General features: G+C 45.5%; 2 protein-coding genes across 2 annotated transcripts; both read left to right on the plus strand.

The window, feature by feature from the left end:
• The first annotated feature begins 13,057 nt into the window (after positions 1-13,057).
• Positions 13,058-23,051, plus strand: LOC142814334 (uncharacterized). Its single transcript, XM_075893017.1, has 4 exons — positions 13,058-13,192; positions 16,698-16,773; positions 20,714-20,806; positions 21,719-23,051. Exons 1-4 carry the CDS (start codon positions 13,058-13,060, stop codon positions 22,063-22,065), a joined length of 651 nt encoding a protein of 216 aa, XP_075749132.1. The 3' UTR covers positions 22,066-23,051.
• Positions 23,052-45,634: 22,583 nt separating this feature from the next.
• LOC142813880 (uncharacterized) lies at positions 45,635-54,571 on the plus strand. Its single transcript, XM_075891839.1, has 4 exons — positions 45,635-45,894; positions 49,385-49,477; positions 50,428-51,765; positions 53,135-54,571. Exons 3-4 carry the CDS (start codon positions 50,634-50,636, stop codon positions 53,710-53,712), a joined length of 1,710 nt encoding a protein of 569 aa, XP_075747954.1. The 5' UTR covers positions 45,635-45,894; positions 49,385-49,477; positions 50,428-50,633; the 3' UTR covers positions 53,713-54,571.
• Positions 54,572-72,089: the final 17,518 nt, after the last annotated feature.

Raw genomic sequence — 72,089 nt, forward strand, 5'->3', positions numbered from 1 at the left:
TCTGTGATATCATCTTTGTTGAGAAAGAGAGAGGAAGAGAGAGAAAGAAGCAGCGCTGCATGTGTGTGCTTCTTTGCTGTCCAAGTTGTATTTCGAGCTGCAAAAGATTATTCAAGTTGAATGAAAACCTACTATCCCGACTCTCAGATAAACCTCCATAGTGCTAAAAACCATAGTCTTTCAGCTTCTCCTCGAGTCCACTGCTTTATTCGTCACCACTTTGCAAGCTGTCACCATCGCTCCAAGGTACCATAAGCAAGGCTGATCAGGTTTATCGGAGGCTAAAGCGGAAACCCTTTCTTGGCGCTTCCTGATAACACTATAACATAAAAGAATATTCATAACGTTCATCAGCTCACAGCAGCTTCAACAAAGTAGCGGTAATGACATTCATTTTCGATCAATGAAAGAAAACTAATCTTCCTGAAGCAGCAGATGATTTGACTTGTCCATAAAAAGTTTGCTCGTTTGCATCCGTAACTGCATCGGCCAGTCACAGAAGAAGGAAAGCGTGTAGAAGTTATGCAGTGTTATTGGACCCCTGTTCAACGCTGGCCGGCTCTGAAATGCTATAGCAAAAGGCGCGAAAGCACGGCATAATCAGCCCCCACCGCTAGATCCTACAAGAAAAACCGTCACAACAAAAATGTTGCAGAAATTTCACTACTTTATAATATTCCCTAGTAACAGCATAATTAAGTGATTACTGTGGTGAAGGAAAACTTTGCCTTAATTATTGCTTTTCCCAGTGTCGAAAGTGCTGCTATCCCCAATGTCGAAAGTGGGGGGCTCAGCCCCCCTAACTTTTCTCAGTGGGGGGCTCAGGCCCCTCCTTGCCTCCTCGGCTGGTATGCCTATGGGCGAGGCGTGGCTACATGAAACATTTATGTTCAGGGATGCACGGAACAGGGATGCACCATCATCATTTCCAACAGTAACAAGAAGTGTGAAGGGCAAATAACATGGGAGGTAGAAAGGCTGCAGTCGACGATGGATTATGCACTGATGTCACATAGAATGTATGATAGGCTCAGGGCACATAGATGAATGATAGGCACATAGATGAATGTGGCTCCAGAAGTCTGGGTAGTGATCACAAACGTATCAAGCTAAGTTTAGGAAGAGCAATGAAAGTGGGAAAGTGACAAGATGAGCAACTACAGGGGAATTTTCATTCAGAAAGGCAAATAGATATAGCTACTAAACAAATCGAGAAAGTAATTGCCGAGGATAATAAAACAGTGTGGACGTACATCTAATTTATTTAGACTGTGTGAGCTAGAGCTTGCTAAGGCACGTGACAAGTCACCCCGGAAAAAAAAAGGAGACAAAAACCCAGAAGTTGGTGGGATGAGGAAGTTAAGAGGGCCATAGCAACACGTCAGGAAGCCTCTTGGGAACACAGACATGCTAAGCAGCAAGGTGAACCAACAGATGATGTTGAAAAAAAAAATGCTACATCTTTATAGGCTGTAGAAGGAAAGCATCCATTCTGATCAATGAAAAAATTACAAGAAAGAGGGCTCATTGGCAGGTAGAAGTACATAAAAAGGATAGTAAGGCAGCTGCAAATATTTGGAATCATCTAAACTCCCTAAGAAATGAGACAAGCCTAAAGCAGAGGTTTATAATTACAGCTCAAGGTGCTAAGCTAGAAGGCGATGAAGCTATTGAATATATAAGAATAAGGGTGACAGAAAAAATTCGACAAAGAAGTGCCTTATGCACCTTATAGACAAGGATGGATCAAGTGAGGCAGTGGCTTCACTTTCACGAGAGTGGGAAAGGGCTGAGAAGAGGGTTCCTAGTAATACATCAAAAGGCTTAGATGGCATTCCAATTATGCTGATAAAGGCACTGTTACCCAAGTCTAAGCGTACTTTATGAGAGGCAGGGAGCAAAACAATAATCGATGGTGAAGTCCCCGATGGATGGAAAATCAGCAGGATGAGCATGATCTATAAAGAAAAGGGAGACAAAGCTGTCATAAATAACTACAGTCCTATAACAGTGACATCAGTGGTCTACAGGCTGGTGATGGAGATTATAAAGGAAAGACTGCAGGAATAGATAGAGGACGAGGGGGTGCTGGGAGAACTCCAGAATGGGTTTCGGAAACACAGGAGTTTGGAAGACAATCTGTTCTCACTGACGCAGTGCATCCAAATAGCAGAAGAGGAACACGGGCTCCTGTGGCTAGCATTTTTAAATATCAAGGCAGCGTACGATAGTGTGGTTCAAAAGGACTTGTATGGAATGCTGGACACACTAGGTGTAGAAGATGGAGTCACTAATCTTTCAAAGGATATCTATGAAAGTAACAAGGTAGTTATAAAATGGCAGAAACAGGTATCCAAGCCCACAGAGATAAAATGGGGGCTAAGGCAGGGGTGTCCTCTGCCACTTTTGTTATTCATGATGTACCTACCAGAATGAGAGGCCCAACTAGAGGGGAGTGGACTTGGTTTCAACCTGTCTTTCATCAAACAAGGAAAACTCATTGAACAGGCACTACCAGCATTGATGTACGCAGATGATATAGTGCTAATGGCCGACAACAAGGAAGATTTGCGAAGAATTATGGACATCTGCGGTAATGAGGGAGATAGGTTAGATTTGAGGTTCAGTAAGAAAAAAATCAGCAGTCATGATTTTTAATGATAACAAAGGTAGTGATCTTAGGATACAGGAGGTCACGCCAGAGATAACCGATAAATACAAATATCTGGATGTATGGATAAGCAATAGGAAAGAGTGCCTAAGGGAACATGAAATATACGTAACGACTAAAGGTAACAGGAATGCAGCCATGATCAAAAATAGGGCCCTGTGGAATTACAATAGGTATGATGTTGTGAGAGGAATATGGAAAGGGGTCATGGTTCCTGGTCTGACGTTCGGCAATGCGGTCTTGTGCATGAGATCAGAAGTTCAAGCAAGATTAGAAATTAAGCAACGTGGAATAGGTAGGCTTGCTTTAGGAGCTCACGGGAATACACCAAATCAGGGAGTACAAGGTGATATGGGATGGACATCATTTGAGGGCAGGGAAGCTAGCAGCAAGATAAAATTTGAGAAGCGATTGAGAGAAATGGGGGACGAGCGTTGGGCTAGGAAGGTATTCAGCTAATTGTACATGAAGAATGTCGATACAAAATGGAGGAAGCGAACCATAAAATTGATCGGTAAATACTTGTGAAAAGAGCAGGGGGCTAAACCGAAAATAACTATCGATTAAGAAAAAGATGAAGGAAACGGAGACCGATATGCGTAGAATTGGCATAATTAAAAAGTCCACACTTGTGATCTATCGAACTTTTAAGCAGAAAATTGTCAAGGAAAGGATCTATGATAATACTTGGGGTAGTTGTCTACTGTTGAGGCCAGGACGGGAGTATTGTGAACCAAGACTTATCGGGCCAAATACGAAGGAGTAGACACACAGTGCGTGTGGAGAGGAGGAGGGAACTGCCGTACACCTGATAATGTTCTGTAAAGGGCTTCACCCCATAGTTCAGGATGATAGCGCAGAGTTTTTCAAAGCACTGGGGTTTAGGGACAGCGAGGGCAAAATAGACTTTAAGTGGGTAAAATTAACTGGAAATAACTAGTTATCTGATTGGTGGCTAAAAGCAAGACACGAGTGAAAATAAATCTTTCATTGGAAAATACCAGTCCTAAACTTCACTATTTAAAGGAAAAAAAAAAGAGATAAACCTATTGTTGGTCCACTAAGTATTAGGCTAAATGGTACAGCCATATCAATCCATCCATCCATTCCATCTCATTCTCTCCACTGGGAGATGGCGCGGTGCTGAGTCAAAATAAATTTTACGTGCTGCAACGGGTGCGTATGGTGAGGCCTTGAGAGTGGAGCCACGTGGATTGACCAGCAGAAGCAGGATGTGCTGCGCTACTTTGTTTGCGAGACACCTGGGAAAATGCAGCGATAGGTGCCATTAAAGTTGCTGTATACGCTACCTTCATGTGAGCTCAACTGCTAAAACCATCTGGCGTGGCAATGGAATTCCGCTCCATGTGCAGCGTGGCCATTAGTATTCCCAGAACCTCTTTACATGGCGCGGAAATAGTCGGGTCTCCAAGGAGGCACACGTGGTCACCGCATGGGCGAGAACACCCAATATGCACTTTTAGGGCGGCCGGCACCGCCCCCGTGTCAACGTTGGACTCTCGATTGTTGGATGCCGATGACGGTGTCGGCCGAATACTTGTGGACGCTTGTATTCACGAGCTGCCTTTACGCTGTGTACTCCCCACCGCGCTGCATTGGTCGCGTCACACTGGAATGCTATTTGTACAATATGGCTAGCGGGGCTGAGGTTTCCATCCAACGCATAAACTGCATTTTTGTTCAGTTTGTTGAACCTCGCAGGAAATAGTAAAGCGGCGAAAATCCACTTTCACCACACCTTCAATCGAAGATGGTACAGCGAACACAAATGACTGCGTGTTGCAAGAAGTGGTGCAAAGATGAATACATAAGTGGATTGATGGCGTTAAAAAGCTCGTTTCACCGAAATTCCGGCGTCGCGGAAATTCCGGGTGCAAAGCCAGCCCCATATATATTGATATGATGGGGGGGGGGGGGGGGCTGCGAGGAGCCTTTTCCTACCCTGACATGGAACTCTGCACACGTTTACGGCTGGGCGGCTATTCTCACATCCTTGTTAACATATTCAAGTGACAACATATTACAGAGCTGCTGTTGCTCATAATACATCACCAAGTTGCTGTTCCCACATGGCCGGACTTAGTGATGCACTGTAAAGGCACCCCTTAACATCAATACAAAAATCATTTTTGAAAGTAGCGGCAATAAATATATATTTTATGCATTTTGGAACTACATGACACTTTTTTTCTTGCCTTCAGTGTTTACGATTCACATCTGTACTCCGTTAAAGAACGAACCTGACATCCAGTCATCAACAGTTGACAGCAAACATTTATTTCAGCTTCCTTGCAGAGCTTCAGGGCCTTTGCATGCAGCAGTATGGCCAGCCACTATGCATTTCCTCAAATAGAATGAGCGCTATGGAGATGGTTTCAAAAGTTCTCGGAGCCTACAAAAGAAGTGCTAAGGAGCCGTGCCTGTTTGAATAGCGACATAGTCTGTGGCCAAATTTGGCTGGTTGTATAACACGTCTCACCAATCTTTGAGCGTCGATTAGAAGACATGGAAAGCCGAGGAAAGTCTCGGGAACGTCAATCCTCCACGGTGGGTAGGAGCCACAAGAGAAGGTGAACTTTTAGAAACATTTTGTAGTAATAAAAGTAAGGTGGATAATAAGACAACTAGCCAATGACTGGGATCAAACCTGCAGCCTTCGAACAACTCGTCCGACTGAGCTACACTAGTGGTCATCCCTGTCCACTTTATTGGGTATAGATGGACATTTATTTATTTATTTATTTATTTATTTATTTATTTATTTATTAGAATACCCTCAGGGCCCGTAGGGCATTACGGAGGGGGTGGGTACAACATATATAACACACAAGAAGAAAAAGAAAAAAAGACAAAATAAAGAAACAAGTGTCAGATGCGCAAATCAGAAAGGCAACATAAGTCAACTAAAAATGTATAAGAATTCAAACTCATACAAGACAAAGATAGATAATGGAAACTGCGTATAGTTACAAGCATTGCTAAGAAATTGCAGTCTTGAATAACAAAGGGTCTGTTATTGTTACAACGGAAGAGGGAAGGTGGTTCCAATCGGCGGCTGTTTTCGGTAAGAAGGCTGCTGAAAAGAATTTGGTGCGGCAAAACGGAATGGCAACCTTATGCTGATGATCAATGCGCGATGAGTGGTATGACGGTTGTGAAATGAGGTCTCGCTTCATTGATGGATTGTGAAAAAACATCTTATGAAAAAAATGCAGTCGCGCCAGTTTCCTCCGGGCAGTTAAGTTGGGTAGGTCAAGGTTAGATTTCATTTCTGATATGCTAGCAGTACGGGAATAATTAGAACAAATGAACCGAACTGAGCGGTTCTGAGCAGATTCTAACGCGTTAATTAAATTTTGCTGCCCGGGATATCATATAGCGGACGCGTACTCAAGCTTTGGGCGAATGAGTGATCGGTATAATAGAATTTTGAGGGACAGCGGAGTGCGAGAAAAGTTGCGGCGTAAGTATCCTAGCGTTCGGTTAGCGTTATTACAGATGTAGTAACATGCGTGTGCCAAGATAGATTGTTGGTAATGTAAACGCCGAGGTACTTATATGAAGAGACATGCTGGAGGGGAACGGCGTTAATTCTGTAGGTACAGGGGGGAGAAATAGATCGCCGGGTTATTGACATGCATTTAGATTTGTTAGAGTTGAGAGATTTATACCTAGAAGTGTTTGTCAGCGCTGCTAACAACCATGACTGCAAGTGTGGAATATTCTTTTGCCTGCTGGCGAAATTCAACGAGTCATTTGAAGGTCACAGAATCAGTGCCTGCCACTGGAAAGTCATCTTTTCATTCACTTTGCTTTATTGACATTAACATCATATTTACTCTAAAATGAAGTCTCCTATACTTATTTTGGTTTCTAGTTTCTTAATTTTAATTGACAATAGATCTAACGAAAAAAACAAGCCCTTATAGCCACCATTCCTTCGTTTATCTTTGAGCCTGTTGCTTACAAGGAATCCAATTGGCCACGCATGCTGAATGGTGCCAAATCCAAGTACTGCATTCATGGCCTTCCTTGCAGGCAGAAGTTTGAAAGATTGAAGCAGGAAAAGTGCCCAACATTTATGAGCCTAAATGAGGCTCAAATTTGTGAGAAACCTACTTAAAGAAAAGTAGAGAACACTTTCTCTACCTTTTTGAGAAAACCCCTTGTTATACATCACTTCAAAAATGAAGGCACTAAGCATATTTTAATTTGAATATGGCACTTTCGGAGAGATCGCATACCTGAAATATAAATCAACAGACACTGCACTTTGTCTGACCCAGCAAAAATGCCCCTCATAAAATTATCTTTGCATATATCCACTGCCTAGCATCTCAATCATATCTAGTCTTAATTAGGAGGAAACAAAGCTTGTACCATGAAGAAATGGCACTTGTAAAACTGGCCTACTGATGAACGTTTCCTTGCAGCAAGACAAGTGATGATCACCTACAAGTCTTTGAGAAAATGAAGCTCCATTGCTTTCTTTCGGGCATAAGCAACAAAAAGTAAGCTTTAAATTTTTCATGAAGCTCCAGCGATTGCAGCCACAAACAAATCAACTGCTAAATCAGTGTAAAGCAAAACTATCGTTAGTCAATCTGACTGCCTAAAGGTGACCTTTGCCCCTAATATGCCTAATGAAAACCAATAACCTCTTTTCACAGAACTGCATGGATTGGTACATAAGCACCAACTTAAACTTTTTGTTTGCCGTGCCTGCTTTAGTAAGTGACCAAGAATTCATAAAATGAATTATGTTTTCTTATATGCTGTACCTACCACCAAGCTTAAAGCAAGACGATATCGCGAATCTAATTATGCAAAATGAAGCAGTTCAGTCTTGGCAACAGATACACCACTTTTGGTGTGGCAAGTGTTACCTTGAAAAGGCCATTGTACAACGTGCCCCTGTGCTGCATGTGGAGTGCCACGAAGATTGCTGTAGATCAGTGACACAAATAAGCCGAGAAATACCTGCTTGATGCCTTCGTAATGTTTTGCATAGCTCAAGTATGATCAGTTCGTAGAAGTCCATTTTCTCATGCGGAATTCACATTGAAATTTGTGCACCATGTGACAGCACCTCAAAAACAAAAGGTACTCAAGAGCCTTGGTTAATAATAGAAACGCTGCTGCTTAAGACTTTTTTCAAACTCTACACCGTATTTACCCAACCCCAATGTGCACCTGACTTGAGTGACCCAAAAACAAAAATACAGCTAAATCTGTACTCGAATCTAATGCACATGCGGTTTTAAGGTCTATTTTCCCTCCAAAATGGGCACATTGCAATTGGGTAAATTCACTATTGATCTTGCTGATTTTAACTATATTTGTCTACAGATGTGTAGATTATATCGCTTAGTACTAGACATACAGTTTTTAGGATATCAAATATTTCAACTGCCTCTCTGAGAGCCAGATTTTTTTCTAAACTGAAGGAGTTATAAAGTAAACCAACGTGTCAAAATAATTTAGAATTGAAACTTCATGCAGTAAAATAAGAACACATGTTGTTTAAACCAACTCAACCAAAGTTGTATACTGAACATTCACGAGAGAAATGCAAGCTTGACATCGAGTCGGCTCTCGTGCATGTTCTTGTTCAGATTGATTTAGAACATCTGGACTCATTTCCGTTGGACTCATTTCCTGTTTTAGTGTTAAGCTTCCTCTCTTTAGCAAACTGGAAGCGTGAGCATGACTCACACTGTCACGGCGCATTATGGTAAGACGGATGAGTGAGAGATAAATGTTGTAGTGGCATGGACCTGGTCGAGGTAGATTTGGGATATGCCCTGAATCGGCGTTAATCGACCCTCCTAATTACGATACGAATTAAAAGAATTGGAATGGGCAAAGGGACAAACAAACGAGGCCGAACAAGCAACCTTCTGGAATGTCAGCGCCTACCAATCAAGCTATAACTACAGCGGCGGTCGGCCTCTACACAAAACGAAGGCAAACGGGTGATTGTACAGCGTCAATAACAATACCCCCTCCGAGGCTTCCACGGCGTTTAAATAGGCATCTTGCACACCCCACGGAAGTCTTTTCTTCACATCCCTTTTGTATATCCCCACAGCCGTCCCTCGACACCGTAGATTATGCCGGGGGCTGCTGAAATGCAGGGGGCATAGCTGAAAATGAGGTGCTGGTGCGCAAGTTTAGTCGGTGTCGCTGCGTGTGCCTCCAGTGTGACAACGATCGACTGCAAGCACGACAAGGCACGGAGTTCTAGAAACGTTGGCACGGACGGAGTCTTTAAGAGACCGTTGGTGGACTGTGTGTCATTGTAGTGTAAATACGACAAGACAAAACAAAAAAACACTTCCAAAGACAGTCGGCAGACCAAATTCGGTGTCGTGTCTAGTGTAAACGTGCCTTAAGAAAACACGACCACTCCAAGTACACTTTTGGAGCCGTTTTCGTGTTCAGAACGCAGCCCGTAGAAGCTCCCGCCTGCTGTGGGGGCACAAGGCGCGCGCTGATCATTGCCGCAATTCATAAGCGCACCCGACCGCCTGTTCACTCACGAGATAAGCGCGCGCGCAGACGACGCCGGCCGGAAAAGGCGATGTCTCGCTCCGCAGAAAGAGGCTAGCGCAGCTTTCCCCGTATACATATATACACATACACATACGTCAATGACGGTGGCAGTGACGGTAAAAAACCTGGCGAAGCTGTCCATATTGCTATCGCAATAAAACTTACTCTGTAAAGAAAAATAGTGAAGACAGAATACAACAGGTAATGCTATGGTGCCGAGGCTTCCTACCACAGACTAAGCAGCAGCGGCGAATATCTGTAGACGAGGCTGAACGATAAACCTGCTCAGCCCTTTTTATTGCGAGGGCGCGTGTCCGACGTAATACCGTCTGGTCTTCGCCGCCGTCGTAAATCGCGATACTCTTAAGAAAGCAAGGATAGAGTCATAGTTCTTTTGTTATCGCGCCTGGTGCTTTTTGTTGCCACCCGAGTCACCGTGAGGGTTCGTCGAGGAGGCCTGCGTGATCGTCGTTGTCCGTCACTTGGCGTCGCACCGGCTTTCGTGTTTATTTTCGTCTCCGCTTCGTCAGTCAGCGTCGTGACGGGAGGACGCCGACGACCGACACTGGCCAGTTTTCCAGCGGTTGCACCCGTCTCGACCACCTCGCGGTACTGGACCGTCGTTCCGACAATTGCCTCCGTCGCGGATACGTCCTGCCTGGCGGTCAGGGCACCGTGTCCCGCGTACTCGAGTGTGTCCGTGGCCCATAGTGCGAAGGCGACTGCCAGCAGCGAAAGCAGCGCGAGCGCCACCACCAGGCTCGTGGCGCTTGCGGCGGGACGCCACGCTGGAGCTGCGACTCGCTGGTCGTCTTCGGCGGCGCCTCCTTCGTCGTCGTCGTCGTCGTCCGGCGGGCCCCACGAGATGTGGCGTTCTCGCCGCTCTTCGCGCCTACGATTGACGGAAAAGGCAGTTGACAGTTTTTGAGACTCGCGAATTGTCGTAGGCGTTTACTTTGGGCTGTAGCAAAACTACATAACCGCGACCATCGCATAAATGCGTGTTTCTGTGTCTAAGAATGCGGCAGCGGAGCTTCCGCTATCTGGCACGCGTGCTGAAGAGTCGCATGGTTTGAGAAGAAATGTCGCATGTGACGTCAAACCACCACCAAAATTTGAATGAAAGATTCTGGCTCGCGTTTCAAAGGTATTCGCTAGTGTAGGTGCATGTTTTGCCCGTGTCTCCGTGGGGCTACGGAAACACACTCCGTGCCACCTCGCGGTTGTCACTTGATCTGCCAGTATCACAAAAAGCAGCGTGTAGGGCGACGTACCGCGCTATACCAGTGACATCACAGCAGACGTTGCTGCTCAAATCACGTCTCCCCGCACCTGTGACGGTGATCGGTATATAAAGTAGCAATGCTTCACTCTCCATGCTACGAAAACGTACCACGCTAGCCAGGTAGAAAAGTAAACTTAGCTAGATGCCCAGACAAAGAACGTTCATTTACATGTTCCCAGAAATTACGCATGCTGTGCCCAGCCGCGATTGTAAGCGCCTGACTAACGCGTAACGCAAAAATAATTTAATCAGCAATACTTGTAGGACCACTTCCCATCCGTGTCTATGGAGGCGAAAATGCCGTAGGTCCGTGTGCTCAGATTTGGGTGCACGTCAAAAACTCCAGGTGGTCAAAATTTCTGGAGCCCTCTACTACGGCGTCTCTCATGATCACATGGTGGTTTTGGGACGTTAAACCACACATACCAATCAACAACGTATAATATGCTCGTAGAATGACATTTTAAATGAGTAGAATCATCACTATAAACTAGCAAGAGGACTGCCGTTTGCCATCAACCGACTAAAGAAAATACTAAATTACCGCTATCCGGAAGTGATGCCCGACTAAGAACGCCCGTTACTACTCGGCATGCCTTTCTAAAGTCAGTGACAGTGGTTGGTCATGGCGTCATGAGAATCGTGGAAAGGGCGTGCCTATATACGCCGCAATGGCAGCCAGCCGGCGCACTCATCGTATGTTTGAAGGCTGCAACTATACACCAGCGTGCCTTTGCCCAGATTGTTTAAATGGTGCATATATGCTCACTCATGCCAAATCTCATCCACGCCAAGTCTTGTTGATGTTGGCCTTCAATAAGCGAGACTTAATTACTTGTCATGTAAAAGCAAGGCCAGTGCGGTCAAGCATGGTTACATGGTTGCTCGGAGCAAGTAAATTTCGTTTTCTTGACTAAACCAGCCTACGAGGGCGTATACCAGAGCTGAACGTGTCTACACACTTTTCTTAACACGTGTGTCACGTACTGCTCTTAACAACAAACCGAACCACTGACTCGGACGCCTGGTTGGTGACGAGGATCGAGGGTCGGCGCGTGGGCTTGATCGGTTCGAGCTCCACTCGCGGGAACACCGCTGCATCCAGAGGGGGCAGCACGCCCGCGTAGAAGTAGCGTTTGTACCGGGGGTCCCAGTACACGGGCTGCGGCGACAGGTCGTCCCGCTTCCTCCTCCGGCGGCCCATGGCTTCTTCTTTGTCATCTCGAGGCACTTATCGAGTGCGTGCACACGTGAATTCCCGGTGATGATTTTCTCGACCACACGGGCAATTACTGAAAACAACCTCCGGAAGGTCCCACCCGCTGCTGGAATTGGCATCTTGAAGGCGAGGAACATCGAGATGACGCAAGATGATGATGATGATGATGAACAAAGTTGAAGGTTCATCATCATCATCATCATAATCTTGCGTCGTCTCGATGTTCCTCGCCTTAAAGCCGAGGGTTTGGAAAGGCTTCCTGGGGGAAGCGAGTAGTTGTACTTGGTCTTACCAGCATAGGTGGACGCGAGGTTTTCTATCAAGGGAGGGAGGGAGAGGTTCGTCGTAGAGCACTCCTCCTTATAAGTCCATTGATTTACTGTGGCGGCGTTTGTCGCCGCAGCGCTGCGTCGGCCAAAAAAGCCAAATGCTAGACAAGTGACATTTGTTACAATGTTATAATAGCGGAGAGCGTACAATGTGCAATCGCAGCCGACGATGGAACGCGCGTAGGAGGATCAACGGTGTTTCCCAAGTGCATCGGCAATATCTCTCGTGATATCCCGGCGACCTCCATTAAATTTTCGTGCATACATTTGTCGGGTCTGGTGTCATCTACTATGCGCCATACCTCTTTCTTTCAGATGATTCACGGAGTGAATGTGATTATAACACGGAGCAGGTGATAGCACCACGGCGTAGATGTGACTCCGTTCTTGTTTTTCCTCTGTTAATCTATGAATAACCTCAAAACAATGAGTACTGTTTAATAACCTAGCAAATAATATTTTGACATTTTGTTCCGAAAATTAAGTTCTTGCAGCAATTAGTAGCATAAACGTGTGCACGACGATTTACGGATGTTAATGATGATGGGGCCCGGGAGAATGGCCAAATCCATTACGGGGGATCCGCCACAAAACGTACGGCGATATAATTTGTGAACAAATTATAATAAATAAGTAAATATAGGATAGAGAAGTAATTCTTGCGCTACCCAAGGAGGTCAGTTTAATTCCTTTTTAGTTAAACATTTTGGTACATCCCAACAACGCATCCAAAATCACCTAATTGCTGCCAAATTTTATCTGCACAGCGCTGTCATTTAAAAACATTCATTTTTTTGTGAGGTCAATCGAAATTGCGTCCTCAATCTTGCTAACCTTTCTTTTTCTTTCTTTCCTTTTTTTTTGTTGCAATGGCGTAGATTATGAGGTACAGTGTGGCCAATCCTCCATGTGGGTATGAGCCAAGATCTCCTAGGAGACAAGACAAGACAAGACAAGCAAACAAGCAGGCACTGAGAATGCCCGTCGAAAGCAAGCCAACCTCGCCGTCGGCGACCAAGCGCCGCCGCAAGCGCGGCACAGTGCACGGTTCGAGTCAAGCTTCTAAGAAAACTGCCGTATTGCTCAAGGATCAGGAGGACCTCGCCTTGAAGGCACGTACGCAATGTTCTTAACCCTCACTTGCCGTTGTCAGATAGGAAGGAGACGCGGCGCCGAAGACGCTTTGTCTCAGAGCCACACATGTCTCATCAACCCATCATCATCCATACGACTGTCCCGGCATGTCTTCCCACCTCCGCCAAGGTTCATGTTAGGGGGAATTTTTTGTTTCGGGTAGACGGCCATACCAAGGGGGCCGCCGATTGGCGCTAGGCGCCAAACAGACGCGGCCTGCCTCCCGGCGTACAAGCTTGGGAGACTCACTTACCCACATGCACCCGTTGCAGCGCGTCAACGCGGGACACTCTAGCACGGATCTTTCTGACGCGGCGTCGTGAAGAGATTGGGCACGTAGATATACGCGAAGCTGTGCACCCACTCTCTCCTTAGGGAGGGGCACTGTCGACGCCTCGTCAGAGCGTGGCTTTTTGACGCGCTGCAACGGCTGCTTGCGGTCAGGCTTAAAGGCCAACTCCGGCGATTTTTCGAGGTCAGTGGATCTCAATGAAACTTCTTGGGTATGTTCTTTTGCACATTTCCGTCATTCATGCCAAATTACAGGATTGAGAGATGCGCTGATTGTTTGATAATGAATTTTTAAAATCGCCTCGAAAAGCTCGCGTCGATTGTCACAATTATTGGCAACACTATCTGTGTGACGTCATGTTTGGCATGTCAACGGAAGTGACGCAGCCGAGGGCATCGCTACTTTGGCCGCTACAGCGTTTATTGTGCTGGCGACAAGGCGACGGCAGCGGTGTTTGGCACGGGTAAAGCACAGGAAAGCCTCCTTCCTTCCTCTGTGGTGTTTGGCCGGTGCTTCGCTGGTCTGGCCTTCACAAGTTTCGTACTACGCGCCGGCGGGGCCAGTATATGACCTTCGGTTCTTACCAAATAGTAAGTCATACGCAGACAGGGCGCCCGGTCGGCTTTCGGTTTCGGGTTCGCATCTTTTTGCTTTATAAAAATTATTTTCGAATTTCCTGAGCATTTCAGCTATTGGGCTCGTGACACGAGTGTCTCAGGAATGTAGAAACACCATTAACTTGCCACTGTAGAAAAATCGCCGAAGTTGGCCTTTAAGCGTGACAATGGCGACGAAGTGGCGTTCACTGAGGGTCCAGATTTACCAATCAGCACGGCCAATCAGTTACCCTGGCCTTATAAGTGGACACCTTAAATAGGGGCTAATGAACAAGGCAAATAAACCATACAGAACCTTCTGTGACGCCAAAAAGTGAATGAAATGGGTGGATGCAAAAGAACCAATTAAGAGGCCTAAGAGGCTTCGCTCGCTTGGCTTATAGGCTGTGGCTGCACCGAAACTTTGCATCCTATTCATAATTATCCACTTGAGCCTATAGGCAGGCTTCATATGTTACTGATTTTGCGCGCTCTACGGATGGTGCAATGTTTTGAGCCGCTGTGCGCTCCACCTAGCTCTCAGGTCGTTCAAGGGTCGCAGAAAAACTTAAGTTTGTTGAAAGACATGTGAACATCTCTGACATTTTGTGCCCATGCAGGGGGTTTAAAGCAACAAGCGGAGCACACGATTAAGTTCTTTCTAAATACCCCGCCTAAGTACAAGACTCTCCTTGTGATTCCCTGTAAATATCGGGCAGACTCGCATAGGAAGTTTCTAATGACAGATTGTAAACAGGCGCAAAACAGTTTGATTTTATAAGTGCGTTGCTTATTCCTGCGCTGCAGGGAACTGCTTAAGTTAGAGCAAACGAAAGTCTGCGTCCTGCATTTTCATAAGAATTGCGAAAGTCAGACGGGAACGGTCTGTCCTTTGCTCAAGCTCGGCCACTGTCACTCAACATATTCATATTAGCCCACAGGGCCTGTATTATCCCGCAATTGGGGGTCGAGGTGGTTGTGGTGTAAAGTGAAATCGTAACAATTAGCCCATATAAGTGAACTACATAACAGGCGAATTGTGTACATACGAAGAAAAAAAACACTATGCCATCCCATCAATAACTTGATAAAAAGGAGGGGGAGCAGACAAGCCTCGTCCAAGGTCAGTGGAACCGGAGAATTTGCGATTGCTCGTGAAATTGAGCCGAATTTCCCATCCAAGTACTATCAAAATCGATGAAAGGAAGCATGCACCGGGAAATGGAAGAACATTGTTAGTTTAGGAACATCAATGAAAGAACGACGATTGCGTGTGAACAAAAGTCTCTAGATTTTTCTCTTTAGGGAACAATCGAGGAACTTTAGTCTGAACCATTCCGTTCTTACTGTATATCAACTCGTATACTATGGATGTTATCTTCAGAAAGCCCACAAGAAAGGGCGAGGAGTCACTGTGTGTCTTGTTCATGAATCGCGCCCAATCGCGCTCGCGTTTTCCACGTGAGAAGCTTTAATCTTGCGTGGGCGTCCCGCTTGAAAAAAAGACGCCATGGCGAAATGATTTGAGAATTTATGCAGCTGTGGGAATGTCGCACACTTGAGGTGTGTACCCGAGAGACAAAATAGCAAGTGCGCTTTCGGGCATAATTGACAGGAGTATTTTCTCTTGAGGAGGGGGGGGGGGCGAACCTGTGTTGCATCATGGCGCGGTGAAAGGGGAGAGCACTGGTGCAACTTGCGTGCGGGCAAGTGCCGGTGTTGCTTGATGGAAGGAAGCAAACGACAGGAGGGGAAGAAAAATCTAGAATGTTAGCCAGTCTAGAAGGACCGGTTATGCTATCCTAAATCGGGGGAAGGGATGGCGAGGTATAAAGACGAGAAAAAAGAAAGAAGAGACAGCTAGCACACACAACGTCACACTTTACAGTCATCATAAGTCTATAACCACCTGTGCAAGTCTGTTGCCTTGAAGATATTGAGCACTGCCTTCGCCGCCTTCACCCGCGATGACATCTCAGCACGACATTCCAGAATGGTTTCTGCCGTCACCGATCTACGATCTACGCGAGTGTTGCTAGGTGGGAAGCGCAAAATGGTAGGGAAATGCCCTGTCGTTTTGCAGGTGGGCAAATGGATAGTTACAAGAGATGGGGGCAAAAGGGCAGATGAGTTCAAAAGACTCCCCTTCGCAATTCATTCCCGTCACCCCTGCCTTCAGCAGAGCTTCCGTCTGCACAACTCAGACAATTTTGTCTAACTTATTTCACCCCCAATAGAAGCAGGCAATGCAAATAGAACGGAGCTGCTTTCTCGTGCAGCCATCCACTGTGGTGCAAAACCCGCGCCAAACTGGCCTACTTCGTGTTCTACACGAAGTAGGCCGCACGAAGTAGGCTACACAAAGTGGAGCTTCTGCACGAGTACAGAAGCTCCACCCCCGTGGTTATCCCTTCATTGCCAAGACAAATTGTGCAATGCTCGTGTTCCGCGTTGCGGCAACTGAGGCCAGTACTTTTCGTAAGGTCTTAAATAACTTCATTTAAATTTGGCCTTTTTTACGAGCTTTGGAACAAGAACAACGTGGCGAGCTATTTATGATACGCGCCCGAGTTACGTTTCTTCCCGCATTGACAGATTGGCAGCAACGAAAGGAACGCAAAAGAGGCGCCGAGATCATGCAGGGAACAACCGGCGGGAAGCAAACCCCCAGGTATGTCACCCTGAAGCCGAGGCTTTCTTATGTTGGGGAATATCATTTCGCTATACGTGAACAACGCATCGCTGCACTGGTTCGGTAATGTAATGTTCCACATTCGCATTTTCGCGGATCGGAAGCACACTCAAAAGAGAATAAGAGAATGCTCACACAAAGACGTTAAGCCCCGCCGTGGTGGTATAGTGGCTAAGGTACTCGTCTGCTGACCCGCAGGTCGCGGGTTCGAATCCCGGCTGCGGCGGCTGCATTTCCAATGGAGGCGGAAATGTTCTTGGCCCGTGTGCTCAGATTTCGGTGCACGTTAAAGAACCCCAGGAGGTCAAAAGTTCCGGAGTCCTCCACTACGGCGTCTCTCATAATCATATGGTGGTTTTGGGACGTTAAACCCCACATATCAAGTAATTAATCAATCAATCAATCAACAAAGACGTTAAAGTGCCCACAGGATAATAATAATAATAATAATAATAATAATAATAATAATAATAATAATAATAATTGATGAGTAATGCCCCAGAACCACGATAAGATTGTGAGAGACACCATGCAGGAGGTATTATTAATAATGATAACATTAATAATAATAATGGATGCTTAATGCCCCAAAACCACTATAAGATTATGAGAGACGCCGTAGTGGAGGTTTCCAGAAAGTCCAAACATCTGGTGTTCGCACTCTATAGGATTTCTCCTTCATTGAAATTCGACCATCGCGGCTATGATAGATCGAACCCACGAAGTTCGCGTTACCAGTCCAGTGCCGTAACCGCTTCACCACCACGGCGGACACAGCGCACACAGGCGGGGACAAAGGAAGGCGACGCAGCGCTGACGTGCCTGTCCCCGTCTCGGTGTCTGTAACGTTAAGATGTATTACACCCAAGCCATCCTATTGAGTTTCCAACACCGGTCCGCCTCGGTGATGCGTGGTTACGTTGCTCGGCTACTGACCGAAAGGTTGTGGGTTCGATTCCCGTTGCGACGGTCGCATTTCAATGGAGGCGAAATGCTAGAGGTTGGTGTACTGTACATATACCATGTTGATGCATTGTAAAGAGAGATGGTCCAAATTTTCGGAGCCCTCCACTTCGGCGTCGTGGTTTTGGGAAGTAAGACCCCTATTAATATTATTACTACAATTGTTGTAGAGCTTTCAACAGCTCTACATAATTTTCCCAATAGCCTCCTTCAATAACATTAAGAGACACATTTCGCGAAGCCAATCAAATAATGTAAGATGGCGCCGGCTCTGTATACGTAGTACGTTGTGTACATTTTCATGTGCGGCCGAAATTCCACTGGTTTACGCGGAGTGCATAGGTAAACTTTTTTATCATCATTCATAAAGGATCACTGTATGATTGTTTCTATTGGCAGCATGTTTACATCGGCTGCAGTGTTTCGTATGCAAGTAACATTCATATACACCTGAAGTGGGCTATTGCGGAAGCGCTTTCTGGTTTAGAAATTCATCCCGACTCAAAGAACCGCGGCTCAAGCCACGAGTTTCCTTATGCCTTGAAAGTCACGAGAGAATGCGTGTTGCTCACTCTTAGAAACAAAGATCGACATATTCACTAACTAAATACTGACCGTTTACTTTTTACAAGAAACGCTATGGCGTTTTGGTAAGCAAAGCTGTAGTAAAGAGTAGAGAAAGGAGTGTATACAGACACAAGAACTCATAGTCAAGGCCACTACGCACAATGCACGGTGCATTGTGTGCTCGGATGAACCAGTGTGCTTTCGCTGTTACACCTTCCAGTGTGCGCGACTGATGCTGGTGCTTTTAAGCGACCCGTCACTAAGCCTGCATTCGATATAAGCTTCATGCAGTTCATACAGTCAGAAAGTAACAAGACATGAAATGCTGCCGGACACCATGCACGTTCACGCTCTACCACTCTTCGACCATTTCAGACAAATCACTGAACTGTGAGAGTTTTTCATTGAGGATACTGTTCCTTTGTTTTTGAAAGTAAAAACATCAAAAGCACGAATGTTCCACTTCAACGCGGAACAACCATAAACATGAGCAAGCTCCATCATCACAAAAATACAGCAAACGAAAAACATCATGCGTTTTAGTAAGCAAAGCTAGTAAAATGCAGGCTCGGTGAACTCACTACCTGATTAGTAAGTGAACCGTCCTCACTGGAATGGTTGTATAGCCCGTTGCTGAATAGTTAGTAAGTGCAGTAGGACTTATTAACCGTAACAACTTTGGTCAACTACCATTAGCCAAATAGAGGTGTACGCGAATATTGTTCGTATGTGCGTGTGGATTGGCGTATCAGGTTTATCGTTTGTATATTTCAAAGTTTTATATAAAAAAGTTTTCAAAGTTTGTATATTTCAAAGTTTTATATAAGATGAAATAAACAACGAAGCGGCATCTTTCTCACACACTAATTAATGACCGCTAATTAATTCAATTACCTTAGTAAGTAAGTACACAATACAACGACATACATAGGAGCTTAAACGTACCACAAACCAGAACACACATTCGAAGGCACGCGCGAAATGTCAAGACTTCTACGTACTCAGTATCTACTGTAACAGTAGCTTGAAGGCTATTTGTGCACCTACTTAAGAATGCGCATCGTGAACTGGTTGGAAACCACAGAATTTACAGCAATAATCGACGTTTTTTTTATATATACGCAACATTTTGTACCATTCTGAATATGTTTCTGCCATTACATAGCACGAAACTGTTATATAGTTCAGCATTACGGCAAAATATAAGGCACCAGGCAATATTCATGGCTCAGTAATTACCTAGCTAAAAACGCCAAGAAAGCTTCCCAGACTTGAAACGGCAAAATTTACAAGAACATTTTTGAACATATGTTAACACAGCGCATGCCTCCGCGGACACAAGAGAAGGGACAAACCCCAGCGCTCCCTTCTTCTCTTGAGTCCGCGTATTCGTACGCGGACTCAAGAGAAGAAGGGAGCACATTTTACTAGCTTTGCTTACTAAAACGCATGATGTTTTTCGTTTGCTGTGTTAAAATACGCTAAAATACTGTCACCAACTGGCCCAGCTTTCAGTCGTCCTACAAAACTTACTATCTTTACTAGCTGCTGGCTAGTAAGTACATGTGTTCACTATTTGCAAACAATATTGCACACACGGTTAAAGCGAAATGGCCGTACTGCAAGGAATAAATAAATAAATTAAATAAATAAATTATTAAATAAAAGTGTTACAAAAGAGACACGACATCTATGACACGACCATGAGGGCAGTACTAAAGGCAGTAACTGGGGCATATAGTACCCCGTTGACACGTTTACTACCGTCCAACGTTACCACCTGTAAAGTCATAGTAAATTTTGTTCTCATATTTAGCATGCAGGGGTTAGTAAAGGTGATCACTACTTGCGTGTGTGACCACTTAATAAACGTCACTAACCCTATCGACTGCGGTGCGTTATGCTATAATTGTGAGTCTTATGCAAAATACTGCCAGAACATTAAGCTGATGGTCAGTTAACCTGTACAATGTGAGCAACCAAAGTAAAGCTTTCTGTCATGTGCACGCACGCATGCATGCCTTTGGTTACTGTTAGCATCGCGTAGAAGCCTTGGGAATCTGGGCAAGTATGTATGCGTATCTGAGGTTGTCACTGTGGTGTGTATTTACGAGGATAATCATATAAAAAGACAATACTATACAGTCTCAGTTCTTTATTTGAGGCTGTCAGAGAAGTGAATAATTCTCTGTAACTGATTCTTTGCGGGCAGTAACTGCAAGTAGCGCGTCATTTACTAGTACTAACAGTTGTAGCAGTAGAATTATCAATATACTTTATTAGTAATAGATTCGGTTACTACACAGTAGACAATGATGTGACAACCGTTTACTACCTTAAAATTCGTAGCACTGCTTTTTTTTAATTGTGAAGGGCTAACTTTGTGCAGTCGAAGAGCGCAACCAAGCCGGAAGGCTGATCACTACAGCACCACCCGTTGGCCAAACGGAAGACCCCTACTGCAAGGAGCTCAGCAAAAGTGGTGAGGCCATCAACCAGAAGCTTAGAAGGTGTCCCATTCATAATACACAAAAGTGCGGCAACCGATCACCTTCGCGAACTAAGCAAATAGTTCCGTGCATGCGCAGGGCAATTTTCTACAGAACCGGGCTCACCGGCCGTCCGGTTCATGGCGCCAGTCTCTAAGCGTGGCCATTGGTGCAGGCTTCCGTGCACCTGCCTTTAAGGAGGAAATGCCACAAAGTTCTGATTTATAGCACCCAACTATCAGACGTGACAGTTTATCTTTAAGCCTATATAGTCGTACATAGAAAATCACAAATATTTTCTGCGTGCCTTTTGTCCCATATACAAGCAGGTCCTTTCATGAGACAAAAAAGGACATGTGGAAAATGTGTGAAACCTCGTGGGAAAACTGTATAATTAATATTGCCCTTGACCTATTCTATGCACGCCTGTTTCTGACGTGAAATACATGTTGCGAATAGGGGACAAAAGAAAGACACTCAGCTGTTTTTCTTTCCACTTTTCACATGTTGCTCGGGCCAGAATATATATATATATACACTAACATTTTCTGCACGATTTCTGTAACTTTCCACGTTTACCATTGTCCGCCCGCGAACAGCGGCGTCGCCAAAGGGCAGGCGAATAACTGCCCCACACTTCCTACAGCTCTTACAAGTGAAACTGCACGCATTTTTTTCTTGATGCCGCCGACAACCGTCAATTTCAAGCTTTCGCCGCTATAAGGTGAGAGTAACGCGAAAGCCGTTTTCACTTCGACGCTTGGCGAGCTATGGTAGTCAGTATTAGGTGGCACCGCATAGCTTCGATGGTAATCGTAATAACGTTCACAGTCAGGGTTCCCGCCAGAATCGTTCATCGATATGCTTTCAGAGATGTGTTCAAGTGAGCGCAATCACTTTTGCAGACCCGTTGGTTCTTCTGCCAGAGTGTCCGTTGAGTCCAGAGGACAGCCCGCACGCTTCACCAGCCAGTGAACGAGGACGTACGCTGAGATATACCTCGGTGGTCAGCGCCGTGATCTGCAGCACCGTTGTCTTTATCATCGCATCCTTCATAGTCGCCACGTTCATAGCCGCAAGGAAGGTCATACGATCTTACAGCGCTCTGACGATGAGGCTGCAGCTCGTCCACGATCTGGCAAACATCTGCGAGTCTCACGGATGCCGACAAGCGTTGTGGCTTTTGAACGCATCGTGTGATACGTCTGTGGACATCTGCTCAGACTTCTACGGTTTCGTGTGCGGCCTCTAGGATGCCAAAACACCGGTTGGTCTTAAGATGTCCTATGTCAAGGCGCTTCGTTTCAACTACAGCTCCATGGTGTATGAAGCCCTCGCCCGCACACTATTTTCACCGCAGGCTAAAGGCATCGACGCTTACAACATGGCATAGGCCTACAGCTCCTGTGTCGGCTTCTGGGCCAACTCGTCAACAAACCTAGAAAATATGCTCAAGGCGGCCAGTGTAAATCCTCGAGCTTTCATCAATGTTAAAAACATTTCACAGCTCTTTCAACTAATGATCCAAACCAACGTTGAGACCAGGCTGACCTCAGTCGTGAAGGTTGTCTACGCCATGACACACGCTACTGTAGGCGTCCTGACAGGAACCTCGATGCACTCGGCATCTTTCATACCAGAAATTGAAGAAGCCTTGCTCGAGCAACTAGCCTCGTCATTAGGGGACACGGGTGTCTTCAAGATAATCGGTATTATGAAAACGCTGGACAAACTCATCATGAACATCACAGATACCCATTTAGAAGACACCGCACTCCATGAAGCCTTGACGACCAGAGCAGATCTTCCAGCGCATGGCATTTATTGGGGGGACGTCTTGATGAAATACGCTCCACCAGCTGGATTCAAGCGCCTTCCACGTACTAACAGTGAAGGCGCCATTCGCGACATATTCCAGATACTGGCTTCAGCACCGTTACACGCCGCCAAGATGTACTTGTTGATTGTTCCTTTCGCAAGATACGTCAGCTTCGAGCTCAGGGCAGCATCTCGACGAAGCTTCCTGCCAGATTCAATGATGGCCCGCTTATGCATTCGCTACCTTTACGCTATGTTTGGACCTAGGGCACACGCTACCCTAATGCAAGTCATGGGCACTAACAAGGCTGCAAGTAGCTACATGTGGAACAATATAAGACAGCAATCCCAAGCTCTGCGCTACGTTGGCACTGGCTTCAAGCTAAGCAGAGACGCCCTGCTGAACGCAACGCTCAAGTCTCACAGTGAGTATGACGATACTAGTATTCTCTACGTGCAAAAAAATTGTAAACTGCGTGGTAACGACAAACAGCTTTCGTTCAGTCGGCTCGCATGACCGGAAAACAATCATATATGGCACCTCGCGTAGCGTAGCAACTAGACCAGCTATATACAGCGCGTGCAACACATTAACTCGACTGGTGCACTCTATCTTCATCTTCTTCATCATAGAATTGACAATAAAGACAGATTGACTTGGCGACGTACATCCCAGAAATGAAAATAGGTATTGTACACTTTTGTACGTATCACCTAGTATTTTAGTGGATAATAATAACCGTGGCCAGCACACCTATTGAAGTTGACACGATGAGTGTGCAATGTAAGCCATGCATTGAGAAACTCTATGATGTACGCCCTTCCTCAATGCCTGTTCCTCCTCAAAACAAAATAGGCGCACTAGAAATACAATTACCTAAACAGCATTGGAGAAATAATCATGGTAATAAGGAGCATGGTAATTGATACATTCTAATTACGAAAAACTGATTAGGGTCTTTCAAATTGAAGTCACGCTAATAGTTTATCAGCCACGAGCTCCGCTGTTAGTCCGGCCTTGCAAGCCGCCCACATTCCGACAGACTTACTTTCGAAAAAAAAAATACACGACACTCTGGGCGGGTTTTCGCCATCGCTCTCACCAATTCGTTAACACACATACGTACGCATCTGTATGCATAATCAAATAAGAAAGTTTCATAGCCAGAGCTACATTGGTCGCACCGCTCGCCGCATCGTGCAGCTGGCGTAACTTCAGAGGAGGAGTCGGTGAAACCGCGTTGCAACCGCAGTTCCAGTTGACCAGCGTTGCGTATGTGCTTGCATGTGTGCATCATTTCACCGGTCATCATGCTTTTGTTCACTGTCGTTTTGGCCACCGCCAGATCATCAAAACTGTTCCAAGCAGATTATGCGGTCTGTCGTGAGCAGTACAGTTTTCACATAGGATACGAAACTTCGTCATACTTGAAATTGGGAGTTCCGCGTGACCTAGTGCGGATTAAAAAGACGTAACAGTTTCTGGTGCAGAGGATAGATCTGTTTGACTGTTACTTATTTGCCTTAACATTTAATGACACTGTGAACACACAAAACTTCAAGCAACTTGCTCTTCAGTTTCCTTCTCTTGTTCAAACTATAGCGCTTATAATTTTTTTTCAATAAATCTGAAGTTCTTCATGCTAGAGTTCGAAAAAAAAACATATTTAAGTCTCGTTAAAACAGCATTTATACAGCTTTGTACATGCGGGAGAAATGCCACCACAGTGAAACAGCCGATGCTTTACATCATCAATGATGCGAACTACGTAGCGATAACAACGTCTCCAATCTTCACTTGCAGGGGACGACGTGGAGCCGGATGGGGGCCTGCTGCAAGTGTCGTACAGCAGTGACTTTATGGCCAACTTGATAATACTGGTTAGACACACGGGGAAGCAAGCGGAGCTCCGCCCCTATATGCTGCCCACCGAGAACGAAGCTGAAGTGGCAACGGAACTTCTTGTACCGGATTTCTACTACAACGACTCCACAGAAGCCAGCATCAACTACGGCACTCTCGGCGGCCACATGGCCCGGATGCTATTTGACGCCGCATTTCCCGAAAGGCATTCCCCAAAGTACGTCGACTGCCTGGACGAGTTCACAGTGCGCAACGCCATACCGTTTGACAAGACGGACTGGCAGCGATACGTCAACATGCAATGGTCCATGAATGCATCCTTCGAGTCGTTACAGAGAGAAAGGGAAACCGCTCGGTCTCCCTTACTGCACCAACGACTCTTCTTTTTGCGATACGCCATGTCTATCTGTGGCGAAGATACGTCAGCGGTGAAAAGCCTCCAGTATGCCGCCCGCACTTCCCTTAGCTTCGCGACAGCTTTCAACTGCTACAGACCACCCAAGAACCCGTGCACCTAACTACATTCATTTTGAACAATACAACCTTTCTTCGCAATTACGGGACATCCGACATGTTAGGTGTGCTAACACTGCATGTTTTCCGCCAGCTCTACATTATAAGCTTACAAATGTTATCACGACAGCCCTCGGGTACATTAAAATATAGTAAGGTCGTTTACTTTCATTACGCCCGAAGTATATATAATTGCCTATACTTCACCCATTTCTGCGCGACATTATGTATACGTATTCCAAGGACTTGACAAGTAAATAGGCATAGACTGGCTAGCGGATTTTTGTGCCCTACCATTTGCGCATGGCTCTCCAGCAGTGATGGCAGCATATTACAAAAACTGACTGGAAACCTAAAACGAGAACGACTGATTGATATGTGGCGCTTAATGTTCCATAACCACCATATGATTATGAGAGACGCAGTAGCGGAGGGCTCCGGAAATTTCGACCACATGGGGTTTTTTTTAACGTGCACCTAAATCTGAGCACACTGGCGTACAACATTTCCGCCTTCATCGGAAATGCGGTCACCGCAGCCGGGACTCGATCCCGCGACCTGTGGGTCAGCAGCAAGGTAGCTTAGCCACTAGACCACTACGGCGGGGCTAAATAAGAACGTAGTAAAGTTGTGGGGAGGCTCACATTCCTTGATAAGTTGTTTTCACCGCATAGCGTACCTTACCGCGAGAAGCGACCACGAATCGCCCCCACCATCTCCTTCCGATTCTCCCGAACGCGCCTCCGTTCACTGGACGCGTGACCAGCGAATAACGCGAGCTCAGCGCCCCCATGACTAAAGGCCTGACCACACGCACCAGTTCTGGCGCGGCGAGGCCAGGGGCGTACCAACTTTTTTGCAAGTGAAGAGCAAACAGAACTCGCTCGTCAGCTGGAATATATATATATATATATATATATATATATATATATATATATATATATATATATATATATATATATATATATATATATATATATATATATATATATATATATATATATATATATATATATATATATATATATATATATATATATATATATATATATATAGTGGGAGTAATAATTCAATGGGCCAGTTAGTCTTTGTGAAGGTATGGGATATGGCACAACGGGAAACGGGAGCGCTGTCAACAAGGATATATTTATTTCCCAACAGTTTGAACAAGGGAGGACCCCTCCCGAAATAAATATATTTATCCTTGTTGACAACGCTCCCGTTGTGCCATATATATATATATATATATATATATATATATATATATATATATATATATAGAGAGAGAGAGAGAGAGAGAGAGAGAGAGAGCAAAACAATAATCGATGGTGAAGTCCCCGATGGATGTAAAATTAGCAGGATGAGCATGATCTATAAAGGAAAGGGGGACAAAGCTGTCATAAATAACTACCGTTCTATAACAGTGACATCAGTGGTCTACAGGCTGGTGATGGAGATTATAAAGGAAAGACTGCAGCAATAGATAGAGGACGAGGGGTGCTGGGAGAACTCCAGAATGGGTTTCGGAAACGCAGGAGTTTGGAAGACAATCTGTTCTCACTGACGCAGTGCATCCAAATAGCAGAAGAGGAACACTGGCCCCTGTGGCTAGCATTTTTGAATATCAAGGGAGCGTACGATTGTGTGGTTCAAAAAAACTTGTAGGGAATGCTGGACACACTAGGTGTAGAAGATGGAGTCACTAATCTTTCAAAGGATATCTATGAAAGTAACAAGGTAGTTATAAAATGGCAGAAACAGGTATCCAAGCCCACAGGGATAAAATGGGGGCTTAGGCAGGGGTGCCCTCTGCCACTTTTGTTATTGATGATGTACCTACCACAATTAGAGGCCCAACTAGAGGGGAGTGGACTTGGTTTTAACCTGTCTTTCATCAAACAAGAAAAACTCATTGAACAGGCACTACCAGCATTGATGTACGCAGATGATATAGTGCTAATGGCCGACAACAAGGAAGATTTGCGGAGAATGATGGACATCTGCGGTAATGAGGGAGATAGGTTAGATTTGAGATTCAGTATGAAAAAAATCAGCAGTCACGATTTTTAATGATAACAAAGGTAGTGATCTGAGGATACAGGAGCTCATGCTAGAGGTAACAAATACAAATATCTGGATGTATGGATAAGCAATAGGAAAGAGGGCCTAAGGGAACATGAAATATACGTAACGACTAAAGGTAACAGGAATGCAGCCATGATGAAAAATAGGGCACTGTGGAATTACAATAGGTATGATGGTGAGAGAAATACGAAAGGGTTCATGGTTCCTGGTCTGTTGTTCGGCAATGTGGTCTTGTGCATGAGATCAGAAGTTCAAGCAAGATTAGAAATTAAGCAACGTGGAATAGGTAGGCTTGCCTTAGGAGCTCACGGGAATACACCAAATCAGGGAGTACAAGGTGATATGGGATGGACATCATTTGAGGGCAGGGAAGCTAGCAGCAAGATAAAATTTGAGAAGCGATTGAGAGAAATTGGGGAGGAGCGTTGGGCTAGGAAGGTATTCAGCTACTTGTACATGAAGAATGTCGATACAAAATGGAGGAAGCGAACCAGAAAATTGACGGGTAAATACTTGGAAAACAGAAGGGGGCCAAACCAAAAAGAATTATCGGTTAAGAAGAAGGTGAAGGAAACGGAGACCGACATGTGTAGAATTGGCATGATTAAAAAGTCCACACTAGTGATTTATCAAACTTTTAAGCAGGAAATTGCAAAGGAAAGGATCTATGATAATACTCGGGGTAGTTGTCTACTGTTGAGGCCAGGACGGGAGTATTGTGCACCAAGACTTATCGGGCCAAATACGAAGGAGTAGACACGCAGTGCGTGTGGAGAGGAGGAGGGAACTGCTGAACACCGGATAATGTTCTGTAATGGGCTTCACCCTATAGTTCAGGATGATGGCGCAGAATTTTTCGAAGCACTGGTGTTTAGGGACAGCGAGGGCAAACTAGACTTTAAGCGGGTAAAAATAACTGGAAATAACTAGTTATCTGATTGGTGGCTAAAAGCAAGACAAGAGTGAAAAATAAATCTTTAATTGGAAAGTACCAGTCCTAAACTTCACTATTTAAAGGGAAAAAAAGAGAAACCTATCGTTGGTCCACTAAGTATTATGGCTAAATGGTACAGCCATATCAATCCATCCATCCATTCCATTTCATTCTCTCCATTGGGAGATGGCGCGGTGCTGAGTCAAAATAAATTTTACGTGCTGCAACGGGTGCGTATGGTGAGGCCTTGAGAGTGGAGCCACGTGAATTGACCAGCGGGAGCAGGATGTGCTGAACTACTTTGTTTGCGAGACGCCTGGGAAGATGCAGCGATAGGTGCCATTGGAGTTGCTGTATATGCTACCTTTATGTGAGGTAAACTGCTAAAACCATCTGGCGTGGCAATGGGATTCCGCTCCATGTGCAGCGTGGCCATTAGTACTCCCAGAACCTCTTTACATGGCGCGGAAATAGTCGGGTCTCCAAGGAGGCACACGTGGTCACCGCATGGGCGAGAACACCCAATATGCACTTTTAGGGTTGCCGGCACCGCCACAAGGTGTCAACGTCGGACTCTCGATTGCTGGATGCCGATGACGGTGTCGGCCGAATACCCGTGGACCGGCTTGTATTCACAAGCTGCCTTTACGCTGTGTACTCCCCACCGCACTGCATTGGTCGCGTCACACTGGAATGACATTTGTAATATATACTTGGCGGGGCTGATGTTTCCATCCAACGCATAAACTGCATTTTTGTTCGGTTTGTTCAACCTCACAGGAAATAGTAAAGCGGCTAAAATTCACTTTCACCACGCTTTCAATCCGAAGATGGTACAGCGAACACAAATGACTGCGTGTTGCAAGAAGTGGTGCAAAGCTGAATACATAAGAGGATCGATGGCGTTAAAGAGCTCGTTTCACCAAAATTCCGGCGTCGCGGAAATTACGGGTGCAAAGCCAGTCCCACATATATTGATATGATGGGGGGAGGGGGGGGGGGGCTGCGAGGAGCCTTTCCCTACCCTGACAGGGAACTCTGCACACGCTTATGGCTGGGCGACTATTCTCACATCCTTGTTAACATATGCAAATTACAACATTTTACAGAGCTGCTGTTGCTCATAATAAATCACCAAGTTGCTGTTCCCACATGGCCGGACTTAGTGATGCACTGTAAAGGCACCCCTTATATCAATACCAAAAGCATTTTTGAAAGTAGCGGCACTAAAGATAGATTTTATGCATTTTGGAACTACATGACACTTTTTTTTTCTTGCCTTCAGTGTTTACGATTCACATCTGTACTCCATTAAAGAACGAACCTGACATCCAGGCATCAACAGTTGACAGCAAATATTTATTTCAGCTTCCTTGCAGAGCTTCAGGACCTTTGCATGCAGCAGTATGGCCAGCCACTATGCATTTCCTCAAAGAAAATGAGCGCTATGGAGATGGTTTCAAAAGTTCCCGGAGCATACAAAAGAAGTGCTAAGGAGCCGTGCCTGTTTCAATAGCGACACAATCTGTGGCCAAATTTGGCTGGTTGTATAACACGTCTCACCATCTTTGAGTGTCGATTAGAAGAGATGGAAAGCCGAGGAAAGTCTCGGGAACGTCAATCCTCCACGGTGGGTAGGAGCCACAAGAGAAGGTGAACAAAAACATCTTGTAGTAATAAAAGTAAGGTGGATAATAAGATTACTAGCCAATGACTGCGACCAAACCTGCAGCCTTCGAACAACTCGTCCGACTGAGCTACACTAGCGGTCATCCCTGTCCACTTTATTGGGTATCGATGGCCATTTATACCGAGAAGTGTTTGTCAGCGCTGCTAACAACCATGACTGCAAGTGTGGAATATTCTTTTGCCTGCTTGCGAAATTCTACGAGTCATTTGAAGGTCACAGAATCAGTGCCTGCCACTGGAAAGTCATCTTTTCACCCACTTTGCTTTATTGACATTAACATCATATTTACTCTAAAATGACATCCCCTATACCTACCTTGGCTTTCTAGTTTGTTAATATTAATTGACGATAGATCTAACAAAAAAAAACAAGCCCTTATAGTCACCATTTTTTCGTTTATCTTTGAGCCTGTTGCTTTCAAGGAATCAAATTGGCCACGCATGCTGAATGGTGCCAAAGCCAAGTACTGCATTCATGGCCTTCCTTGCAGGCAGAAGTTTGAAAGATCGAAGCAGGAAAAGTGCCCAACATTTATGAGCATAAATGAGACTCAAATTTGTGAGAAAACTACTTAAAGAAAAGTAGAGAACACTTTCTCTACCTCTTTGAGAAAACTTCTTGTTATACATAACTTCAAAAATATAGGCAATAAGCATACTTTAATTTGAATATGGCACTTTCGGAGAGATCGCATACCCGAAATATAAATCAACAGGCACTGCACTTTGTCTGACCCAGCAAAAATGCCCCTCATAAAACTATCTTTGCATCTATCCACTGCCTAGCACTTCAATCATATCCAGTCTTAATTAGGAGGAAACAAAGCTTGTACCGTGAAGAAATGGCACTTGTAAAACTGGCCAACTGATGAACGTTCCCTTGCAGCAAGACAAGTGATGATAACTACAAGTCTTTGAAAAAATGAAGCTCCATTGCTTCCTTTCGGGCATAAGCAACAAAAAGTAAGCTTTAAATTTTTCATGAAGCTCCAGCGATTGCAGCCACAAACAAGTCAACTGCTAAATCAGTGTAAAGCAAAACTATCGTTAGTTAATCTGACTGCCTAAAGGTGACCTTTGCCCCTAATATGCCTAATGAAAACCAATAACCTCTTTTCACAGAACTGCATGGCTTGGTACAAAAGCACCAACTTAAACTTTTTGTTTGCCGTGCCTGCTTTAGTAAGTGACCAAGAATTCATAAAATGAATTATGTTTTCTTATATGCTGTGCCTACCACCAAGCTTAAAGCAAGACGATATCGCGAATCTAAATATGCAAAATGAAGCAGTTCAGTCTTGGCAACAGATACACTACTTTTGGTGTGGCAAGTGTTACCTTGAAAAGGCCATCGTACAACGTGCCCCTGTGCTGCATGTGGAGTGCCATGAAGATTGCTGTAGATCAGTGACACAAATAAGCCGAGAAATACCTGCTTGATGCCTTCGTAATGTTTTGCATAGCTCAAGTTTGATCAGTTCGTAGAAGTCTATTTTCTCATGCGTAATTCAATTGAAATTTGTGCACAATGTGACAGCACCTCAAAAACAAAAGGTACTCAAGAGCCTTGGTTATTAATAGAAACGCTGCTCCTTAACAACTTTTTCAAACTCTACACCGTATTTACCCAACTCCAATGTGCACCTGACTTGAGTGACCCAAAAACAAAAATACAGATAAATTTGTACTCGAATCTAATGCACATGCGGTTTTAAGGTCTATTTTCCCTCCGAAATGGGCACATTGCAATTGGGTAAATTCACTATTGATCTTGCTGATTTTAACTATATTTGTGTACAGATGTGTAGATTATATCTTTTAGTACTAGACATACAGTTTTTAGGATATCAAATATTTCAACTGCCTCTCTGAGAGCCAGATTTTTTTCTAAACTGAAGGAGTTATAAAGTACCCCAACGTGTCAAAATAATTTGGAATTGGAACTTCATGCAGTAAAATAAGATCACATGTTGTTTAAACCAATTCAACGAAACTTGTATTCTGAACATTCACGAGAAAAATGCAAGCTTGACATCGAATCGGCTCTCGTGCATGTTCTTGTTCAGATTGATTTAGAACATCTGGACTCATTTCCGTTGGACTCATTTCCTGTTGTAGTGTTAAGCTTCCTCTCATTTGCAAACTTGAAGCGTGAGCATGACTCACACTGTCACGGTGCATTATGGTAAGACGGATGAGTGAGAGATAAATGTTGTAGTGGCATGGACCTGGTCGAGGTAGATTTGGGATATGCCCTGAATCGGCGTTAATCAACCCTCCCAAGTTCACATGCGCACAAATAAATTCCCGATGAAATGTACTGGAGGAACGACTGCCTGTATAGTGCAATAGGCCGTGTTATTCTTAGGTTGGACGTTCGCTTCTGACGGCGGCAAGTTGCCTCCTCGAACACTATTTTTTTAGGATTTAGATCATAACTATTGCAGTATAGATAAGAGGCCACAAACGTCCCCTATACTTTCCCTGGCTTGCCATGTCTTCTGTTTTTTTGCGGGGATGAGGCCTTGAAACGCCGTTCGACGTGTTGTCCCAACTCGCGCCAGACTTCATGCCTTCAGGTAGATGTATGCGATGGTTTATTGGTCAGCTGCCAGCTCGTAAAAAAAAAAAAACATCACGCTCTGCGTTACGCCTTCTTGCAAAGTAGAGAGTTCCACACCCACTGCCGCTGGCTAACACACCCATGTTTAAGCAAAAGGGAAATTTAATAGATTTTTTTCTTTTTTTCTTGTTAGACACACCCTAATGAAAAATAAAAGCCAGTGAAGCAAAAGAAAGAGTATAGGAAACATTGTATTATAGTATCTTAAATGTACTGCAACAATAATTACGATACGAATTCAAAGAAATAAAATGGGCAAAGGGACAAACAAACGAGGCCGAACAAACCTTCTGGAATGTCAGCGCCTACCAGACAAGCTCTAACTACAGCGGTGGTCGGCCTCTACACAAAACGAAGGCAAACGGGTGATTGTACAGTGTCGATAACAATACCCCCTCCGAGGCTTCCACGGCGTTTTAATAGGCATCGTGCACACCCCACGGGAAGTCTTTTCTTCACTTCCTTTTTGTATATCCCCACAGTTGTCCCTCGACACCGTGGATTATGCCGGGGGCTGCTGAAATGCAGGGGGCATAGCTGAAAATGAGGTGCAGGTGCGCAAGTTTAGTCGGTGTCGCTGCGTGTGCCTCCAGTGTGACAACGATCGACTGTGAGCACGACAAGGCACGGAGTTCTAGAAACGTTGGCACGGACGGAGTCCTTAAGAGACCGTCGGTGGACTGTGTGTCGTTGTAGTGTAAATGCGACAAAACAAAACAAAAAAACACTTCCAAAGACAGTTGGCAGACCGAATTCGGTGTCGTGTCTAGTGTAAATGTGCCTTAAGAGAACACGAATACTCCAAGTACACTTTTGGAGCAGTTTTTGTTTTTTCATGTTCAGAGAGCAGCCCGTAGAAGCTACCGCATGCTGTGGGGGCACAAGACGCACGCTGATCGTTGCCGCAATTTATAAGCGCACCCGACCCCCTGTTCACTCACGAGATAAGCACGCGCGCAGACGACGCCAGCCGGAAAAGGCGGTGTTTCGCTCCGCAGAGAGAGGCTAGCGCAGCTTTCCCCCGCATACATATATACACATACACATACGTGAATGACGGCGGTAGTGACGGTAAAAAACCATCCGAGGCTGTCCATATTGCTATCGCAATAAAACTTACTCCGTAAAGAAAAACAGTGAAGACAGAATACGACAGGTAATGCTATGGTGCCGAGGCTTCCTACAAGACTAAGCAGCAGCGGCGAATATCTGTAGACGAGGCTGAACCACAAACCTGCTCAGCCCTTTTTATTGCGAGGGCGCGTGTCCGACGTAATACCGTCTGGTCTTCGCCACCGTCGTAAACCGCGATACTCTGTAGAAAGCAAGGATAGAGGCATAGTTATTTTGTCATCGCGCCTGGTGCTTTTTGTTGCCACCCGAGTCACCGTGAGGGTTCGTCGACGAGGCTTGCGCGATCGTCGTTGTCCGTCACTTGGCGTAGCACCGGCTTTCGTGTTTATTTTCGTCTCCGCTTCGTCGGTCAGCGTCGTGACGGGAGGACGCCGACGACCGACACTGGCCAGTTTTCCAGCGGTTGCACCCGTCTCGAACACCTCGCGGTATTGAACCGTCGTTCCAACTGTTGCCTCCGTCGCGGATACGTCCTGCCTGGCGGTCAGGGCACCGTGTCCCGCGTACTCGAGTGTGTCCGTGGCCCATAGTGCGAAAGTGACTGCCAGCAGCGAAAGCAGCGCGAGCGCCACCACCAGGCTCGTGGCGCTTGCGGCGGGACGCCACGCTGGAGCTGCGACTCGCTGGTCGTCTTCGGCGGCGCCTCCTTCGTCGTCGTCGTCGTCGTCCGGCGGGCCCCACGAGATGTGGCGTTCTCGCCGCTCTTCGCGCCTACGATTGACGGAAAAGGCAGTCGACAGTTTTGAGACTCGCGAATCGTCGTAGGCTTTTACTTTGGGCTGTAGAAAAACTACATAACCGACCATCGCATAAATGCGTGTTTCTGTGTGTAAGGAAGCGGCAGCAGAGCTTCCGCTATCTGGCACGTGTGCTGAAGAGTCACATGGTTTGAGAAGAAATGTCGCATGTGACGTCAAACCACCACCGAAATTTGAACGAAAGATTCTGGCTCGCGTTTCAAAGGTATTCGCTAGTGTAAGTGTAGGTGCATGTTTTGCCCGTGTCACCGTGGGGCTACAGAAACACACGCCGTGCCACCTCGCGGTTGTCACTTGTTCTGCCAACATCACAAAAAGCAGAGTGTATACAGCGACGTACCGCGCTATACCAGTGACATCACAGCAGACGCTGCTGCTCAAATCACGTCTCCCTCTCACATGTGACGGTGATCGGTACATATAGTAGCAATGCTTCGCTCTTTATGCTACGAAAGCGTACCGCGCTAGCCAGGTAGGAAAGTGAACTTGGCTAGATGCCCAGACTAAGAACGTTCATTTACATGTTCCCAGAAATTACGCATGCTGTGCCCAGCCGCGATTGTAAGCGTCTGACTAACGCGTAACGCAAAAATAATTTAACCAGCAATACTACTAGGACCACTAGAAGCCAAAGCTTCAAGCTTTGGCTTCTTGTCCGGGTCGGCCAAAGCTTTGAAAGCTTTGGCCGACCCGGTGGTACAGTGGCTACGATTCTCAGATACTGACCTGAAAGTCGCGGGTTCGATTTCGCCCTGGGCGATCGTATTCTCGATGCAGGCGAAAGTCTTATATATACCAGTGGACTTAAATCTGGAAGCACGCCAAAGAACCTAAGTTGTCGAAACTTTCAGTATCCTGAACTATATACAGTGGGCCTCATAATCATATCGTGGTTTTAGGGCGTAAAATCCAAGTAATTATTATTAATTTTGTCTGCAATGACACATAAATACGATGCGACTGGACTGGCACAGCCGCAGCACGCGGGTCACGATTTTCTCTACCGCGACTTCACTAATGTACTCACATGATATGTGTCAAGAGTGAACGTATGTAACGTGTGAGAGTATGTAAAGAGTGAGAGTATGTAACGGGACTCATTGCTCTTGGAATATTCAGGCTTCACATGAGTGAAGCCTGAATATTCCAAGAGCAATGAGTCCCGTTACATACACTTCAATAAAGGTCAACTGCGACGCAACCACGCAAGGAACTTACGTGAGGACAATATATAACAATCCCGGCTGCGGCACCTGCATATTCTATGGAAATGAAAATGCCGTAGGCCCGTGTGCTCAGATTTGGGCACACGTTAAAGAACCCCAGGTTGTCGAAATTTACGTAGCCCTCCACTACGGCGTCTCTCATAATCACATAGTGGTTTTGGGACGTTAAACAACACATATATACCAATCAATAACGTATAATATGTTCATAGTATGACATTTTAAATATAAGAATCATCACGATAAACTAGCAAAAGAACTGCCGTTTGCGATCAACCGACTAAATAAAATACTACATTTACCGCTATCCGGAAGTGATGCCCAAGAACGCCCGTGGATATTCGGCATGCTTTTCTCAAGTAGTCAGCGCCAGCGGCTGGCGTCGTGAGAATCTTGGAAACGGCGTGCATACGCCGCAATGGCAGCCAGCAGGCACACTCGTCCTATATGTTTGAAGGCTGCAACTATACACCAGCGCGCCTTTGCCCAGATTGTTTATATGGTACATATATGCTCAGTCATGTCAAATTTCATCCATGCCAAATCTTGATGTTAAGCGAGAATTACTGGTCGTGCAAAAGCAAGGCCAGTGCGGTCAAGCATGGTTACATGGTTGTTCGGAGCAAGTATATTTCGTTTCCTTGACTAAACCAGCCTATACGAGGGCGGATACCAGAGCTGCACGTGTGTCGACACACTTTTCTTAACACGTGTGTCGTGTACTGCGTTTAACAACAAACCGAACCACTGACTCGGACGCCTGGTTGGTGACGAGTGTTCTGCTTTATGCGCTCAGCAAAGACACAACCACACGAGACGCTAGCTAGCAAGGGACTGTTTATTGATGGCCGCCGCGCCGCGCGCGCGCCCTCTCTCAAGGTGGCCAGGTGAGGTGGGATCATCCCGATTTATTAAGCGGTGGCCCGCCTGGTACATCCTCCTTTTTCTTTAGGTGATGTAGTCGGCAAAGCGCGTCGGTGCTCTACGTGGCCTAGTTGATCTTCTGAGACTCGAGTCGGCTGCTTCTTGTGCCTGGCAAGTGACCTTATGCTGGGACGGGACCACGTCGGGGTCCCTTGATGGTTGACTTGCAATGGGTGGTGCACGTGCAGCTGACTGGTTCAGTAGAGCATCCGATGCAGGCGCCTGTTGTGACGGATGTCGTTCCTTTCGTGATGCGGATGCTGTTGTCAAATCGGGCGCTGTATCTGATGTTGAATGTTGTCTATGCTGTATAGGCGACGGGATTATCGGTGCGACATCCTTGTCATCCAGTGGGTCTAAGTGTTCGGGCGTCCTTTTTAGATGCTGACGATTCCTTCGATAACGCCGGCCTTCATCTGTACAGACTATGTAAGATCTAGGGCCAGCAAGTTTCTCTACTCGGGCTTTCGGAAACCACCCCTTGTCGTTTCTTATTCTGACGACGTCCCCTTCGGAGAGAGGTGTGAGAGGTATGCCTTTGCCGTGATCCTGTGGATGTTTCCGCACTGACGATGTCGAAGCCGATGAGAAGTCTGGAAGTCGTCCCCGAAGCATCCGTCCCATAAGGAGCTGACTTGGTGTGCGTCCGTCTATCAGGGGCGAGATTCGATAATTGAGCAGTGCAACCCAGAACTCCTCGCCAGCGTACTCACTTTTCTTCAAGAGGCGCTTTACGACCTGTACCCCTTTCTCAGCTAGACCATTGGCCCTGGGGAAGTGTGGACTGGATATGGTATGAGTAAAATCGTATTTTACTGCAAACTGTCTAAACTCTCGCGATGTGAACTGTGGTCCTCCATCGGTACAGACTTCAATGGGTATACCGTGGCGAGCAAACATGGTCCCTAGTGTGTCCACTACGACCTGACTTGTTGACTGAGGCAACTGTTCCACTTCTGGGTAGTTGGAGTAGGCACAGTACGCAACCAGGTAACGCTTGCCCCCATGGTCAAATAGGTCGACACCAATTCGCTGCCACGGCCGCGTTGGGATTTCCCTCGATAACAGTGGCTCTGAAGGTTGCCGGTAGGCAAAGTGCTGACATGTGGCACACTTGCTAATGAGTGACTTGATGTCAGCATTCATCCCAGGCCAGTACATCAGAAGGCGTGCTCTGGCTTTGCACTTGCTCATTCCCAAATGGCCTTCATGAAGACGTTGCAGCATGGATCGCCTCAGACTCTTTGGGATTACCACCCTGCTGCCCCGCAAAAGCACTCCATCAACATATGACAGTTCTGACAAACATGGAGCTAGTTCGCCTGAGACTGGTCGTCCTTCCTGGAGTGCCTCCACCACTTGCTTGAGGTATGGGTCCGCCAGGATTGCAGAGGTCAGTTCAGTCTTCGTGTTCTCACTTACGATGCTGGCTAGCACGCGAGTCGCATGGATGCATACGTCTTGTTCGCTTTCTCCGTCACTCGGTTGGGTTCCTGGAATTCGGGACAGTGTGTCCGCCACTAGCAGATGCTTCCCAGGAACATATTGCAATTTGATATCAAAAGGCATTAGCCTCAAGAAATAGCGCTGCAATCGTGGCGGCATTTCACTCAGGTTCTTTTGTGAAATAGCAAGCAAAGGTCGGTGGTCTGTTTCGACTGTCACTGATAACCCCAGTACGAACTCCCGGAAACGCTCACAAGCAAACGTCACGGCCAGCGCTTCCTTTTCAATTTGGGCATATTTTGTTTCAGCCTTTGAGAGCACCCTTGAAGCATAACCCACTGGGCGCCAATCTTGGTCATGGAGTTGAAGAAGAGCAGCACCTACTGCAAAGCTTGATGCATCAGCTGAGAGTTTCGTTTGCTTCAATGGGTCAAAAACTGCGATCACTGGAGCCGATGTCAAAGCCTTAATAAGATCTTTCCATTCTTTGTCATGGTGAACTTCCCATATGAATTCAACATCATTCTTTATCAATGACCTAAGGGCGTCAGTTCTTTTTGAGAGATTAGGTATGAATTTGCCAAAGTAATTCATAATACCTAAAAACCTTTGAACTTCCTGTTTACTCGACGGCTTTTGCATGTTGGCAACGCATTCAATGAGACTAGCATCGGGTTTTATTCCTTCTTTGCTGATACAATCTCCCAGGAATTTAACTTCGGCCTTCGCGAACAGACACTTTTCTTTGTTCAGTGTCAGGCCAGCCTTTCTCGCTGCCATCAGTGCTGCACGCAGGCGTTGATCATGCTGCTCTTTTGATGCACCCCAAATTAAAATATCATCGACATATACGCGTGTGCCCGGCAGGTTTTCAAACACTTCCGTCATTGCCTTCTGAAATACTTCGGGGGCGGACGCGATACCAAATGGCAGGCGCAAAAATCGGTATCTTCCGAACGGCGTGCTAAAGGTGCAGATCTTTGAAGTGTCTTCGTCTAAGGGGATCTGGTGAAACCCGCTATTGGCATCAAGCTTGGTGAACATCACCGCTCCTGCCAGCTCTGCTTCTATTTCTTCACGTGAGGGTAGCTGATAATGCTCGCGTTTAAGGCTTCGATTAATGTACCGCGGGTCTAGGCATATTCGCATGCGGCCATTCTTCTTCATAATAAGAACAAGTGGACTCACCCAGTCTGACGGCTCTTCCATTTTGCATATGATGCCCTGCGAGACCATCCGGGCCAACTCCTGCTTAAGTGGCGCTCGCAGTGCGTGTGGCACTTTCCTCGGCGGCATGATCGTGGGGCGCGCATCATCCTTCATTGCCAGCGAATATGGTCTACGGATGCAGCCCAGACCGTGGAATAACTCCGGGAACTCGGTGACCCAGTCGGTGCTAACGTCACTTCTTGAAGATACATCGTGAACGCGGGAAATCAGCCCGAAACGTTCTGCTGCATTCAATCCGAGTAGGACTTGCTTGCCTCTCTTGACCACAAAAAAACTGATATTCTCTTGCTGCTCTCCTAGACGTAGTGGCAGACTGATAACGCCCAAATGATGTATTTTGCTTCCTTCGTAGTTAGTAAGTACTGTGGTCGATGGCCGCACCATGGTCGGCAAACGCATCCTGCGAAAGTACGAGTACGGCAATATGTTCGCTTGCGCTCCTGTATCCACTTTCAGTTCTGTCGGGTGCCCGGCAAGGTCCCCTGCCACCGTCCAATCCTGATTTTTGGACACGTTTCTGATTTGTACCGTGAGAACTTGAATGTCTTCATCGGTAGCGTCCGAGGACTCCTCCAGTGCATCTTCTGTTGCAGCGACGCCTAACTCATGAACGCCGCGTCTACTCCTGCAGCAAGCTGCAAAATGGTTTCTTTTGTTGCACAGCGTGCACGTTTTTCCAAACGCTGGGCAGCGTCTTGGTCCGTGAATCTTGCCACAGTAGCCACAGCGTCGACGTTGTCCGCTCGTACGAGACTGTCCGGCAGCGTTTGCAATTTTTTCGACTCTCTGCACTTTCGCTTCGCTTTCAAGAGCCCGGTTCTGCGTTGCTGCCAGTTCCGCGGCTTTGCAGATTTCTACAGCTGATTCTAGGGTTAAGTCCTTCTCCTGAAGCAGGCGTGCACGTAGCTTCTTGTCGACGATACCGCACACTATCTGGTCCCTCACCATCGAGTCCCTAAGTTCGCCAAAATTACAAGTCTGTGCTTTCAACTGAATGTCGCGCAAAAACTGTTCGAAAGGTTCACCATCCTGTTGTTGCCGACTGCGCAGAACGTACCTCTCGAATGTCTCGTTGCACCGAGGCGTGCAGTAGTCTTCGAAGGCTTTGACGATCGAGTCATAGTCCTCTCGTTGTTCTGCTGATAGAGGTAGGGTGTTAAACACTTCAATTGCCTCTGGGCCCGCGACGTGTAGAAAGATGGCAGCCTTCTGTGCTGGCGTCCGTTTCTTGTTGGTCTCAGTAGCTTTGAAGTAGAGTTCGATTCGTTGGCGGAACTTTTTCCAGTTGTCGGCCGGAGTATTTGTCAGTACAAGTGGCTCGGGTGGTGGTAGGCAGTCAATCTTCAGCGCAGGGTTCGACTGTTACACTTCTGACACCATGTTCTGCTTTATGCGCTCAGCAAAGACACAACCACACGAGACGCTAGCTAGCAAGGGACTGTTTATTGATGGCCGCCGCGCCGCGCGCGCGCCCTCTCTCAAGGTGGCCAGGTGAGGTGGGATCATCCCGATTTATTAAGCGGTGGCCCGCCTGGTACAACGAGGATCGAGGGTCGGCGCGTGGGCTTGATCGGTTCGAGCTCCACTCGCGGGAACACCGCTGCATCCAGAGGGGGCAGCACGCCCGCGTAGAAGTAGCGTTTGTACCGGGGGTCCCAGTACACGGGCTGCGGCGACAGGTCGTCCCGCTTCCTCCTCCGGCGGCCCATGGCTTCTTCTTTGTCATCTCGAGGCACGTATCGAGTGCGTGCCCACGTGAATTCCCGATGATGATTTTCTCGACTGCATGGGCTATTACTGAAAACAACCTCCGGAAGGTCCCAGGCGCACTGCGGGAATTGACATCTTGCGTCATCTCGATGTTCCTCGCCTTCAAGCCGAGGGTTTGGATAGGCTTCCATTGGGAAGCGAGTAGCTGTACTTGGTCTTACCAGCAATGGTGGGCGCGAGGTTTTCTCTCAGAGAGAGAGAGAGAGAGAGAGAGAGAGAGAGAGAGAGAAAGAGATTGACTTTATTTCGTATCCTGAGGAGGTTGAGAAAGGGCCATTCCGACCCTTAATTCAACCTGGAGGCCCCGCCCAGGATGGCGCTGGCAGGCGAAGGCTTGTAGCGATGTCCCGGGCCCTCTGGACCGCCTGTAGTTGCAGCTTGTATTGATTGCTCTTGAGGGCTTCCTGCCAAGCCTCTTGAGGTTTTCTCTCAAGGGAGGGAGGGAGAGGTTCGTCGTAGAGCCCTCCTCCTTATATGTCCATTGACTTACTGTAGCGGCGTTCGTCGCCGCACCGCCGCGTCGGCCAAAAAAGCCAAATGCTAGACAAGTGACATTTGTTACAATGTTTTAATAGCGGAGAGCGTACAATGTGCAATCGCAGCCGACAATGGAACGCGCGTATAGGACGATCAACGGTGTTTCAGAAGTAAATCGGAAATATCTCTCGTGATATCCCGGCGACCTCCATTAAATTTTCGTGCATACATTTGTCGGGTCCGGTGTCATCTACTATGCGTCATACCTCTTTCTTACAGATGCTTCAGGAGTGAATGTGATTATAACACGGAGCAGGTGATATGCGCCACGGCGTGGATGCGACTCCGTTCTTGTTTTTCCTCTGTCAATCTATGAATAACCTCAAAACAATGACTACTGTTTAATAACCTAACAAATATTATTTTGAGATTTTGTTCCGAAAATTGAGTTCTTGCAGCAATCAGTAGCATAAACGTGTGCACGACGATTCACAATGTTAATGATGATGGTTCCCGGAGGAATGGCCCAACCCATTACGGGGGATCAGCCACAAAACGTACGGCGATAGAATTTGTGAATAAAATATAATAAATAAGTAAATATAAGATAGAGAAAGAATTCTTGCGCTACCCAAGGAGGTCAGTTTAGTTCCTTTTTTGTTAAACATTTTGGTACATCCCCACGATGCATCCAAAATCACTTTATTGCGGCCAAATTTTATCTGCACAGCGCTGTCATTTAAAAACATTCAATTTTTTGCGAGGTCGATCGAAATTGCATCGTAAATCTTGCTAACCTTTCTTTTTCTTTCTCTCCTTTCCTTTTTTTTGTTGCAGTGTGGTAGAAACAAGCAAACAAGCAGGCACTGAGAATGCCCGTCGAAAGCAAGCCAACCTCGCCGTCGGCGACCAAGCGCCGCAGCAAGCACGACACAGTGCACGGTTCGAGTCAAGCTTCAAAGAAAACTGGCGTATTGCTCAAGGATCAGGAGGACCCCGCCTTGAAGGCACGTACGCCATGTTCTTAACCCTCTCTTGCCATTGTCAAATAGGAAGGAAACGCGGCGCCGAAGGCGCTTTGTCTCAGAGTAACACATATATCATCGACCCATCATCATCCATACGACTGTCCCGGCATGTCTTCACCCCTCCCCCAAGGTTCGCGTTAGGGGGAAGTTTTTGTTTCGGGTAGAAGACCATACCATGACAAGGGGGCCGCCGATCGGCGCTAGGCGCCAAACAGACGCGGCCTGCCTCCCGGCGTACAAGCTTGGGAGACTCACTTACCCACATGCACCCGTTGCAGCGCGTCAACGCGGGACACTCTAGCACGGATCTTTCTGACGCGGCGTCGTGAAGAGATTGGGCACGTAGATATACGCGAAGCTGTGCGCCCACTCTCTCCTTAGGGAGGGGCACGACGCTGCGTCAGAGCGTGGCTTTTTGACGCGCTGCAACGGCTGCTTGCGGTCAGGCCTTAAAGGCCAACTCCGGCGATTTTTCGAGGTCAGTGGATCTCAATGAAACTTCTTGGGTATGTTCTTTTGCACATTTCCGTCATTCATGCCAAATTACAGGATTGAGAGATGCGCTGATTGTTTGATAATGAATTTTTTAAAATGGCCCCGAAAAGCTCTCGTCGATTGTCAGAATCATTGGCAACACTGTCTGTGTGACGTCATGTTTGGCATGTCAACGAAAGTGACGCAGCCGAGGGCATCGCTACTTTGGCCGCTGCAGCGTTTATTGTGCTGGCCACAAGGCGACGGCAGCGTTGTTTGGCACGGGTATAGCACAGGAAAGCTTCCTTCCTTCCTCTGCGTTGTTTGGACGGTCTTCGCTGGTCTGGCCTTCACAAGTTTTATACTACGCGCCGGCGGGACCAGTATATGACCTCCGGTACTTACCAAATAGTACGTAATACGCAGACAGGGCGCCCGGTCGGCTTTCGGTTTCGGGTTCACATCTTTTTTGCTTTATAAAAATTATTTTCGAATTTCCTGAGCATTTCAGCTATTGGGCTCGTGACAAGAGTGTCTCAGGAACATAGAAACACCATTAACCTGCCACTGTAGAAAAATCGCCGGAGTTGGCCTTCAAGCGTGACAGTGGTGACGAAGTGGCGTTTACTGAGGGACCAGATTTACCAATCAGCACGGCCGATCAGTTACCCTGGCCTTATAAGTGGACACCTTAAATAGGGGCAAATGAACAAGGCAAATAAACCATACAGAACCTTCTGTAACGCCAAAAAGTGAATAAAATGGGTGGACGCAAAAGAACCAATTAAGAGGACTAAGAGGCTTCGCTCGCTTGGCTTATAGGCTGTGGCTGCACCGAAACTTTGCATCCTTTTCATAATTATCCACTTGAGCCTATAGGTAGGCTTCACATGTTACTGATTTTGCGTGCTCTACAGATGGTGCAATGTTTTGAGCCGCGTTGCGCTCCACCTAGCTCTCAGGTCGTTCAAGGGTCGCCGAAAAACTTAGTTTGTTGAGAGACATGTGAACATCTCTGACATTTTGTGCCCATGCATGGGGTTTAAGGCAACAAGCGGAGCACACGATTAAGTTCTTTCTAAATACCCCGTCTTAGAACAAGACTCTCGTTGTGATTCCCTGTAAATATCGGGCAGATTCGCATAGGAAGTTTCTAATGACAGATTGTAAACAGGCGCAAAACAGATTGATTTTATGAGCGCGTTGCTTATTCCTGCGCTGCAGGGAACTGCTCAAGTCAGAGCAAACGAAAGTCTGCGTCCTGAATTTTCATAAGAATTGCGCAAGTCAGACGGGAACGGTCTGTCCTTTGCTCAAGCTCGGCCACTGTCACTCAACATATTCATATTAGCCCACAGGGCCTGTATTATCCCGCAATAGGGGGCCGAGATGGTTGTGGTGTAAGGTGAAATCATAACAATTAGCCCATATAAGTGAACTACATAACAGGTGAATTGTGTACATAGGAAGAAAAAAAAACACTGTATGCCATCCCATCAATAACATGATAAAAAGGAGGGGGAGGAGACAAGTCTCGTCCTAGGTCAGTGGAACCTGTGATTTTGCGATTGCTCGTGAAATTGAGCCGAATTTCCCATCCAAGTACTATCAAAATCGATGAAAGGAAGCATGCACCGGGAAATGGAAGAACATTGTTAGTTTAGGAACATCAATGAAAGAACGTCGATTGCGTGTGAACTAAAGTCTCTAGATTTTTCTCTTTATGGAACAATCGAGGAACTTTAGTCTGAACCATTCCGTTCTTACTGTATATCAACTCGTATACTATGGATGTTATCTGCAGAAAGCCCACAAGAAAGGGCAAGGAGTCACTGTGTGTCTTGTTCATGAATCGCGCCCAATCGCGCTCGCGTTTTCCACGTGAGAAGCTTTAATCTTGCGTGGGCGTCCCGCTTGAAAAAAAGACGCCATGGCGAAATGATTTGAGAATTTATGCAGCTGTGGGAATGTCGCACACTTGAGGTGTGTACCCGAGAGACAAAATAGCAAGTGCGCTTTCGGGCATAATTGACAGGAGTATTTTCTCTTGAGGAGGGGGGGGGGGCGAACCTGTGTTGCATCATGGCGCGGTGAAAGGGGAGAGCACTGGTGCAACTTGCGTGCGGGCAAGTGCCGGTGTTGCTTGATGGAAGGAAGCAAACGACAAGAGGTGAAGAAAAAGCTAGAATGTTAGCCAGTCTAGAAGGACCGGTTATGCTATCCTAAATCGGGGGAAGGGATGGCGAGTTATAAAGACGAGAAAAAAGAAAGAAGAGACAGCACGCAGACAGAACGTCACACTTTACAGTCATCATAAGTCCATAACCACCTGTGCAAGTCTGTTGCCTTGATGATATTGAGCACTGCCTTCGCCTCCTTCACCCGCGATGACATCTCAGCACGACATTCCAAAATGGTTCCTGCCGTCACCGGTCTACGATCTACGCGAGTGTTGTTAGGTGGGAAGCACAAAAGGGTAGGGAAATGCCCTGACGTTTTGCAGGTGGGCAAAATGATAGTTACAAGAGATGGGGGCAAAAGGGCAGAGGAGTTCAAAAGACTCCCCTTCGCAATTCCTTCCCGTCACCCCTGCCTTCAGCAGAGCTTCCGTCTGCACAACTCGGACAATTTTGTCTAACTTATTTCACCCGCAAATACAAGCAGGCAATGCAAATAGTACGGAGCGGTTTTCTCGTGCAGCCATTCACTGGGGTGCGAAACTCGCGCCAAACTGGCCTACTTCGTGTAGAACACGAAGTAGGCCGCACGAAGTAGGCTACACAAAGTGGAGCTTTTGCACGTGTACAGACCACTCCCGTCGGTATCCCTTCACTGCCAAGACAAATTGTGCAATGCTCGTGTTCCGCGTTGCAGCAGCTGAGGCCAGTACTTTTCGTAAGGTGTTAATTAACTTCGTTTAAATTTGGTCTTTTTCACAAGCTTTGGAACAAGAACAACGTGGCGAGCTATTTGTGATACGCGCCCGAGTTACGTTTCTTCCCGCATTGACAGATTGGCAGCAACGAAAGGATCGCAAAAGAGGCGCCGAGACCATGCAGGGAAAAACCGGCGGGAAGCGAACTTCCAGGTATGTCACCCTCAAGCCGAGGCTTTATTATGTTGGGGAATATCATTTCGCTATACGTGAACAACGCATCGGTAATGTAATGTTCCACATTCGCATTTTCGCGGATCGGAAGCACAACCAAAAGAGATGCTCACACAGACACGTTAATGTGCCCACAGGATAATAATAATAATAATAATAATAATAATAATAATAATAATAATAATAATAATAATAATAATAATAATAATAATAATAATAATAATAATAATAATAATAATAATAATAATAATAATAATGGATGCTTAATTTCCAAAACCACAATAAGATTATGAGAGACGCCGTAGTGGAGGGTTCCAGAAAGTCCAACCATCTGGTGTTCGCACTCTATAGGATTTCTCCTCCATCGAAATTCGACCATCACGCCTGGGATAGATCAAACCCACGAAGTTAGCGTTACCAGTCCAGTGCCGTAACCGCTTCACCACCACGGCGGACACAGCGCACACAGGCGGGGACAAAGGAAGGCGACGCAGCGCTGACGTGTCTGTCCCCGTCTCGGTGTCTGTAACGTTAAGATGTATTACACCCAAGCCATCCTATTGAGTTTCCAACACCGGTCCGCCTCGGTGAAGCGTGGTTACGTTGCTCGGCTGCTGACCGAAAGGTTGTGGGTTCGATTCCCGCTGCGACGGTCGCATTTCAATGGAGGCGAAATGCTAGAGGTTGGTGTACTGTACATATACCATGTTGATGCATTGTAAAGAGAGATGGTCCAAATTTTCGGAGCCCTCCACTTCGGCGTCGTGGTTTTGGGAAGTAAGACCCCTATTAATATTATTACTACAATTGTTGTAGAGCTTTCAACAGCTCTACATAATTTTCCCAATAGCCTCCTTCAATAACATTAAGAGACACATTTCGCGAAGCCAATCAAATAATGTAAGATGGCGCCGGCTCTGTATACGTAGTACGTTGTGTACATTTTCATGTGCGGCCGAAATTCCACTGGTTTACGCGGAGTGCATAGGTAAACTTTTTTATCATCATTCATAAAGGATCACTGTATGATTGTTTCTATTGGCAGCATGTTTACATCGGCTGCAGTGTTTCGTATGCAAGTAACATTCATATACACCTGAAGTGGGCTATTGCGGAAGCGCTTTCTGGTTTAGAAATTCATCCCGACTCAAAGAACCGCGGCTCAAGCCACGAGTTTCCTTATGCCTTGAAAGTCACGAGAGGATGCGTGTTTCCCACTCTTAGAAACAAAGGCCGACATATTCACTAACTAAATACTGACAGTTTACTTTTTACAAGAAACACTATGGCGTTTTGGTAAGCAAAGCTATAGTAAAGAGTAGAGAAAGGAGTGTATACAGACACAAGAGCTCATAGTCAAGGCCACTACGCACAATGCACGATGCATTGTGTGCTCCGATGAACCAGTGTGCTTTCGCTGTTACACCTGCCAGTGTGCGCCACTGATGCTGGCGCTTTTAAGCGACACGTCACTAAGCCTGCATTCGATATAAGCTTCATGCAGTTCATACAGTCAGAAAGTAACAAGACATGAAATGCTGCCGGACATTATGCACGTTCACGCTCTACCACTCTTCGACCATTTCAGACAAATGTGAGAGTTTTTCATTGAGGATACTGTTCCTTTGTTTTTGAAAGTGAAAACATCAAACAAGCACGAATGTTCCACTTCAACGCGGAACAGCCACAAACATGAGCAAGCTCCATCATCACAAAAATACAGCAAACGAAAAACATCATGCGTTTTAGTAAGCAAAGCTAGTAAAATGCAGGCTTGGTGAACTCACTACCTGATTAGTAAGTGAACCGTACTCACTGGAATGGTTGTATAGCACGTTGCTGAATAGTTAGTAAGTGCAGTAGGACTTATTAACCGTAACAACTCTGGTGAACTACCATTAGCCAAATAAAGGTGTACGCGAATTTTGTTCGTATGTGCGTGTGGATTGCCGTATCAGGTTTATTGTTTGTATATTTCAAAGTCACATATAAGATGAAATAAGCAACAAAGCAGCGTCTTTCTTACACACTAATTATTAACCACTAATTAATTCATGTAATTACCATAGTAAGTACACATCGCAACGACATCCATAGGAGCTTGAACGGACCCCAATTGAGAACAGACATACGAAGGCACCCGCGGAATATCAAGATATATACGTACTCAGTATCTACTGTAACAGTAGCTGGAAGGCTATTTGTGCACCTACTTAAGAATGCGCATCGTGACCTGGTTGGAAACCACAGAGTTTACAGCAATAATCGACGTTTTTTATATACGCAACATTTTGTACCATTCTGAGTATGTTTCTGCCATTACATAGCACGAAACTGTTTATATAGTTCAGCATTACGGCCAAATATAAGGCACCAGGCAATATTCATGGCTCAGTAATTACCTAGCTAAAAACACCAAGAAAGCTTCCCAGACTTGAAACGGTAAAATTTACAAGAACATTTTTGAACATATGTTAACACAGCGCACGCCTCCGCGGACACAAGGGAAGGGACCAACCCCAGCGCTCCCTTCTTCTCTTGAGTCCGCGTATTCGTACGCTGTGTAAAAATACGTTAAAGTACTGTCACCAACTGGCCCAGCTTTCAGTCGTCCTACAAAACTTACTATATTTACTAGCTGCTGGCTAGTAAGTACATGTGTTCACCATTTGCAAACAAGATTGCACACACGGTTAAAGCGAAATGGCCGTACTGCAAGGAATAAATAAATTATTTAAATAAATTATTAAATAAAAGTGTTACGAAAGAGACACGACATCTATGACACGACCATGAGGGCAGCACTAAAGGCAGTAATTGGGGCATATAGTAACCCCGTTGACACGTTTACTACCGTCTAACGTCAGCACCTGTAATTTTGTTCTCACATTTAGTGTGCAGGGGTTAGTAAAGGTGATCACTACTTGCGTGTGTGACCACTTAATAAACGTCACTAACCCTACCGACTGTTGTGCGTTATGCTATAATTGTGAGTCTTATGCAAAATACTACCAGAAAATTAAGCTGATGGCCAGTTAACCTGTACAATGTGAGCAACCAAAGTAAAGCTTTCTGTCATGTGCACGCACGCACGCATGCCTTTGGTTACTGTTAGCATCGCGTAGAAGCCTTGGGAATCTGGGCAGATATGTAGGCGTATCTGAGGTTGTCACTGTGGTGTGTATTTACCAGGATAATCATATGAAAAGACAATACTATACAGTCTCAGTTCTTTATTTGAGGCTGTCAGAGAAGTGAATAATTCTTTGTAACTGATTCTTTGCGGGCAGTAACTGCAAGTAGCACGTCATTAACTAGTACCAACAGTTGTAGCAGTAGAATTAGCAATATACTTTATTAGTAATAGATTCGGTTACTACACAGTAGACTATAATGTGACAACCGTTTACTACCTTAAAATTCGTAGCACTGCTTTTTTTTTTAATTGTGAAGGGCTAACTTTGTGCAGTCGAAGAGCGCAACCAAGCCGGAAGGCTGATCACTACAGCACCACCCGTTGGCCAAACGGAAGACCCCTACTGCAAGGAGCTCAGCAAAAGTGGTGAGGCCGTCAACCGGAAGCTTAGAAGGTGCCCCATCCGTATTACACGGAAGTGCGGCAACCGATCACCTTCGCGAACTAAGCAAATAGTTCCGTGCATGCACAGGGCAATTTTCTCCAGAACCGGGCTCACCGGCCGTCCGGTTCATGGCGCCAGTCTCATGCGCGTGGCCATTGGTGCAGGCTTGCGTGCATCTGCCTTTAAGGAGGAAATGCCACGAAGTTCTGATTTATAGCACCCAGCTATGAGACGTGACAGTTGATCTTGAAGCCTATAGTCCTACATAGAAAATCACAAATCATTTCTGCGTGCCTTTTGTCCCATATACAAGCAGGTCCTTTCATGAGACAAGAAAGGACACGTGGAAAATGTGTGAAACCTCGTGGGAAAACTGTACGATTAATATTGCCCTTGACCTATTCCATGCACACCTGTTTCTGACGCGAAATACATATTGTGAATAGGGGACAAAAGAAAGACACTCAGCTGTTTTTTTTTCCACTTTACACATGTTGCTCGGGCCAGAAAAAAAATATATATATATATGCACACTAACATTTTCTGCACAGCATCATACGGTCGCAGGCAGACTGAGCTAGATTTCTGTAACTTTCCACGTTTACCATTGTCCGCCCGCGAACAGCGGCGTCGCCAAAGGGCAGGCGAATAACTGCCCCACACTTCCTACAGCTCTTACAAGTGAAACTGCACGCATTTTTTTCTTGATACCGCCGACAACCGTCAATTTCAAGCTTTCGCCGCTATAAGGTGAGAGTAACGCGAAAGCCGTTTTCACTTCGACGCTTGGCGAGCTATGGTAGTCAGTATTGTGTGGCACCACATAGCCTCGATGGTAATCGTAATAACGTTCACAGTCAGGGTTCCCGCCAGAATCGTTCATCGATATGTTTTCAGAGATGTGTTCCAGTGAGCGCAATCACTTTTGCAGACCCGTTGGTTCTCCTGCCAGAGTGTCCGTTGAGTCCAGAGGACAGCCCGCACGCTTCACCAGCCAGTGAACGAGGACGTGCGCTGAGATATACCTCGGTGGTCAGCGCCGTGATCTGCAGCACCGTTGTCTTTATCATCGCATCCTTCGTAGTCGCCACGTTCATAGCCGCAAGGAAGGTCATACGATCTTACAGCGCTCTGACGATGAGGCTGCAGCTCATCCACGATCTGGCAAACATCTGCGAGTCTCACGGATGCCGACAAGCGTTGTGGCTTTTGAACGCATCGTGCGATACGTCTGTGGACATCTGCTCGGACTTCTACGGTTTCGTGTGCGGCCTCTGGGATGCCAAAACACCGGTTGGTCATAAGATGTCCTATGCCAAGGCGCTTCGTTTCAACTACAGCTCCATGGTGTACGAAGCCCTCGCCCGCACACTATTTTCACCGCAGGCTAAAGGCACCGACGCTTACAACATGGCACAGGCCTACAGCTCCTGTGTCGGCTTCTGGGCCAACTCGTCAACAAACCTAGAAAATATGCTCAAGGCGGCCAGTGTAAATCCTCGAGCTTTCATCAATGTTAAAAACATTTCACAGCTCTTTCAACTAACGATCCAAACCAACATTGAGACCAGGCTGACCTCAGTCGTGAAGGTTGTCTACGCCATGACACACGCTACTGTAGGCGTCCTGACAGGAACCTCGATGCACTCGGCATCTTTCATACCAGAAATTGAAGAAGCCTTGCTCGAGCAACTAGCCTCGTCATTAGGGGACACGGGTGTCTTCAAGATAATCGGTATTATGAAAACGCTGGACAAACTTATCATGAACATTACAGATGCTCATTTAGAAGACACCACACTCCACGAAGCCTTGACGACCAGAGCAGATCTTCCAGCGCATGGCATTTATTGGGGGGACGTCTTGATGAAATACGCTCCACCAGCTGGATTCAAGCGCCCTCCACGTACTAACAGTGAAGGCGCCATTCGCGACATATTCCAGATACTGGCTACAGCACCGTTACACGCCGCCAAGATGTACTTGTTGATTGTTCCTTTCGCAAGATACGTCAGCTTCGAGCTCAGGGCAGCATCTCGACGAAGCTTCCTGCCAGATTCAATGATGGCCCGCTTATGCATTCGCTACCTTTACGCGATGTTTGGACCTAGCGCACACGCTACCCTAATGCAAGTCATGGGCACTGACAAGGCTGCAAGTAGCTACATGTGGAACAATATAAGACAGCAATCCCAAGCTCTGCGCTACGTTGGCACTGGCTTCAAGCTAAGCAGAGACGCCCTGCTGAACGCAACGCTCAAGTCTCACAGTGAGTATGACGATACTAGTATTTTCTACATGCAAAAAATTCTAAACTGCGTGGTAACGACAAACAGCTTTCGTTCAGTCGGCTCGCATGACCGGAAAACAATCATATATGGCACCTCGCGTAGCCTAGCTACTACACAGCGCGTGCAGCACATCAACTCGGCTGGTGCACTCTGTCTTCGTCTTCTTCATCATAGGATTGACAATAAAGACAGACATACATCCCTTGGCGACGTACATCCCAGAAACGAAAATAGGTATCGCACGCTTTTGTACGTATCACCTAGTATTTTAGTGGATAATAAGAACTGTGGCCAGCACACCTATTGAAGTTGACACGATGAATGTGCAATGTAAGCCATTGAGAAATTCTATGATGTAAGCACTTTCTCAATGCCTGTGCCTTCTGAAAACAAAATAGGCGCACTAGAAATACAATGACCTAAACAGCATCGGAGAAATCATCTTTGTAATAAGGAGCATGGTAATTGATACATTCTAACTAGGAATCATTGATTAGGGTCTTTCAAATTGAAGTCACGCTAATAATTTATCAGCCACGAGCTCCGCTGTTAGTCCGGCTTTGCAAACCACCCACATTCCGACAAACGTTATTTCGAAAAAAAAAATTATACGAAACTCTGGGCGGGTTTTCGTCATCACTCTCACCAACTCTTAAGACACATACGTACGCATCTGTATGCATAATCAAATAAGAAAGTTTCATAGCCAGAGCTACATTGGTCGCACCGCTCGCCGCATCATGCAGCTGGCGTAACTTCAGAGGAGGAGTCGATCGAACCGCGTTGCAGCCGCAGTTCCAGTTGACCAGCGTTGCGTATGTGCGTGCATGTGTGCATCATTACACCAGTCATCATGCTTTTTTTCACTGCCGTTTTGGCCACCGCCAGATCATCAAAAAACTGTTCCAAGCAGATTATGCGGTCTGTCGTGAGCAGTCCACTTTTCACATAGGATACGAAGCTTCGTCATACTTGAAATTGGGAGTTCCGCGCGACCTAGTGCGGATTAAAAAGACGTAACAGTTTCTGGTGCAGAGGATAGATCTGTTTAACTGTTACTTATTTGCCTTAACATTTAAGGACACTGTGAACACACAAAAACTTCAAGCAACTTGCTCTTCTGTTTAATTCTCTTGTTCAAACTATAGCGCTTAGAAGTTTTTTCAATAAATCTGAAGTTCTTCATGCTAGAGTTCGAAAAAAAACATATTTAAGTATCGTTGATACAGCATTTATACAGCTGTGTACATGCGGGAGAAATGCCACCACAGTGAAACAGCCGATGCTTTACATCATCAATGATGCGAAATACGTAGCGATAACAACATCTCCAATCTTCACTTGCAGGGGACGACGTGGAGCCAGATGGGGGCCTGCTGCAAGTGTCGTACAGCAGTGACTTTATGGCCAACTTGATAATACTGGTTAGACACACGGGGAAGCAAGTGGAGCTCCGCCCCTATATGTTGCCCACCGAGAACGAAGCTGAAGTGGCAACGGAACTTCTTGTACCGGATTTCTACTACAACGACTCCACAGAAGCCAGCATCAACTACGGCACTCTTGGCGGCCACATGGCCCGGATGCTATTTGACGCCGCATTTCCCGAAAAGTACTCTTCCAAGTACGTCGGCTGCCTGGACGAGTTCACAGTGCATAACGCCATACCATTTGACAAGACGGACTGGCAGCGATACGTCAACATGCAATGGTCCATGAATGCATCCTTCGAGTCGTTACAGAGAGAAAGGGAAACCGCTCGGTCTTCCTTACTGCACCAACGACTCTTCTTTTTGCGATACGCCATGTCTATCTGTGGCGAAGATACGTCAGCGGTGAAAAGCCTACAGTATGCCGCCCGAACTTCTCTTAGCTTCGCGACAGCTTTCAACTGCTACAGACCACCCAAGAACCCGTGCACCTAACTACATTCATTTTGAACAATACAACCTTTCTTCGCAATTACGGGACATCCGACATGTTAGGTGTGCTAACACTGCATGTTTTCCGCCAGCTCTACATTATAAGCTTACAAATGTTATCACGACAGCCTTCGGGTACACTAAAATATAGTAAGGTCGTTTACTTTCATTACGCCCAAAGCATATATAATTGCCTATACTTCACCCATTTCTGCGCGCCGATATGTATACGTATTCCAACGGCTTGACAAGTAAATAGGCATAGACTGGCTAACGGATTTTTGTGACCTACCATTTGCGCATGGCTCTTCAGCAGTGATGGCAGCATATTGCAAAAACTGACTGGAAACCTAAAAGTAGAACGATTGATTGATATGTGGGGCTTAATGTCCCATAACCACCATATGATTATGAGAGACGCCGTAGTGGAGGGCTCCGGAAATTTTGACCACATGGTTTTTTTTAACGTGCACCTAAATCTGAGCACACTGGCGTACAACATATCCGCCTTCATCGGAAATGCGGTCGCCGCAGCCGGGACTCGATCCCGCGACCTGGGGGTCAGCAGCAAGGTAGCTTAGCCACTAGACCACCGCGGCGGGGCCAAAATAAGAAACGTAGTAAAGTTGTGGGGAGGCTCACATTCCTTAATAAGTTGTTTTCACCGCATAGCGTATCTTACCGCGAGAAGCGACCACGGATCGCCCCCACCATCTCCTTCCAATTCTCCCGAACGCGCCTCCGTTCACTGGACGCATGACCAGCGAACAACGCGAGCTCAGCGCCCCCAAGACTAAAGGCCTAAACACACGCAACAGTTCTGGTGCGGCGCGGCCAGGGGCGTACCAACTTTTTTGCAAGTGAAGAGCAAACATAACTCGCTCGTCAGCTGGAATATATATATATATATATATATATATATATATATATATATATATATATATATATATATATATATATATATATATATATATATATATATATATATATATATATATATATATATATATATATATATATATATATATATATATATATATATATATATATATATAATCAGCTGTTTTTAATATGGCATATTGTTTGCCATTCGTTCTTCAGCATTTCAAATTCTCTGTGCCATAAAATTGCCTGCTTCTTACATGACATCATGAATCTGTGAAATGTAGCTGTGTTCATTACAGCGTATGCACATTAAACAGGGCTTTCACATGCTGTACAATACCTAAAACTTTTTAGGGCAGTCGGAGAGCATCTTTTTCTAAATATTATTCAAGTAGACTAGCCGCCACCCACACTATCAGCGGCTACTTAAAGCAGCTGGCGAGATGAAATATTACAAGTTTATAAAATATTTTCACCTGCAGCATGAAATTATTTAGTAGTTTGTACGGGCACACATCTCTGCGAGATCATCCTTGTTGAGAGAGAGAGAGAGGAAGAGAGAGAAATAAGCAGCGCTGCATGTGTGTGCTTCTTTGCTGTCCTAGTTGTATTTGGAGATGCAAAAGATTATTAAAGTTGAATGAAAACCTACTATCCCGACTCTCAAAAAAACTTTCATAGTGCTAAAAACTATAGTCTTTCAGCTTCTTCTCGAGTCCACTGCTTTATTCGTCACCCCTTTGCAAGCTGCCACCATCGCTCCAAGGTACCATGAGCAAGGCTGATCAGGTTTATGGGAGACTAAAGTGGAAACCCTTTCTTGGCGCTTCCTGATAACACTATAACATAAAAGAATATTCATAACGTTCATCAGCTCACAGCAGCTTCAACAAAGTAGCAGTAATGACATTCATTTTCGATCAAAAAAAGAAAACTAATCTTCCTGAAGCAGCAGATGATTTGACATGTCCATAAAAAGTTTGCTCCTTTGCATCCGTAACTGCATCGGCCAGTCACAGCAGAAGGAAAGCGTTTAGAAGTTATGCAGTGTTGTTGGACCCCTGTTCAGCGCTGGCCGGCTCTGAAATGCTATAGCAAAAGGCGCGAAAGCGCCGCATAATCAGCCCCCACCGCTAGAGCCTACAAGAAAAACCGTCACAGCAAAAATGTTGCAGAAATTTCACTACTTTATAATATTCCCTAGTAACAGCATAATTAAGTGATTACTGTGGTGAAGGAAAACTTTGCCTTAATTATTGCTTTTCCCAGTGTCGAAAGTGCTGCTATCCCCAATGTCGAAAGTGGGGGGCTCAGCCCCCCTAACTTTTCTCAGTGGGGGGCTCAGGCCCCTCCTTGCCTCCTCGGCTGGTATGCCTATGGGCGAGGCGTGGCTACATGAAACATTTATGTTCAGGGATGCACGGAACAGGGATGCACCATCATCATTTGCAACAGTAACGAGAAGTGTGAAGGGCAAATAACATGGGAGGTAGAAAGGCTGCAGTCGACGATAGATTATGCACTGATGTCACATAGAATGTAGGATAGGCTCAGGGGAATGCACATAGATGAATGTGGCTCCAGAAGTCTGGGTAGTGATCGCAAACATATCAAACTAAGTTTAGGAAAAACAATGAAAGTGGGAAAGTGACAAGATGAGCAACTACGGGGGAATTTTCATTCAGAAAGGCAAATAGATATAGCTACTAAACAAATCGAGAAAGTAATTGCCGAGGATAATAAAACAGTGTGGACGTACATCTAATTTATTTAGACTGTGTGAGCTAGAGCTTGCTAAGGCACGTGACAAGTCACCCCGGAAAAAAAAAGGAGACAAAAACCCAGAAGTTGGTGGGATGAGGAAGTTAAGAGGGCCATAGCAACACGTCAGGAAGCCTCTTGGGAACACAGACATGCTAAGCAGCAAGGTGAACCAACAGATGATGTTGAAAAAAAAAATGCTACATCTTTATAGGCTGTAGAAGGAAAGCATCCATTCTGATCAATGAAGAAATTACAAGAAAGAGGGCTCAGTGGCTGGCAAAAGTACATAAAAAGGATAGTAAGGCAGCTGCAAATATTTGGAATCATCTAAACTGCCTAAGAAATGAGACAAGCCTAAAGCAGAGGTTTATAATTACAGCTCAAGGTGCTAAGCTAGAAGGCGATGAAGCTATTGAATATATAAGAATAAGGGTGACAGAAAAAATTCGACAAAGAAGTGCCTTATGCACCTTATAGACAAGGATGGATCAAGTGAGGCAGTGGATTCACTTTCACAACGAGAGTGGGAAAGGGCTGAGAAGAGGGTTCCTAGTAATACATCAAAAGGCTTAGATGGCATTCCAATTATGCTGATAAAGGCACTGTTACCCAAGTCTAAGCGTACTTTATGAGAGGCAGGGAGCAAAACAATAATCGATGGTGAAGTCCCCGATGGATGGAAAATCAGCAGGATGAGCATGATCTATAAAGAAAAGGGAGACAAAGCTGTCATAAATAACTACAGTCCTATAACAGTGACATCAGTGGTCTACAGGCTGGTGATGGAGATTATAAAGGAAAGACTGCAGGAATAGATAGAGGACGAGGGGGTGCTGGGAGAACTCCAGAATGGGTTTCGGAAACACAGGAGTTTGGAAGACAATCTGTTCTCACTGACGCAGTGCATCCAAATAGCAGAAGAGGAACACGGGCTCCTGTGGCTAGCATTTTTAAATATCAAGGCAGCGTACGATAGTGTGGTTCAAAAGGACTTGTATGGAATGCTGGACACACTAGGTGTAGAAGATGGAGTCACTAATCTTTCAAAGGATATCTATGAAAGTAACAAGGTAGTTATAAAATGGCAGAAACAGGTATCCAAGCCCACAGAGATAAAATGGGGGCTAAGGCAGGGGTGTCCTCTGCCACTTTTGTTATTCATGATGTACCTACCAGAATGAGAGGCCCAACTAGAGGGGAGTGGACTTGGTTTCAACCTGTCTTTCATCAAACAAGGAAAACTCATTGAACAGGCACTACCAGCATTGATGTACGCAGATGATATAGTGCTAATGGCCGACAACAAGGAAGATTTGCGAAGAATTATGGACATCTGCGGTAATGAGGGAGATAGGTTAGATTTGAGGTTCAGTAAGAAAAAAATCAGCAGTCATGTTTTTTAATGATAACAAAGGTAGTGATCTTAGGATACAGGAGGTCACGCCAGAGATAACCGATAAATACAAATATCTGGATGTATGGATAAGCAATAGGAAAGAGTGCCTAAGGGAACATGAAATATACGTAACGACTAAAGGTAACAGGAATGCAGCCATGATCAAAAATAGGGCCCTGTGGAATTACAATAGGTATGATGTTGTGAGAGGAATATGGAAAGGGGTCATGGTTCCTGGTCTGACGTTCGGCAATGCGGTCTTGTGCATGAGATCAGAAGTTCAAGCAAGATTAGAAATTAAGCAACGTGGAATAGGTAGGCTTGCTTTAGGAGCTCACGGGAATACACCAAATCAGGGAGTACAAGGTGATATGGGATGGACATCATTTGAGGGCAGGGAAGCTAGCAGCAAGATAAAATTTGAGAAGCGATTGAGAGAAATGGGGGACGAGCGTTGGGCTAGGAAGGTATTCAGCTAATTGTACATGAAGAATGTCGATACAAAATGGAGGAAGCGAACCATAAAATTGATCGGTAAATACTTGTGAAAAGAGCAGGGGGCTAAACCGAAAATAACTATCGATTAAGAAAAAGATGAAGGAAACGGAGACCGATATGCGTAGAATTGGCATAATTAAAAAGTCCACACTTGTGATCTATCGAACTTTTAAGCAGAAAATTGTCAAGGAAAGGATCTATGATAATACTTGGGGTAGTTGTCTACTGTTGAGGCCAGGACGGGAGTATTGTGAACCAAGACTTATCGGGCCAAATACGAAGGAGTAGACACACAGTGCGTGTGGAGAGGAGGAGGGAACTGCCGTACACCTGATAATGTTCTGTAAAGGGCTTCACCCCATAGTTCAGGATGATAGCGCAGAGTTTTTCAAAGCACTGGGGTTTAGGGACAGCGAGGGCAAAATAGACTTTAAGTGGGTAAAATTAACTGGAAATAACTAGTTATCTGATTGGTGGCTAAAAGCAAGACACGAGTGAAAATAAATCTTTCATTGGAAAATACCAGTCCTAAACTTCACTATTTAAAGGAAAAAAAAAAGAGATAAACCTATTGTTGGTCCACTAAGTATTAGGCTAAATGGTACAGCCATATCAATCCATCCATCCATTCCATCTCATTCTCTCCACTGGGAGATGGCGCGGTGCTGAGTCAAAATAAATTTTACGTGCTGCAACGGGTGCGTATGGTGAGGCCTTGAGAGTGGAGCCACGTGGATTGACCAGCAGAAGCAGGATGTGCTGCGCTACTTTGTTTGCGAGACACCTGGGAAAATGCAGCGATAGGTGCCATTAAAGTTGCTGTATACGCTACCTTCATGTGAGCTCAACTGCTAAAACCATCTGGCGTGGCAATGGAATTCCGCTCCATGTGCAGCGTGGCCATTAGTATTCCCAGAACCTCTTTACATGGCGCGGAAATAGTCGGGTCTCCAAGGAGGCACACGTGGTCACCGCATGGGCGAGAACACCCAATATGCACTTTTAGGGCGGCCGGCACCGCCCCCGTGTCAACGTTGGACTCTCGATTGTTGGATGCCGATGACGGTGTCGGCCGAATACTTGTGGACGCTTGTATTCACGAGCTGCCTTTACGCTGTGTACTCCCCACCGCGCTGCATTGGTCGCGTCACACTGGAATGCTATTTGTACAATATGGCTAGCGGGGCTGAGGTTTCCATCCAACGCATAAACTGCATTTTTGTTCAGTTTGTTGAACCTCGCAGGAAATAGTAAAGCGGCGAAAATCCACTTTCACCACACCTTCAATCGAAGATGGTACAGCGAACACAAATGACTGCGTGTTGCAAGAAGTGGTGCAAAGATGAATACATAAGTGGATTGATGGCGTTAAAAAGCTCGTTTCACCGAAATTCCGGCGTCGCGGAAATTCCGGGTGCAAAGCCAGCCCCATATATATTGATATGATGGGGGGGGGGGGGGGGCTGCGAGGAGCCTTTTCCTACCCTGACATGGAACTCTGCACACGTTTACGGCTGGGCGGCTATTCTCACATCCTTGTTAACATATTCAAGTGACAACATATTACAGAGCTGCTGTTGCTCATAATACATCACCAAGTTGCTGTTCCCACATGGCCGGACTTAGTGATGCACTGTAAAGGCACCCCTTAACATCAATACAAAAATCATTTTTGAAAGTAGCGGCAATAAATATATATTTTATGCATTTTGGAACTACATGACACTTTTTTTCTTGCCTTCAGTGTTTACGATTCACATCTGTACTCCGTTAAAGAACGAACCTGACATCCAGTCATCAACAGTTGACAGCAAACATTTATTTCAGCTTCCTTGCAGAGCTTCAGGGCCTTTGCATGCAGCAGTATGGCCAGCCACTATGCATTTCCTCAAATAGAATGAGCGCTATGGAGATGGTTTCAAAAGTTCTCGGAGCCTACAAAAGAAGTGCTAAGGAGCCGTGCCTGTTTGAATAGCGACATAGTCTGTGGCCAAATTTGGCTGGTTGTATAACACGTCTCACCAATCTTTGAGCGTCGATTAGAAGACATGGAAAGCCGAGGAAAGTCTCGGGAACGTCAATCCTCCACGGTGGGTAGGAGCCACAAGAGAAGGTGAACTTTTAGAAACATTTTGTAGTAATAAAAGTAAGGTGGATAATAAGACAACTAGCCAATGACTGGGATCAAACCTGCAGCCTTCGAACAACTCGTCCGACTGAGCTACACTAGTGGTCATCCCTGTCCACTTTATTGGGTATAGATGGACATTTATTTATTTATTTATTTATTTATTTATTTATTTATTTATTAGAATACCCTCAGGGCCCGTAGGGCATTACGGAGGGGGTGGGTACAACATATATAACACACAAGAAGAAAAAGAAAAAAAGACAAAATAAAGAAACAAGTGTCAGATGCGCAAATCAGAAAGGCAACATAAGTCAACTAAAAATGTATAAGAATTCAAACACATACAAGACAAAGATAGATAATGGAAACTGCGTATAGTTACAAGCATTGCTAAGAAATTGCAGTCTTGAATAACAAAGGGTCTGTTATTGTTACAACGGAAGAGGGAAGGTGGTTCCAATCGGCGGCTGTTTTCGGTAAGAAGGCTGCTGAAAAGAATTTGGTGCGGCAAAACGGAATGGCAACCTTATGCTGATGATCAATGCGCGATGAGTGGTATGACGGTTGTGAAATGAGGTCTCGCTTCATTGATGGATTGTGAAAAAACATCTTATGAAAAAAATGCAGTCGCGCCAGTTTCCTCCGGGCAGTTAAGTTGGGTAGGTCAAGGTTAGATTTCATTTCTGATATGCTAGCAGTACGGGAATAATTAGAACAAATGAACCGAACTGAGCGGTTCTGAGCAGATTCTAACGCGTTAATTAAATTTTGCTGCCCGGGATATCATATAGCGGACGCGTACTCAAGCTTTGGGCGAATGAGTGATCGGTATAATAGAATTTTGAGGGACAGCGGAGTGCGAGAAAAGTTGCGGCGTAAGTATCCTAGCGTTCGGTTAGCGTTATTACAGATGTAGTAACATGCGTGTGCCAAGATAGATTGTTGGTAATGTAAACGCCGAGGTACTTATATGAAGAGACATGCTGGAGGGGAACGGCGTTAATTCTGTAGGTACAGGGGGGAGAAATAGATCGCCGGGTTATTGACATGCATTTAGATTTGTTAGAGTTGAGAGATTTATACCTAGAAGTGTTTGTCAGCGCTGCTAACAACCATGACTGCAAGTGTGGAATATTCTTTTGCCTGCTGGCGAAATTCAACGAGTCATTTGAAGGTCACAGAATCAGTGCCTGCCACTGGAAAGTCATCTTTTCATTCACTTTGCTTTATTGACATTAACATCATATTTACTCTAAAATGAAGTCTCCTATACTTATTTTGGTTTCTAGTTTCTTAATTTTAATTGACAATAGATCTAACGAAAAAAACAAGCCCTTATAGCCACCATTCCTTCGTTTATCTTTGAGCCTGTTGCTTACAAGGAATCCAATTGGCCACGCATGCTGAATGGTGCCAAATCCAAGTACTGCATTCATGGCCTTCCTTGCAGGCAGAAGTTTGAAAGATTGAAGCAGGAAAAGTGCCCAACATTTATGAGCCTAAATGAGGCTCAAATTTGTGAGAAACCTACTTAAAGAAAAGTAGAGAACACTTTCTCTACCTTTTTGAGAAAACCCCTTGTTATACATCACTTCAAAAATGAAGGCACTAAGCATATTTTAATTTGAATATGGCACTTTCGGAGAGATCGCATACCTGAAATATAAATCAACAGACACTGCACTTTGTCTGACCCAGCAAAAATGCCCCTCATAAAATTATCTTTGCATATATCCACTGCCTAGCATCTCAATCATATCTAGTCTTAATTAGGAGGAAACAAAGCTTGTACCATGAAGAAATGGCACTTGTAAAACTGGCCTACTGATGAACGTTTCCTTGCAGCAAGACAAGTGATGATCACCTACAAGTCTTTGAGAAAATGAAGCTCCATTGCTTTCTTTCGGGCATAAGCAACAAAAAGTAAGCTTTAAATTTTTCATGAAGCTCCAGCGATTGCAGCCACAAACAAATCAACTGCTAAATCAGTGTAAAGCAAAACTATCGTTAGTCAATCTGACTGCCTAAAGGTGACCTTTGCCCCTAATATGCCTAATGAAAACCAATAACCTCTTTTCACAGAACTGCATGGATTGGTACATAAGCACCAACTTAAACTTTTTGTTTGCCGTGCCTGCTTTAGTAAGTGACCAAGAATTCATAAAATGAATTATGTTTTCTTATATGCTGTACCTACCACCAAGCTTAAAGCAAGACGATATCGCGAATCTAATTATGCAAAATGAAGCAGTTCAGTCTTGGCAACAGATACACCACTTTTGGTGTGGCAAGTGTTACCTTGAAAAGGCCATTGTACAACGTGCCCCTGTGCTGCATGTGGAGTGCCACGAAGATTGCTGTAGATCAGTGACACAAATAAGCCGAGAAATACCTGCTTGATGCCTTCGTAATGTTTTGCATAGCTCAAGTATGATCAGTTCGTAGAAGTCCATTTTCTCATGCGGAATTCACATTGAAATTTGTGCACCATGTGACAGCACCTCAAAAACAAAAGGTACTCAAGAGCCTTGGTTAATAATAGAAACGCTGCTGCTTAAGACTTTTTTCAAACTCTACACCGTATTTACCCAACCCCAATGTGCACCTGACTTGAGTGACCCAAAAACAAAAATACAGCTAAATCTGTACTCGAATCTAATGCACATGCGGTTTTAAGGTCTATTTTCCCTCCAAAATGGGCACATTGCAATTGGATAAATTCACTATTGATCTTGCTGATTTTAACTATATTTGTCTACAGATGTGTAGATTATATCGCTTAGTACTAGACATACAGTTTTTAGGATATCAAATATTTCAACTGCCTCTCTGAGAGCCAGATTTTTTTCTAAACTGAAGGAGTTATAAAGTAAACCAACGTGTCAAAATAATTTAGAATTGAAACTTCATGCAGTAAAATAAGAACACATGTTGTTTAAACCAACTCAACCAAAGTTGTATACTGAACATTCACGAGAGAAATGCAAGCTTGACATCGAGTCGGCTCTCGTGCATGTTCTTGTTCAGATTGATTTAGAACATCTGGACTCATTTCCGTTGGACTCATTTCCTGTTTTAGTGTTAAGCTTCCTCTCTTTAGCAAACTGGAAGCGTGAGCATGACTCACACTGTCACGGCGCATTATGGTAAGACGGATGAGTGAGAGATAAATGTTGTAGTGGCATGGACCTGGTCGAGGTAGATTTGGGATATGCCCTGAATCGGCGTTAATCGACCCTCCTAATTACGATACGAATTAAAAGAATTGGAATGGGCAAAGGGACAAACAAACGAGGCCGAACAAGCAACCTTCTGGAATGTCAGCGCCTACCAATCAAGCTATAACTACAGCGGCGGTCGGCCTCTACACAAAACGAAGGCAAACGGGTGATTGTACAGCGTCAATAACAATACCCCCTCCGAGGCTTCCACGGCGTTTAAATAGGCATCTTGCACACCCCACGGAAGTCTTTTCTTCACATCCCTTTTGTATATCCCCACAGCCGTCCCTCGACACCGTAGATTATGCCGGGGGCTGCTGAAATGCAGGGGGCATAGCTGAAAATGAGGTGCTGGTGCGCAAGTTTAGTCGGTGTCGCTGCGTGTGCCTCCAGTGTGACAACGATCGACTGCAAGCACGACAAGGCACGGAGTTCTAGAAACGTTGGCACGGACGGAGTCTTTAAGAGACCGTTGGTGGACTGTGTGTCATTGTAGTGTAAATACGACAAGACAAAACAAAAAAACACTTCCAAAGACAGTCGGCAGACCAAATTCGGTGTCGTGTCTAGTGTAAACGTGCCTTAAGAAAACACGACCACTCCAAGTACACTTTTGGAGCCGTTTTCGTGTTCAGAACGCAGCCCGTAGAAGCTCCCGCCTGCTGTGGGGGCACAAGGCGCGCGCTGATCATTGCCGCAATTCATAAGCGCACCCGACCGCCTGTTCACTCACGAGATAAGCGCGCGCGCAGACGACGCCGGCCGGAAAAGGCGATGTCTCGCTCCGCAGAAAGAGGCTAGCGCAGCTTTCCCCGTATACATATATACACATACACATACGTCAATGACGGTGGCAGTGACGGTAAAAAACCTGGCGAAGCTGTCCATATTGCTATCGCAATAAAACTTACTCTGTAAAGAAAAATAGTGAAGACAGAATACAACAGGTAATGCTATGGTGCCGAGGCTTCCTACCACAGACTAAGCAGCAGCGGCGAATATCTGTAGACGAGGCTGAACGATAAACCTGCTCAGCCCTTTTTATTGCGAGGGCGCGTGTCCGACGTAATTGTGGTATAAGGCGTCGCTACCGACTACAGCGCTGTGCGGTGGCACGCGCTCGGTGGCCGCCACGGGGGGAGAAGGAAGAAGATAAAATAAACAAGATGTCTCCGTTTATGCTGTGCTATTCATTATGCACGATGTAACATATTTTGGCGACGAGGATTCACCAGCCCATGTGCTACCGGCCTGAACCTCATCTGTGCCCTCGTTTATTGCCTACCATCTTCTACGATGAGTATTTCGGGGCTACAGCCGCCACCTCCGTTCCTGTCGTCACCTGGACACCCGGACATTCCATGGGAGCAATGGATCCAGGCTTTCAAGAATTACATGGTTGCTTCGGGCGCCTTCGACCTACCTGCCATTCGTCGGAAGGCGATCCTGCTCAACTGCTTGGGCTTGGAAGGACAACGTATCTTCCAGACTCTGACGACTACTGACGACCCGTGCCTCGTGCCTGCGAGCGCTGCGGCAGGTACACTAACGTCCCCTAGTCCTGATGTGTTCGACCGCGCCATCGCGACGCTGGAAGGTCACTTCAAAACCACGTTGAACGTCACTGCAGCGCGTCACCGTTTCCGTCAACGTACGCAGGCCCCAGGTGAGACTGCGGCTGATTACGTCACCGCGCTGAGAAGTCTTGTAGGAGCATGCAATTTCGGTGATCTAACGGACGACATGATACGCGACCAGCTCATAGAGAAAACCACAAGTGGATACTTACGTGAACGCCTTCTGCTGGAAGAGTCTCTCACGCTTTCTAAGGCTCTTACCATTGCCAAACAGCATGATCAAGCGACTAATGAAGCAAGAGAACTTGCACAAAATGACTTGCAAGTTCATCGTGTAAAAGATACTTCAAATCACAGAGAACGGCATTGTAGCACATGTACTTGCTATAACATGCACGGTCAAAGTCGCATATCTCCGAAAGAGCAAGTATGTTATCGTTGTGGTTCTACGGCACACCTTGCAAATAGCTCTCTGTGCAAGGCCAAAGCACATAGGTGTCGACAATGTGAGAAAATTGGCCATCTTGAAAAGGTGTGCAAGTCATTGCGGAAGTTTGAGAAGAATGTTCAGCATGTAGCGGAAGGTAACGATACAGCTGATCCAGACGACCATTTAAGTGTTTGTCAGATCTGGAGCCGTAAGAAGGGAATTTACGCAGCGTTGGAAATAGAAGGAATTTCTGTACCATTTTTGATCGATACAGGATCATCGGTTTCGATCCTGGCCGAAGAACTTTACCAACGCTATTTTTCTAAAGCGTATCCACTGAAGTCTACATCCGTCCAGCTTCTCGATTATTCAAAGGCAGCAATTCCTATACAAGGATGCTTCATTGCTACTGCCTCATTTCACGGCCGATGCACTTCTGTTCTACTATACGTTGTGCCTGGGGGAACGACCATTCTGGGATTAGACGGCATCGCTGCTCTGGATATGAAGATCCAAGGGTCACCGCTCAGGTGTCTTCTAATGACGCAAGAAACTCCGGTGCTACCTCCAGAATTACGTTCTGAGTTTGAGCACCTATTTATTTATTTATTTATTTATTTATAAATACTACAATCCCTAGTCGGGACTTTGGTAGGGTGGGAAGATGAACAATGCATGATCTGGTACTACGAAATGTGTGGAACAAGTGGTAGGCGTAACCAGGTCACATAATTCGTATGACATAAAACAGAAAGTGACCTATCAAAAAAAATGAAACGCGGTTACACATCTGAACAATACACGTACGCATGCATACCAATACATATATAGCAATCCTCAATACAATTACGTGCACACAAGAACAAAATACCGAGTGTAGGTAAATAATATAGCAATAACGAAATGAAACACAAATACATGCATAGACCTTCAAGAATAAATGTGCACTCTTACTAAGTACGCATGTGTGCATATATACGAAATATAAATGAGATCCAGGTTCATGAACACAGACTAGAAGTAAAACTTGCCAATGAAGACTGTAACACTTGCTCATTTGTTAATAAATTCCAATCATTCACCGTTCTGGGGAAAAAAGAATATTTAAATGCATTATTTCGCGTTTGATGTGGTGTTAGTGTTCTATCATGCCGTAGTCTTGTGCTGTATCTAGAGGTGAGTGGCATAACAGAATATGTATCGACCTTAACATGCCCCATTAATATTTGGTAAAGAAACTTCAAACGTGAATGACGGTTTCTAGTGGATAGAGGTTGAAGCTTAGCTCTGGTTAACAGATCTGTTACTGATGTACGGTCATAGCGATTATATATAAATCGTACTGCTCTTTTCTGAATGGATTCCAGTTTATCAATATTTGTTTTGGTATATGGGTCCCAGATAATTGCAGCGTAGTCTAACCCGGGCAGAATAACGGATTTATACGCAAGGAGACGTACAGTGGGGGTGGATAGTTTCAGTGCTCTGCGGAGAAAAAATAGTTTACGTTGTGTGTGAGCTATGACTTGGTCGATGTGTTTATTCCACCGAAGGTCACTTGTTATTAAAAGGCCTAAGTATTTGTACTCGGTTACCTCACTGAGGTAATTGTTTTTGTAGCCGTAATAGTAAGTTAAGGGCGTTTTTTTGCGAGTAATTTTCATTGCTACTGTTTTTTCAAGATTAAGACACATCTGCCAACTTTCACACCATGACATAACCTTCTCAAAAGCTTGATTTAGGAGTAGCTGATCATTCGAGTTTTTAACTTCGCAGTACAGGATGCAGTCATCGGCGTAAAGTTTAATTTTTACAGGGATGCCGTCAACTATATCATTTATGAAAATGAGGAAAAAAAGTGGTCCGAGTACCGAACCCTGCGGGACACCAGATGATACAGAAACTCTACCCGAGCAATGTTGATTAAAAGAAACCATTTGTAGACGACCAGTTATGTATGATGAAATCCAGGATATTAGCTTAGGGTTTTGAAGTACCAAATTTAATTTATAAAGCAGTTTATTATGAGAAACCGTATCGAAAGCTTTGCGAAAGTCTAGAAAAATAGCGTCAGTTTGATTACCATTATTAATAGATGTCGCAAAATCGTGTATAGTTTCTACTAATTGAGTTTGTGTAGAGAAGCCTTTGCGAAAACCATGTTGTCCCTTGGTGAAGAAGTTTTGTTCTTCGAGAAATACTGAGATGTGTTTATGTATTGCATGTTCCATTAGTTTGCAAGCTGTCGAAATAAGCGATATGGGGCGGTAATTTTTAACCGTAGAATTGCTCCCGTTTTTGTGTAGCGGTGTAATCTTAGCTATTTTCCAATCTAGAGGAACCTCGCCCTCCTGCAATGATTTCGAAAACAATACATGAAGGTACTTTGCCATCCACTCCGCATACCGTTTTAAAAATTCGTTAGGGATGTCATCGGGACCACATGATTTTTTTATATCTATATTTAACAGCAAGTTCAGTATTCCCGTTTCGCTAATGACAATGTCTGGTACTGGCGGAAGAGAAAGACTGAAATCTGGCAATAAATTGTTATCTTTGGTGAAAACAGATTGAAATTGAGCATTGAATGCGTTCGCGATCTTTGAGCTGTCGTGAGTAATGGAACCATCAACTTCAAAAGCCGTGGAAGAACGAGACGAAGGGGAAATCAATCTCCAGAATTTTTCTGGGGATGTCGAGATAAAGCGTGGTAGTAATACACTATGGTAGTTTTGTTTATCCTTCGAAACTTCATTTTGAAGTTTAACGGTTAAAAGAGATATTTCTTGCTTTGAGCATTTGTTGAAGAGCCCTTCTTCTTTAATCTTTTAAGTTTTCTTTTGAGCTGTAGTGTAGGCCGAGTTATCCAGGGGTTTCTCTTTTTTGGTTTCTTGACAATACGTGGCACAAAACGATCCATGCATTCCATAATAATACTTTTTAAGCGGTCCCAAAGATAGTTTACGCTAGCATCACTGCTTGCAAACGTGTCGAAATGAAAAGACAACGTATCTATTATAGAAACATCATCTGCCCTGGAAAAGTTTGGAAAGTTACGAATTGATCTATGTTCGTTCATTGATACACCGGAGAGTGTTAGTAATACCATTTCGTGATCAGAAATGCCAGGATGAATTTCACATGTAACACAAGGTGCAGGAAAGCCACGAATGAAAAACAAGTCAAGTATAGATCTAGTTTGGCCTTGTATCCTAGTGAAGTCATCAACAATTTGTAATAAATCGAATGCAAATACGAAGTCTATAATTGCTTCCCCTACTTTGTCGTTTTGCTTCCTGGTAGTCAGCAAGCTCCAATCAATGTTTGGTGCGTTAAAGTCACCAGCCAAAATGACTCTATCTTCTTGCCTTACGTGAATGGTCATGTAATTTTGTAATTCAATGAGATCGATGGGTTCCAAGGAGGGTGGCCTGTAAACAACGCCAATAACGTATTTAACATTTCCGTGATAAGTTTTGCAGAAGAGAGCTTCAACGTTAGGTACATCAGGCATTCTAATAATGTTCAAGGAATTTTTGAAGAGAATGCAAACTCCTCCTCCTCTTGCCCCGCGATCTTTCCTGAACACATTGAAATCAGCTGGTACAAATTCGCTATCGAAGATCGAATCATTTAGCCAAGTTTCGGTTAATAGAAGGATACTAGGATCATGGGCAAGTATGATACCTTCCAGCTCAGTACTTTTGTTTAATATACTTCGGCAGTTCATGTTTAAAATTCGCATATGTGGGCAGGGGCGCATTACTGGTCATTTACGAGGTGCTTTATTTAGTTGACAGCGTTCATTTCTCTCGTCATTCCACGTGTAAAAAGTACCATCGACACAAAGTTTGTCATGAACGAGTTTGACTTTACCACCCCTTGCTCTATCTTCTGTTGCACTGTTCCAAAGATTTTTTCGTATCTCTCGCACTCGCTTGGAGAAATCCTGAGAAAGAGAGAGGGATGTGCCTTTTAATTTATAGGATTTTCTGAGAATGCTTTCCTTTTCACGATAATTCAAGAATTTAAGGATTACGGGGCGAGTTTTTGCACCCTTGAAGCCAAGCCTATGAATTCTTTCTATAGCGGGAGTCGGTACTTGCAGTTTTTCCAAGAAAATACCTTCTACAACTTTCTTTTCTAGCTCCTCACTAGATTCTACCGACGTCTCATCCAAGCCATATATTATTAAGTTATTTCTGCGACTTCTGTTCTCTAGGTCATCTACTTTTTCAATGAGTGAGGCTAATGCAGCACTCTGATGTGAAATAACCTTCTCCATGTCGTTTACTTGAGTTGTTAATTTATTGAGGCTGGAAAGCTGCTGTTCTATCCCGTTAATCTTTTCAGCTAAGGTAGTGATCTTACTCTCAAATTTCTTTTGGTTGGCTTGGATATTTTCTACGGTAGCACTAATTTTATTTTGGCCGGCTAATAGCTGCGCCAGCAGATCTTTATCAGACGGACCGGGATTCGACTCGATGTCACCACATACCAACAAGTTTACGATAACAGAAGAAAAGCGCATAAAAATATGTTTAGCAAAACGTGGGCAGGGCAGCAGCAATAAGAACCGGTCATCACTACGGTACGAGTAAGCTAATGAGCAATCACCAACCTGTATTAAAAAGCAGAAAGGGTTGCTGAGCATTCCGTCCGGTTTGCTGCTGCCTGGCCCACTGGTGAATAACGGCGGTGTGAGGCTTTTTATAAGAGCTTGAGCGTCCACGTGACATGACGTCGTTGAACTTCGGTGCCAGGCAGGCGGCGTGACAAAGGGGAGTGACGCCACATCGTCGATGCAGCCATCCGCACGTGTCGCGCGATCTGGTACCTGGGCGCATGTCCATTCTTTGCTTGTCACAGTAGCTGAAGCATGGTCGATAGGTGAGTGCTGTCCTCCGAGAAAGACAGCTGCAACCTGTATTAAAAAGCAGAAAGGGTTGCTGAGCATTCCGTCCGGTTTGCTGCTGCCTGGCCCACTGGTGAATAACGGCGGTGTGAGGCTTTTTATAAGAGCTTGAGCGTCCACGTGACATGACGTCGTTGAACTTCGGTGCCAGGCAGGCGGCGTGACAAAGGGGAGTGACGCCACATCGTCGATGCAGCCATCCGCACGTGTCGCACGATCTGGTACCTGGGCGCATGTCCATTCTTTGCTTGTCACAGTAGCTGAAGCATGGTCGATAGGTGAGTGCTGTCCTCCGAGAAAGACAGCTGCAACCTGTATTAAAAAGCAGAAAGGGTTGCTGAGCATTCCGTCCGGTTTGCTGCTGCCTGGCCCACTCATTTGCAAAAGAGCTGGGAACTGTGAGAGGTTTCACTCACAAGGTCAGAGTTCGCGCGTCTGTACAACCGGTGGCCAGCAAACTGAGACGACTGCCACTTGTCATTCGCGAGCAAGTCTCGGCAGAAGTTCAGAAATTAGAAGCTCAGGGCATCATTGAGCGTGTCGACTCTTCTGAGTGGGTCTCCCCTATTGTCGTAGCCAGAAAAAAAGACGGCTCGATTCGCATGTGTGTTGACTTACGGGAGCCAAACAAAGCTGTGGTAGTAGACAGTTTTCCTTTGCCACAAACTGAGGAGCTCCTGAACAGCCTGGCTGGGGCACAGCGTTTCTCGAAGCTAGACTTAGCTTCTGCATATCACCAGTTACCGCTCAGTTTAGAGAGCCGTGACCTTACCACGTTCATCACTCACGATGGACTATTTCGCTTCAAGAGGGTTTGCTTCGGACTGGCGTCGGCGCCATCAGCGTTCCAGAAAATGATGCACATGATCTTGAAAGGGTGCAAATGTGTCCTATTTTACATTGATGACATCATCGTGTATGGGCGATCCCGAGAGGACCATTTGGGAAACTTGCGCGCTGTATTGCAACGTCTTTCTGATGCTGGCCTCCGGCTCAACAACAAGTGTGTCTTTGACGTGGCAGAGTTGACTTTTCTAGGTCACGTTGTGAGCGCCAAAGGATTATTTCCGTTGATGTCATCCATTGAGGCGATAACAAAGGCACCATCACCTACAAATATTAACGAACTCCGCTCGCTACTGGGGCTTGCAGGCTTCTATTCCAAGTTCATTCCTCATTTTTCGGATGTTGTCGAGCCAATGCGCGCCTTGCTACGAGGACAAGCCTCTTTCGTTTGGAGTGCGGCAGCACAGAGCAGTTTGGAGCGCCTGAAATCTCTGCTCACATCTTGCGAAGTGCTTCATCTTTTCGATCCTCACTTGCCTGTGTTCGTTACAACTGATGCTTCAGGATATGGATTAGGTGCAGTACTTCAGCAAGACAACGGGACCTCACTGCAAACTGTCGCATTCGCCTCCCGCACACTTCAACCGCATGAGCGAAAATACTCAGTCGGCGAACGTGAGGCCCTTGCCTGTGTTTGGGCTTGCGAACACTGGCACGTTTATCTATGGGGACGACCTTTCATCTTACGAACGGATCACGCAGCGCTGGTTACGCTTC

This window comes from Rhipicephalus microplus, chromosome 4 (assembly GCF_043290135.1).
Source record: "Rhipicephalus microplus isolate Deutch F79 chromosome 4, USDA_Rmic, whole genome shotgun sequence".
NCBI classification, from domain to species: Eukaryota; Metazoa; Arthropoda; class Arachnida; order Ixodida; family Ixodidae; genus Rhipicephalus; species Rhipicephalus microplus.

Bases quoted from the DNA above. Each gene is read 5' to 3' on its own strand.
- LOC142814334 (XM_075893017.1), top strand. From the start codon at position 13,058: ATGCCCGTCGAAAGCAAGCCAACCTCGCCGTCGGCGACCAAGCGCCGC. The intron at 13,193-16,697 runs GCACGTACGCAA...CCGCATTGACAG, and splicing joins AGGAGGACCTCGCCTTGAAG to ATTGGCAGCAACGAAAGGAA. The intron at 16,774-20,713 runs GTATGTCACCCT...AACTTTGTGCAG, and splicing joins GGCGGGAAGCAAACCCCCAG to TCGAAGAGCGCAACCAAGCC.
- LOC142813880 (XM_075891839.1), top strand. From the start codon at position 50,634: ATGAGGCTGCAGCTCATCCACGATCTGGCAAACATCTGCGAGTCTCAC. The intron at 51,766-53,134 runs GTGAGTATGACG...CTTCACTTGCAG, and splicing joins CGCAACGCTCAAGTCTCACA to GGGACGACGTGGAGCCAGAT.